Here is a 72,089-nt window from a genome sequence, read left to right on the forward strand (position 1 = left end):
CCGAATGGTGGTTATCCCAGCTTTCTTTTTCCAGAGGGACGCTTGCGAGAGTCGACGGTATCTTAAAAAAAGATTTTAGCCAGCACTGACATACCGTTGGCCACAAGGCTCCTCATACTATTCCACCCTGCGCCCGCTACCCTTGTCTTTTGTGGCGGCAGTCAGCGAGCTATTGGGATGGGACGTCCGGAGGCCAGTTTTTACTTCGGGAAAGTCTGCACTGCGTTAAGACCATAAAATCTCCTGGCGAGGCTCTGCCTTCCTTCCCAGCTTCTGGCTTGATAGAGTAAGTCTAAACACAAGAGAATACCTTCCATTTCCGGCGACCGAAAGGCGCTTCGTACTGCAGGGCTTATACTGTCGGCCGTGAATTCCTCACTCCTCACCTTTCAGCGGATCCCTGCTTGTTAGAAAGCGACGGGGAGCAGGCCTCCATCAATGCGGGCTAAACTAAGGGGTCGTAAATGTTATTTCTGTCGCAGTCACGGTGAAACTACCACAAGGTCCATGGCCACTTCCCAGCAAACAGGATTACGCCCAACTTAAAATGGGTTTACGCACAAACCAAACCCAGAACTCTGTCACTGGCAACTGCTTGTCTATGTATCTCATAGTGCGTTACAATTAAAACTACAATTGCCGTACTAGCATCTACTAACCCATCTGTAATATTTAAAGTGAAACGAAAAGCAAGTCTGCATGACTTGCTGCGTTTCAAGTCCTCTTGGAAATTTGATTTCTCTCATTTGAATTGTACTTTCTTTTGTTTTTAATAGTTGTCCCATTTTCCACCCCAAAGATAATTGAGAATCTGCTGCGCTTCAGTTAGGTGACTGGGTTATCAGTGAATGTACTTGCAAAATTATATTACAGCATGACCCATAGTTCAGGATATTATATCATAAAAATTATACCCATCCATTGTTTGATAACCAGAGAACTTAAGTACTTCCAACAGGCATTAAACATAATTTAAAATCTTTTCTAAGCTTTGTCTTGCTTACGTGTTTAATGTCGACAGTTTAGTAAATTTATACGTTTGTAAAGCAATCATATGTTTTAAATTGTTCCGAATGTGGCGGGTCAAGTTTTTAATGAACCGTAAGTGTGTTGGAAGAGAGGGGGGGGGGGGGGTGGCTATTGGTTGTAAGTATTCAGAAAATATAAAAGTACTGCCGGGATCACTACATGTCTCACAACAAAATATGTGTAGCTAAAAAGTTTTCTTTTTTTAACACCATTGACAATGCCTAATACATGTAGATAATATACATTGTATAATGGGTATAGGTGGAGATATTTTTATGTGTGGTACCTTAATATATACACACATCAGTGTATTAACTGATTTTTCTGAGTGGGTAGTCTTCCCAAAATCACATAACGAACTTTTATGACCTGATGTTTTCAGCATGATCTTACTGCACCACTAAGTGGATAAAACTGTCAGTATAAACTAACCGATTTGCGTCTACGTGTCAACACTTCAACACCTTACCTTCTGTCCAGGGGAAAATGACCATAATGGCGAACTCTTGCCACATGTACTTGGAGGCACCAACCAACCTAAGAAAATATGACTTGTAATGGCTATAATTATTAGTCTGCAAATGAAATGAATACTGATATAACGGTATTCAGTACACCGTCCTCAGTCACCAATAGAAATATATAAACTAACACCTGTTATACCCTGTGTATATAGTTAAAAACACTGAAGAGCCAAAGAAACTGGTACACATACCTAATATCGTATACACCCTACGCGAACAAGCAGAAGTGCCATAAGAGGTGGTATGGACTCAAATAATGTCTGATGTAGTGTTGGAGGGAACTGACACTATGAATCCTGTAGGGCTCTCCATAAATCCGTAAGAGAACGAGGGGGTGGAGGTCTCTTCTGAGCACCATGTTGCAAGGCATCCCAGATATGCTGAATGAAGTTAATGTCTGGGGAGTTTAGTGGCCATTGGAATTGTTTCAACACATAAGAATGTTCCTGGAGCCCCTGTGTAGCAATTCTGGAGATGTGGGATGTCGCATTGTCCTGATGGAATTACCCAAGTCCGTCGGAATGTATAATGGACACGAATGGATGCCGGTGATCAGACAGGATGCTCACATCTGTGTCACCTGTCAGAGTCGTATCTAGGCGTATCAGGGATCCCATATCACTTCAACTGCACATGCCCCACACTATTGAGACCGATGACCTCGCTGTTTGGTCTCTTCCCCCCAAACAACCCGAACCCCACACTATTACAGAGCCTCCACCAGCTTGAACAGTCCCCTGTTGACACGGTCCATGGATTCATAAGGTTGTCTTTATACCAGTACACGTCCATCATCTCAATACAATTTAAAACGAAACTCGTCCGACCAGGCAACATGTTTCCAGTCATCAACAGTCCAATATCGGCGTTGACGGGCCCAGACGAGGCCTAAAGATTTGTGTCGTGCAGTCATCAAGGGCACAGGAGTGGGCCTTTGTCTCCGAAAGCCAATATCGATTATGTTCCGTTGAATGGTTCGCACCCTGACACTTGTTGATGGCCCATCATCGAAATCTGCAGCAATTTGCGGATGGGTTGCACTTCTGTCAAGTTGAACGGTTCACTTCAGTCGTCGTTTGTCCTGTTTTTGCAGGAACTCTTTCCGGCCGCAGCGATGTTGGAGATTTGAAGTTTTACCGGAATCCTGATGTTCACGACACACGCGTCAAATGGTCGTAGGGGAAAATACCCACTTCGTCGCTATCTCTGAGATACTGTGTCCCATCGCTCGTGCGCCGACTATAACACCACGGTCAAACTCATATCTTGATAATCTGCCATTTCAGCCGCAGCAACCGATCTAACAACTGCGTCAGACACTTGTTGTCCTAAATTCAGGCGTTTCCGACCGCATCGTCGTATTCTGCCTGTTTACACATTCCTGTATTTAAATGCGCATGCCTGTACCAGTTCATTTGGCGCTTTAGTGTACATTGTTTCGAAAGAGGAATAAAATTAGATCATAATCTGCTTGTACAAGATAAATACAGGGTGGTCCATTGATCGTGTCCGGGCCAAATATCTCACGAAATAAACGTCAAACGAAAAAATTACAAAGAGCGAAACTTGTCTAGCTTGAAGGGGGAAACCTGATGGCGCTATGGTTGGTCCGCTAGATGGCGCTGCCATAAGTCAAACGGATATCAACCGCGTTATTTTTTTAAATAGGAACCCCAATTTTTATTACATATTCGTGTAGCACGTAAAGAAATGTGAATGGTTTAGTTGGACCACCATTTTCGCTTTGTGATATGTTTTTCAAATTGAAATACAGAAGGTAGGTATGTTTGAACATTCTATTTCGGATGTTCCAATGTGATACATGTACCTTTGTGAACTTATCATTTCTGAGAATGCATGCTGTTACAGCGTGATTACCTGTAAATACCACATCAATGCAATAAATGCTCACACGCTGACGCATGTTGTCAGGCGTTGTCAGTGGATCACAATAGCAAATATCCTTCAACTTTCCCCACAGAAAGAAATCCAGGGACGTCATATCCGGTGAACGTGCGGGCCATGGTATGGTGCTTCGACGACCAATCCACCTGTCGTGAAATATGCTATTCAATACCGCTTCAACCGCACGCGAGCTATGTGCCGGACATCCATCATGGTGGAAGCACATCGCCATTGTGTCATGCACTGAAATATCTTGTAGTAACATCGGTAGAACATTACGTAGGAAATCAGCATACATTCCACCATTTAGAGTGCCATCGTTAAAAACGGGGCCAATTACCCTTCCTCCCATAATCCCGCACAATACATTAACCCGCCAAGGTCCCTGATGTTCCACTAGTCGCAGCCATCGTGGATTTTCCGTTCCCCAGTAGTGAATGTTATGCCGGTTTACGTTACCGCTGTTGGTGAATGACGCTCTGTCGCCAAATAGAATGTGTGCAAAAATCTGTCATCGTTCAGTAATTTCTCTTGTGTCCAGCGGCAGAACTTTACACGACGCTCAAAGTCGTCGCCATGCAATTCCTGGTGCATAGAAATATGGTATGGGTGCAATCGATGTTGATGTAACATTCTCAACACCGACGTTTTTGAGATTCCCGATTCTCGCGCATTTTGTCTGCTACTGATGAGCGGATTAGCTGCGACAGCAGCTAAAACACCTACTTGGGCATCATCATTTGTTGCAGGTCGTGGTTGACGTTTCACATGTGGCTAATACCTACTGTTTCTTTAAATGCCTGCCGAAGTGGCCCTGCGGTTCTAGGCGCTGCAGTCTGGAACCCCGAGACCGCTACGGTTGCAGGTTCGAATCCTGCCTCGGGCATGGATGTGTGTGATGTCATTAGGTTAGTTAGGTTTAACTAGTTCTAAGTTCTAGGGGACTAATGACCTCAGACGTTGAGTCACATACTGCTTAGAGCCATTTGAACCACTTTAAATAACGTAACTATCCAGCGAACGGTCCGGACACTTGGATGATGTCGTGCAGGATACCGAGCAGCATACATAGCACACGCCAGTTGGGCATTTTGATCACAATAGCCGTACATCAACACGATATCGACCTTTTCCGCAATTGGTAAACGGTCCATTTTAACACGGGTAATGTATCACGAAGCAAATACCGTCCGAACTGGCGGAATTATACGTGATACCACGTACTAATACGTTTGTGACTATTACAGCGCCATCTATCACAAAGCGAAAAAAGTGGTCCAACTAAACCATTCATGCTTCTTTATGTACTACACGTATATGTAATAAAAATGGGGGTTCCTATTTTAAAAAAACGCAGTTGATATCCGTTTGACCTACGGCAGCGCCATCTAGCGGTCGAACCATAGCACCATCTGGTTTTCCCCTTCAAGCTAGACGACATTTGTTGTTTTTAGTTTTTTCGTTTGATGTTTATTTCGTGAAATATTAGGTCCGGTCACTATCAATGGACCACCCTGTATATTTGACGTAGCAGCTGTGAAGGAATGGCTACAAATGTTAAATATAATATTTTATTCAAGTAATCCATGCGAAGTTTTCTGCTCTACAGGAAATACAAATCCATCTACTCGAATGTGCCGGGACTGCTCCGAGTTCATTCGAAGAGCGTTTCCGACGCTAAAAACGTAGAAATTACGTCAATTTGGTGGCTGGAGCTTCATTCGCACCGTTAATAACGCGTCAGCGCAGTGTTTCCAGCTGCGATTCATGTGCATTGTAACTTAATTACGATTGCATCATCGCTTAATTCAGTCACGTAGCGCATTACGGGGCGGCAGCCCGCGGGGAGGGGCGCGTTATTCCGTAATTATTCGTCCGCCTCCGCATCGACCGGCCGGCAGCGGCGCTCTGCAGCGAGCAGTGTAGCAGGCAGGACCCCACAGCCCGCAGCCCGTGCCACGCGGCCGGCGGGCCGCTGCGACAGGTGCCTGTGACGTCACGCGCCTTCCGTCGTTTGTCACCGGCGGCGCCGCCGCCGCTACACCTGTTCGCGCTATGAATCACTCCGCCCCTGTTATTAATCCCGGCGTATTCATCTTCCGGTCCTGCGCCCGATTTTTCGAAAAGCTACCCCGGTAGCAAGTGGTGCGGAAGCGCGGAGCACAAAACCGTTCAGAACTTCAAAGGGGTTGTTAGACACATTGTCTTCTGAAGAGACGAAAGGCGTTCTTTGTGCTTTTTTTAATTTTAGAAACTGCTTGTCCAGTTGAAAACGGTTCGAGGTTGTTTCTTTACAGGCGCCAGAGACTGTAAATGATAACTTGGCAGAAGAGCGGGAGAGGGGAGATTTGCAGTTCGCTCTGGGCCAATTTCTGTTTGTGCTATGGAAACCTACCTCTTATTACAAAGCTCAAAGAGACGTCCAACTTAGCAGCTTCGGAACAAAATTCTTTTTTGTCTACATAAGAAATTAATTCTCAGTACTGTACAATACCGGTCAAAAGTTTTCTGTCTCCCATGGAAACATCTATATAGTTTTTTTCAGTGTACAAGCACACCGTACATACGAAATAAATATTTTCTCTCCCTACCATCGGCCTTTTCGTGGTATCCACCTTTTGCCCGCAGTACACCTGCACAAATTGTTGACATTTTAGAGAAAAGATTGTGTAGTACTTTTATGTCTATAAATTACTTTATAGCCAGAATGAGATTTTCACTCTGCAGCGAAGTGTGCGCTGGAGAGCTTCCGAAAAGTTTGGAAGGTAGGAGACGAGGTACTGGCCGAAGTGAACCTGTGAGGACTGGGCGTGAGTCGTGCTTGGGTAGCTCAGTTGGTAGAGCACATGCCCGTGAAAGGCCGAGGTCCCGAGTTCGAGTCTCGGCCCGGCACACAGTTTTAATCTGCCAGGAAGTTTCATACCAGCGCACATTCCACTGAAGAGTGAAAATCTCATTCGGGAAACATCCCCCAGGCTGTGGCTAAGCCATGTCTCCGCAATATCCTTTCTTTCAGGAGTGCTAGTTCTGCAGGGTCCGAAAGAGAGCTTCTGAAAAGTTTGGAAGGTAGGAGACGAAGTATTGGCAGAAGTGAAGCTGTGAGGACGGGGCGTGAGTCGTGCTTGGGTAGCTCAGTTGGTAGAGTACATGCCCGTGAAAGGCCAAGGTCCAGAGTTCGAGTCTCGGTCCGGCACACAGTTTTAATCTGCCAGCAAGTTACTTTATAGCCCTTCAACATTAAATGACCAGGGTTTTTCGACCTCACTGTCAAGTTTATCGCATAAGAGTTCAATGGGATTTAAGTCAGGTGACTGACTTGGCCACATCATATACTTCAGTTCCCCACACTTCTCTTTTCTATTCACACAACCTTTGTACAATGTAGAAGTATGTTTGCAATCGTTGTTCTACTGCAGAACAAACCCACAACCGATAAGTCTTGCCCGACGGAACAGCACTGTTGATCAGTTTTCTTTATTGCTTCATTAATTCTGCCTAGATCTCTGACTTTATAACTCGCAAAACAACTCCATACCATGACCGACACTCCACTTGCCTCACCGCTGGTGTCACACATTCACTCTTCATCCGCTGTCCATGAAGTCAACGAACAAACATTCGACGGTGGCTTCTAAATACTTCAAACTTAGTTCGTCCATGAATAACACAATGGACCGTTGCTTCACGCTCCAGTTTTTCGGTTGCTGTGCCCATTGCAATGGTTTCACTCATTTTGTTTGCTTAATGAATCTTTTTTTGGGCCGCTGTACATCCTTTTGAACCTTGTTCAGGGAGATGTAGTTGCACTGATGAGACAGAGATTGGAGATGTTACTGTTTAGTTTACTTCCTCGCGAATGTCATGAGCAGTACGAGTCCTCTCACAATTACTATGAACACGTATGAACTGATCATCTCTGTGTGATGTTTTTCGGGCTATTCCAGAACGCGGTACATTTCATTGGCAGGAGTTTGCCTGAACCACTGCAACGTATACACCCGCTTTTGTTTCTACTGTCTTACTAGAAAAGCCTTCCTGATGCAGATCTACAGTTAACAGCATGTTTTTCATTTCCAGTCTCCTGTTCTCTTCCTATTAGGAGGCAATATGGCATGAACTTGATCAGGTACACAAACACATTGCTAGACTTAAACACTTAAACTAATGCGAACTGATTTCTACAGAGGCAGCTTAAGGAATGAGAAATCCATAGTTGTGATAACTGCTGGAAAAGTTTTACCAATAATGTAATATAACTTTGATCTAAACGGTTGGAGGAAAAACTAATATCTGACACATGTTAATAGTTCCTTAATTTCTACATATTTGGCGCATTTGTTTTCAATCTCGTATGTATTTCGTAAATTACTGTATGTGTCAAGTGTGGTTTGATGATTCCATTCACTTTCTTGACGTATCTCAAAATACGACCAACTGATGGTCAGATGAATATTACCCTTGTCATTAAACGGATTACATACGTGTACAAATACAATTACTTTCATGTTTTGATAAAGAAGCGTACACGTGAGATCGTCTCCGCTCAACAGACACATCGAGGCTCATCTTCTTCGCGCTGTCTAAGAATACACTGTACACGCTACTTTTATGGCTATGTAAACAAATAGATCCAAAGTATTTAATTTTCCCATTTTGAGAATATTGAAGGGCGATTGTTTCAGTTGTTAGAAACCATTCAAAAGCTAAGATCGCACAAAATACGTTTTATTCAAGACAACCGGTTTCACCAGTCTTAACTGTCATTTTCAGGTCTTAAACATTTTTTGTAGTAAAACACGTTCATTACGTGCTGACGTCACGTACGAAACGTCATCTGGGTAAAACTCAGCACATTAAAAACGTTTGTCACCGCTAAAATATTTAAAAACACACAGTATCTTGTCCAAAGGGGCCATGTCCAGATATGTACACGTGCTCAATATGTGTACAGAATATGTAAACAGATGCGCTAATGTGTACGTTTTTGTATCATGTAACGACCACCTGTGAGTAATTTGTATATGTACATGGCCTGTTGGACAAGATTCTGTGCGTTTTCAAATATTTTAGCGATGACAAACGTTTATAATGTGATGAGTTTCATCCAGTTTACATATTGTACATGAGGTCAACATAAAATGAACATATTCCACTGCAAAAAAAAAAAAAAAAAAAAAAAAAAAAAAAAGTTTAAGACCTGAAGATGACAGTGAAGACTGTTGAAACCGGGTGTCTTGAATAAAAAACCTAATATGGTTATAGTCTGCCGGTGATATCCAGTAATAACCGAAACATGTTACAAATCGATTTTAGCGGAACCTAAGTGGTGTTAAGATGAATTTTTACACAATTTATACCAACGAAACACTCTCCTTCCTTGAGTGAGGCTGAATGGGCTCCAAGTTATTTGTACAAAACAAACCTAGGTGTCTCAATAATAATCAAATAATGTGGTCGCAGACAAGAAATCATCATCGTTATTACCGACAACAACGATCAGACATACTGGCCCTGTTTAGGCTCAGGATTACACACTGTATCATTTAAAAGGATAGACAATGTTTTAATTGCCTCTGAGATTACATCTCTGTGCAGTTTTAGTGATTCTGTTGTATTCCATACGTTGAACATAATCCCTCTACTCTATTCTCTGTTTCTGATAACGTCTGTAAGTGACACGCGTTTAATATCACCGTCCTTTTTATGTCACAAGAGTGAGCGTCCCACCACACAGCGCCGAAATCCAATTTTCGATGATTCATTTTGTCTTATTTAGTCAGAAGGCAGAGACCAGCTGTCCTATGCGTACAACAGTAACGGTAGAGCTCTAACTTTGCATAGCTTTTGTAGCGCCTCCTTTCGAACGTTGCGTTCTCATGTTAGTCGGATTGTTCTGCTCAGGCTTCATTTCCACGACTTCTGATTTCGTACACTTAATATAATTTCCTAGATTTTTAAATTCACTGTTTGTTAGTTTATCTGTCCATTTATCACAATTTTTGCTGTTATTGGTTATAATTCTTAAAATGCCGCCACTTTTAGTTTCACTTGTCATGACGTATATAGCAGCAGCCTTGCTCAGTTTATTTAACTACTGTCTGCATTTCATTTTCAGTGTCACCTATTATTACCAGATTTCAGAAAATAGCATACTTGTAAGATTTTCATTATTAATTATAAAAGTGTTGTTTGCTGTTTTGGGCCAAACTTTTTACATGCGTCGATATAAACTTAAAAATTGCGACTGAAAAATGACAGCCTTGTCTGACACCAAGACAAACGATTCACGTTTCACTGGCTGAATCTTTATCTTATTATTTGGACAAGGGATATTATGCATGCTGGGATCCTGTGATCCCACGATAAATTGCGTTTCACCCTGTGAAATAACTTCCTGTAGTCAATGGGCATGTAGTAAGTTCTTATTTCGGTTATTTGTGTGAATAAATATACTGTCTGACGACGATCTTCTCTTTCTGGCATTAGACATCTCAAATCTGTACATCGATTATAGGAAATAATCTTTTATTAATAACTAACTGACAAACCTGGCACTGCCCGGGTATTCAGTTTGCCAATCGCTATTGTTTTCGCCTACAGCAGTTTGTGCTTCGCATTTGAAAGCCGTCAAAAGCGCTGCCAGGTTTTCCTTACCGTGACTCTACTGTAGGAGTGTCTTATTAGTTTAGAGTATTGTATGTATTAAAACTTTATGAATGATGCAGCACTTTTTCACGCATTTCAATGTCTATGACGTCATATTTCTCGTATTATGCGCCGTACAACATACTTGCGTAGGTACATTGAGTGGCGTATGTGGATACTGTCTGCGAAACATGTCGCGAATAGAGACAGTAGCAAATAACTAATAATTTTGAACGACATGCATAATGCTAGAGTTTTTGTTGAATCTTCGTGTTTACGACGTCATATCTCCTGATATGTGTGGTGCGTTGATGTAATTTTGTAGGTGCATTTAGCGGCATGTGTGGATACTGTCTGCTCAATTTATTGCGAATATAGTAGTGTAACAGTAATAAATATAAACGTCATGCATGATGCGCCAGTGTTTTAGGTATTTCATTGTTTATGACTTCGTATCTCCTCAATTATAATAGGTAGGTGGTTTTTGGCCCCACAGCAGTTGTTGCCTCACACTAAGATACATGTTTACCAAGTATGGTTGAAATCATACGGCTGTTTTAGGAGAAATTATGCGTCATACACAGTTACACACACACACACACACACACACACACACAAACACACATACGTGCATACATTTTTATAATACGTATGGATTTTGGGATATATTCTGTAAAATCTGTTGAGGAAATTTGTTCATCTGTAATTTGTACACAGTGACGGATCACATTTCGTATAAAATGTAAATATTAATTCCACTTTCCCAATACATAAACTTTATGCGGACAGGTTTTCATATGGTTTAGAAACCTCTGGAACAGTCTGTGTGATTGATTAGCTCCGCATCGATATTTTCGGTACTTGGTTAGTTCTTATTTTTCTTATCTTTAATTGTTTGCTTACTTCCCCTGATGAGGTGGGACTCCACGATGTCTTATTTACTTCCACTTCACTTCCCTCTTCAGTCTTATACACAAGGATTTAAAATAGTTTACACATCCGGACTCCGTTATTACGTTCAGGTGTACCGTATCTCGATTTTGTTTGTCACGCGCCTCGTTATTAAGTAAACTTCATTTTGGTTTCGCTGAAAATCAGGATCCATATTGCTGACATACAAGTCACAACTCTCCTGTTCTTTGTTTGCAGGGAACGACTTTCTCTCATAAACTTTCGTGCAACGTATCTGAGTCAGTGAAGATTACATCTTCACATACGTTTTCTGTGGTTTAAATTGATCGTACGAGATACTCAGTTCCCTTTGGAAAATTTGTTGCCGCGCGGGATTAGCCGAGCGGTCTCAGGCGCTGCACTCATGGACTGTGCGGCTGGTCCCGGCGGAGGTTCGAGTCCCCCCCTCGGGCATGGGTGTGTGTGTTTGTCCTTAGGATAATTTAGGTTAAGTAGTGTGTAAGCTTAGGGACTGATGATCTTAGCAGTTAAGTGCCATAAGATTCAACACACATTTGAACATTTGAATATTTGTTAGACCCTAATGCTAGAATAGCTCCTTGCGTCATTATTTCTCTAATTCCACCCCTTCTGTATTTGCGTTATTACTCATACGATTTAACTGGTATCTCCGTTTAAGTCAGCTATGATACAAAAAACCGATATAGTCTTTCTCGGGTTGAGATTTTTGTGCAGTTTTTTCCCCTCAATTCATAATAATAAATGATCTAATGCTATGTCGATGCCTTTAAACCCTGTTAAGTGATTAATACTTTCCCATCTATTTTCGTTTCATTGGACAGAATCTACCGTCGAGCTGTTGTAAATCTGTGGATGCTGTGATGCTTGACAAAGTACTGACAATTTTCAGTTCATCAAGCACAGAAAATTTTCTTAATTTTTTTTTCGTTAGCAAACAGGGTACTCCCGCTTTCTGTACCTGTTATATTTTTATTGCTTTTTTAGCTACTGTCGCGTTTGAATCGCCTAGTGCAAGCAACTGCTGGATTTTATTAATACAGTTCCTGGTTTAAACTGTCAGTAAAACTGATCTTTCTGCTGCATTCTACCATCTTTCAGAATATAGAGGGATAATACTGAAAAATATCGCCTATCAACATTTCCAAACTTAAAGAATTTATTGTGTCATTTATAAAATTGTGTAAATTTGTGTTTTCCGTTCCCAAATAGACACACTTTGTGGCTGTAGCGAGCTACAGTTAAAATTCTATAACTTTTAAATTCTGTTGTCATTTGTACGTAGTTGTTTCTCTGAAAAATTGTAGCAGTTACAGCCCCAGAAGTGATTAACTCCTTTAACGAACGTGGTAAATTTATAGCCTTGTGAGTATTATCACTTGATTAATTCAATCCTCTAACAGTAAAACGTAACTATTTATAAGAGGCCAGTCACAGCCTCCCACATTTCTGAGGAGACAGCCGGGCAGGATACAGTGGTAAGGACCTAGCTAGGCTCGAGAGTGTCAAGGAAATGTCGTTGACAATAACACATATATTTAGCAGCAATATTGGTCCGCCCCGATAGCTGAGTGGTCAGTGTGACGCACTGTCATGCGAAGGGGCCCGGGATCGATTCCCGGCTGGATCGGGGATTTTCTCCACTAAGGACTGGGTGTTGTGTTGTCCTAATCATCATCATTTCATCCCGATCGACACGCAAGTCGCTGAAGTGGCGTTAACTCAAAAGACCTGCACCAGGCGACCGGTCTACCCGATAGGGCCTTAGTCACACGACATTTCATTTCAGCATCAATACAGGCTGTTTTTCCAAAGTGTCGCACAACAGCTGGGCTGGCAGAGTGGCGGCCTCATCAGCAGAAGAGCGCCACGGTGCACTCGAGTCCCAGTTCCTCCATTACAGTGGAGTATCAGGTATAGGTGGTTTCATCACGACTCATGGATGCTCATGGCCCCGAGCTCTACGTAGTGACTAGAGTCCTGCATGACCGAGTAAGCGAGCACAAAAAAAGGGGTGGGGCGAGCACACCCTAACTGGATAGGCTACCCGCGCTAGTTCTTGTGACCGAGCATAGAAGCCGTGACCGAATACGTAGCACATGACTTCAAACACATTACACGTGTTATTATCCGTGTGACACTGCAGCCAGTACGGGCTTCTCATTTGTGGTGTGTCTCTCTCTGTAATCATGCAGCGCGAGAAAGCCAGTGTAGTAAGACGTATGATTGAAACCAATGTTTACACATTAAAGAAACGGGAAGGTCTAAGAAGCCAAGTATGGAGTACATTTCTGTTGGTTGTAGATGAAAACAGTGCGTCTACTGGGTACGTATCGTCCATAAACTACTCCACTTTATTGTTTTCCCAGTCGGGAACCACTCATTTAAAGAAACACAGTTGCAAGAAACCTCACAAAGATCGTTTCTTTGACCGTCCTTCCGTAATCTTAATATGCTTGAAATAAGTGAAAAGCAGGAAATTCTTAGCAATGTGCGACAAATGTGTGCTACGTACGCAGTATTCCATTAACGTAAAACACCTCGTTTTTATGGGAACGGGGGTCGGGTTGTTTGGGGGGGAGAGACCAAACAGCGAGGTCATCGGTCTCTTACGGGAACGTTTCGATGATCTCGATATCAGTTCTGTATTACTTGTCTCTTTTGTTTATTATCATAGATCCTTCAAGTACTGTGTCATCACCACCCACAAAGAGAGATCGTTTCAAGGAATGGAGGAACAACAGATCATTCGCAGCAGATGAAGTAGATCTGTACATTTTAATGCACCCCGGAGATGATGATGACATCTTAAAGTGGTGGAGCAGACATGAAACAGATCTGCCAGATTTGGCTGCAGTTGCAAGACGTATTTTATGCACTCCAGCAACAAGCGCATCTAGTGAAAGCTGCTTTAGTAAAGCCGGAATATTACTAACAAATTGTCGCCGCCAATTAAATCCGGAACGCGTTAGTGATTTACTGCTGATCAACAATAACTATAATTCTGTTTATGTTGCAAACAATTGAAATATACGACAAGCTACGTCTGTAAATGTTAAATGTTCTTTGTATGCTTTCTTTATGAAGATGGTTGTCTTCTAGATTACAGGGAAAGCACTTATTTAATGTTTCCTATAAATGAAAGGAAAAATATATCATTTGTTTGGAAATGAGACTCGTCTCCTATCCGCGATTGTATAGAAATATCATTTTACTTTCCAGATGCTTTATGAATTTAGCTGTGTCACGTACCCGTACTTGGAAACGTTACTTTTGTATTAAAAGAGAGAGAGAGAGAGATATATATATACATATAAATACAATGTGTGTGTGTGTGAGAGAGAGAGAGAGAGAGAGAGAGAGAGAGAGAAAGAAAGAAAAAGAGAAAGAGAAAGAGAGAGAGAAAGAGAAAGAGAGAGAGAGAGAGAGAGAGAGCCAGAGACGTTGGATTTGTACAGTACAGTGCAGTGCAGCGAGCCGGGGCGAGGCGAGGTGAGAGGTCAGCGCTGACCGGTCATGCTCGGTTATCCGCGTGTCCGGAATCAGGACATCAGACATGGCGCGAGTACGTGACCGGGCCGAGTGGTGTGGGGCCGGACACGAGCGGCTCGGTCCCCCCGTCAACAGGCGAGCCGTGACCGGTCAAACATTGAGCGTTGCAGCACTTTAGTAGTGACCACCCAAGCACTCTCGATGACATCAAAGATTTTTCAGAGGACTCGTCTCTCAGGCCCTGTTTAAAAGACAGGAGCCCCCAGCATTGATGACGGCTTCAGGAGCAGGACGGGCAGCAGCAGTAGCCCTCCCTCTCGAATGCAGATGAACAGCATCCTGGTCAGGTAGGTCAAGCCTCCAACAGGCCTCCAGGGTGATGGCGACCTCTGCACCCTATCAGTGTTGTCTCAGAAGTTGGAGGTGCAGCTGTCAACAGCCAGACTCATGGTTACACAGAGTATCGAAAACAGACGTTCTGAGGGTCGACCTCTATAGCCTCGCCTCTTATTGGGCACCTGCAACTGACACAAGGGCTGCGACATCGCTCTGCGCAGCCAGCAATCCGCACCCAGCAACCATACATTTGTTAAGAAGGATACTTCGAGGTTGTGGGAGTGGCAAGGAAATCACGTGTCCTACTTTCCCCCGCTATCATTATTGACTTCAGGCTTTCTCAGCTTCACCTTTCCGAGGCTCTTTTTTATGATTTGGCACCTGAATACTTGCTGTTGCCTTATACCTAGAGCTCCTTACAACACTCTGCTTTGCCACTAGTATGACGGTACCTCTCGAGTCCCATGATGCCATTACGCTTTTCTTGCAGACTCAGGAACCCGGTCGTTCCCCCTTGCTGTAACAGCTCCTCTGATGCAACTTGCTCAACATTTCCCCATACCTGGTAGTATAGCAATCATTGACACAGGTAGTTTGGCTTCCAGGAGCTGCCAAGGCAGAACTTGGTCTGACTACTACAAACATCAAAAAAAGTTTTGCATCACCTTGGTTCCGAGAGTTCCCGGATCTGTACAGAAAATTGGAATAGAGATCAACATAAACATAATTTCTGCCATTTTTATTGCTCACGAAAACCACACATTGCACGCTGTACAACCATACAGCGAAACCTTCAGAGGTGGTGGTCCAGATTGCTGAACACACCGGTACCTCTAATAACTAGTACCACGTTTTCTTGATTCGTAATGACATACTATCCATAAGTTCACCAAGACACTATTGGTTCAGATTGTCCCCCTCCTGAACGGTGATTAGGCGTAGATCCCTCAGAGTGGTTGGTGGGTCACGTCGTCCATAATTAGCCCTTCTCAATCTATCCCAGGCATGTTGGATAGGGTTCATGTCAGGAGAACATGCTGGCCACTCTAGTCGAGCGATGTCGTTATCCTGAAGGAAATCATTGACAAGATGTGCACGATGGTGGCGTGAATTGTCGTCCATGCCTCGCCAATATGCTGCCGATATGGTTGCGCTATCGATCGGAGGATGCAATTCACGTATCGTACAGCAGTTACAGCGCCTTCTACGACCACCAGCGGCGTACGTCGGTCCCTCATAATGCCACCGCAAAACATCAGGGACCCTCTAACTTGCTGCACTCTCTGGATAGTGTGTCTAAGGCGTTCAGCCTGACGGGACTGCTTCCAAACTCGTCTCCGACGATTGTCTGGTTGAAGGCATATGCGACAATCATCACTGAAAAGGACGTGATGCCAATCCTGAGCGGTCCATTCGGCATGTTGTTGGGAGCATCTGTACCGCGCCGCATGGTGTCGTGTTTGCCAAGATGGACCTCGCCATGGACGTCGGGAGTGAAGTTGCGCATCATGCAGCCTACTGCGCATATTTTGAGTCGTGACACGATGTCCTGCGGCTGGACGAAAAGCGTTATTCAACATGGTGCCGTTGCTGTCAGGGTTCCTCCGAGCCATAATCAGTAGGTCAGTCGCCTCCCAGGTCAGCCCATCCTCTAGTATGTGATACATTCACACCCTCCTCGCTCCCCTATCCTTCTCAACAAAGCCTGTCTACACACACTGAGGCACTGGCAGTTCTTGATGTCCTTGTCCTTGTGTATCAGATTGCACATCTGCCCACGCACCCCTTTCCCATCCCTCAATCCACCACCATTCCCTGTACCAATAAGATTCAAGCCCATATTGACCCTTCTGATATTTTACAACTAGAGGAAATGGGTGGGATACATAATTCGAGTTTTGTGCAGCATAGGGAATCCGCCTGATCTATATGGAATCATGGTGTAAATATTTTTTATAAATAATAATAACAGTAACAAAATAATTTTATTATTATTCTAATCACCCGAGTTTTGTCTCAATGCTTTCAACATCATATGTACCTCGCATCATGACAGAATCGCATCACATCAATGTCACGTCATGTCAACATGGCGTCATGTCAACAATGTCAGATCAGTAACATGTTACGTCAACTTCATTATCTTCTCAGATGGTCACAATGCATCTCCTGTCAGCAGTATCCGAAAAGTCTGATGTATTTATCAGTCACGTGGTGCTGCTCTCCGTTCAAAGTATGTGCTCTGTATTCAGCATCAGCAGAGAAATACTGCTTAAGAAAATGGTGGTAAGTATTACAACCTCATCAATATGAGATCATTGGATATATCTCTCTAGGGGTAGCGTATTGAAATAGTCATGCAAACGTCCTCGGTCCCGGGTTTGATCCCCGCCACCGTTTAAACTTTGAACAAAAATAATTAGCAATGGCGGACGAAGACTTCCGGCATAAGAAGTCGGCCACGTTAATCCAACGGCCTTGTCAAACAGGGTGAAGGAGAGGACAGAAACTAAGAGCACTCTCTTGCCTTTGGCGTGCGAAACTGTCCCTTAATGGTGGTAGAAGCAGCAATGGCACCACCCTCAAGTACAATTATTTCTCTTTCAATAATAAAATATACACTCCTGGAAATGGAAAAAAGAACACATTGACACCGGTGTGTCAGACCCACCATACTTACTCCGGACACTGCGAGAGGGCTGTACAAGCAATGATCACACGCACGGCACAGCGGACACACCAGGAACCGCGGTGTTGGCCGTCGAATGGCGCTAGCTGCGCAGCATTTGTGCACCGCCGCCGTCAGTGTCAGCCAGTTTGCCGTGGCATACGGAGCTCCATCGCAGTCTTTAACACTGGCAGCATGCCGCGACAGCGTGGACGTGAACCGTATGTGCAGTTGACGGACTTTGAGCGAGGGCGTATAGTGGGCATGCGGGAGGCCGGGTGGACGTACCGCCGAATTGCTCAACACGTGGGGCGTGAGGTCTCCACAGTACATCGATGTTGTCGCCAGTGGTCGGCGGAAGGTGCACGTGCCCGTCGACCTGGGACCGGACCGCAGCGACGCACGGATGCACGCCAAGACCGTAGGATCCTACGCAGTGCCGTAGGGGACCGCACCGCCACTTCCCAGCAACTTAGGGACACTGTGACTCCTGGGGTATCGGCGAGGACCATTCGCAACCGTCTCCATGAAGCTGGGCTACGGTCCCGCACACCGTTAGGCCGTCTTCCGCTCACGCCACAACATCGTGCAGCCCGCCTCCAGTGGTGTCGCGACAGGCGTGAATGGAGGGACGAATGGAGATGTGTCGTCTTCAGCGATGAGAGTCGCTTCTGCCTTGGTGCCAATGATGGTCGTATGCGTGTTTGGCGCCGTGCAGGTGAGCGCCACAATCAGGACTGCATACGACCGAGGCACACAGGGCCAACACCCGGCATCATGGTGTGGGGAGCGATCTCCTACACTGGCCGTACACCACTGGTGATCGTCGAGGGGACACTGAATACTGCACGGTACATCCAAACCGTCATCGAACCCATCGTCCTACCATTCCTAGACCGGCAAGGGAACTTGTTGTTCCAACAGGACAATGCACGTTCGCATGTATCCCGTGCCACCCAACATGCTCTAGAAGGTGTAAGTCAACTACCCTGGCCAGCAAGATCTCCGGATCTGTCCCCCATTGAGCATGTTTGGGACTGGATGAAGCGTCGTCTCACGCAGTGCACGTCCAGCACGAACGCTGGTCCAACTGAGGCGCCAGGTGGAAATGGCATGGCAAGCCGTTCCACAGGACTACATCCAGCATCTCTATGATCATCTCCATGGGAGAATAGCAGCCTGCATTGCTGCGAAAGGTGGATATACACTGTACTAGTGCCGACATTGTGCATGCTCTGTTGCCTGTGTCTATGTGCCTGTGGTTCTGTCAGTGTGATCATGTGATGTATCTGACCCCAGGAATGTGTCAATAAAGTTTCCCCTTCCTGGGACAATGAGTTCACGGTGTTCTTATTTCAATTTCCAGGAGTGTATTTGCAACGCTGTGGTCTAGCTATGGGCAGCCCGTTAGCTGGATCATGTCAGATATTTTTATAAACTCAAAGGAGCAGATGTTTTTTTCGGAATTATCCAGATTTGGCAAATAATATAATATTCTATGCGAGATATGTAGATGATTTGCTGTTTGTGTTTGAAGGTTCCCATGAAGAGCTAGAACTGTTATTTACCACTTTCAATAACCTCCATGAAAAAATCAGTTTCACCTTAGACTATCTCGATCTGACTCTATCCATTATTGGCAACAAAATAGATTTCAAAATTTTTCGGAAAGCAACCTATTCCGATATCATCATCCCAGCTGATTCCACCCATCTTCAGGCCCATAAAATGGCCTTTTTTCACTCGAGTATCCATCGAGCCCATTCCATTCCGCTTTCGCCAGTCAACTTACAGAACGAATTAAAAGTCCTCGAAAACATCGCTCAGAATAATGGATATAATCCCAGTATAGTGAGACAGTTCTTCAACAAAAAAAACACGAAAGAAGTCTACCACCCTTTCCAGTTCAGGTACTCACAATCAACACCAGGCAACGAAATACATATCAGTTCCCTTTATAGGTAACATATCCTATAAGGTAGGTCGTTTATTAAAAAACCTAAGGTATAAAGTTTCATACTCTACCACCAACAACCTCAAAAAGAATTTAGTTCATTCTCTGGATAAAGGTACTGATAAATCATCGCTGTCAGGTGTGTATACGATCACGTGTGCTGAATGTCCTCATTACGTTGCCCAGACAGGAAGGGACCTGTCTGTTAGGTTTAAATAGCATCTGCCGACAAATAGCGGTGACGGAACACGAGGATCTACATTTGCTGAACATCTGGTCCAAAAGGCGCATGCTCCCAAGCCTCTAAAAGACGCAGAGCTTTTGCATAATGAAGTGAAGGGATGTAGGCAGACACCCTCGAAGAATTGCAAATTTTTAAACATCTTATTATTGATAGAGACAACTTACTTAATGATCAGCTGCAACTAAAAAATAGAAGTTATTTCGAAGGATTCCTACCTTTACTCCAGTGGAGTTGACCCACAGTCCGCTTCGAATGGCCGATGCTGTTTGTCTATCTGCTTTGTCCCTTTATTATAGTGCGATTGTACATGTGTGTCTTTGTATTTCGTAATATGCTTGGTAATGACACATAGTTGCTAAGGCATTTGTATGTTAAAGACATTTTATGCTTAGAACGCATGGTTTCGACACTAATTTTTAGTTACTGTAGCGGTGTTTCGCCCTCTTACTATAATATTTAAATGTAAAAAAAAATTATACCTTTGCTTTGTAGTTTGTTCTCAGGTAAATTGTTTAATGTTGCTGTACCAATAGATAGGTTTGTCCATTTGTAGGACGGCTTTCAGTCACATTTTGTTTATATGTATCTTTGCTCTAAGTAATTTTGAGACAGTTTGTCTCTCGCGCCTGCGCTTGCGCTCGCGCATGCGCTTGCCCGCGGCCGAGCCACGCCGCGGAGCTGCTAACGACGCCTAGTTTCCGAGCCGCTCACGTGTGGTACTTATTTCTGGCCGGCGTAGCTCCGTCTACGTTCGCCTTAATGATTTTAATTTTGACAGACATAATCTTATGATTATGCGTCTTTATTGTTTTAATTTTTAATCTGTGACATGGCCAGTGTTTGGCTCTCAAAATAATTTAATTTTTTTGTAAGTATCACGATTTCTTTATTATTCAATCATTAGACTGATAATGCATTTCAGTGAGTAATATATGTCCGTATCTGGTTTAATTTATAGGTTCTGAAGAAGATTCCATTACTGGAATCGAAACCTAGGTAAACGAGTAAAAATTACCTTGCAACTGAAGGCTGAAAAAATTGTTTATTTTCTGTACATTTCACATTTGCTGACGCGCTGCATTATGTTAAAGATTTATAAAAATGGTCAATGGCATGAGGATGTAGGAGGCAGTGGAAAACACTGCATTAGAGACAGATAATGTGCACCCCAGGACACAAGGCGACTGTAAAAGTATCGTGATGGTCTGTCCATTGCATAAAGAGTCCGGAATAGTCTCCCATTTGGAACTCCGGGAAGCGGCTGTCAAGGGGAAGTGACCATGAGAAAAAGGTTTAATAACCAACGAAAGGATAATGTTCTACGAGTCGGGTGCCGAATGTCGGAAGTTTGAACGTCGTAGGGAAGTTAGAAAATCTGAAAATGGAAAGGCAGAAGCTCAATCTAAATATAGTGGGGGTCAATGAAGTGAAATGGAAAGAAGATAAGGATTTCTGGTCAGCTGAAAATGGTATAACGGGAGTAGAATTCATGATGAACAGGAAGGTAACACAAATAGTGAGTTGCTGTGAACAGTTCAGTGTCAGGGTTATTGTCATCAGAATCGACAGCAAAGCAACACCGACAACGACAGCTCAGGTATACGTACCAGCGTCGCAAGGCAAGGATACAAATAAAGAGGTAGTGTAAGATGATATTGGTCAGGTAATTTGGTACGTAAACGGATATGAATGGATGGGGCGTTGGAATGTGGCTGTAGAGGAAAGAGTACAAGAATGGTTGCGGGAAAATACGGGCTTGGTAGTAGGAATGAGAGAGGAGGAATACTAATTGAGTTCTGCAATAAATTTCAGCTAGTAATAGCAAATACTCTATTCGAGAGTCACAAGAGGAGGAGATATACTTGGAAAATGCTGGGAAATACGGGAAGATTTCATTTAGATACGTCATGGCCAGCAAGAGACGCCGAAATCAGGTACTTGATTGTAAGCCATACCTAGCAGCACATATAGACTCACAAGACAATTTAGTAGTGATGAAGAGTAGACTGAAGTTTAAGAGACTAGTTAGCAAAAATCAATGCGCAAAGAAGAGGGATACATAAGTACTAGGGAATGAGGAGATACACTTAACGTTTCCTGAGGCTATATATACTGCGATAAGGAATAGCTCAGTAGGCAGAACAGTTCAAGAGGAACGGACTTCTCTAAGAAGACCAATTTCAGAATTTGGAAAGAAAAACACAGGTACAAAGAAGGTAACTGCGAAGAAACCATGGGTAACAGAGGAAATACTTCAGTTGGTCAATCAAAGAAGGAAGTTGAAAAATGTTATGGGAAATTCAGGTATACAGAAATACAAATCACTTAGGAATTAAATAAATAAGAAGTGCAGGTAAGCTAAGGCGAAATGGCTCCATGATAAATGTGAAGAAATCGAAAAAGAAATGACTGTCGGAAGGTTTGACTCAGCGTACAACAAAGTCAAAAATAACCTTCGGTGAAATTAAAAGCAGTGGTGGTCGCATTAAAACTGTAAATGGAATTCCACTGTTAAATGCAGAGGAGAGAGCGAACATTACATTGAAGGCCTCTACGTGGATCCAATAAGGCGGAAGGTACGGATAACATTCCATCAGAATTTCTAAAACCGTTAGAGTAAGTGGCAACATAACGAATATTCAGGTTGGTGTGTAGAATGTATGGGTCTCGCGATATAACATCTGACTTTCGGAAAAACATCATCCACAAAATTCTAGAGATCGCAAGAGCCGACAGGTGCACAATCAACTTAACAGCCCATGCATCCAAGTTGATAACGAGGATAATATACAGAAGAATGGAAAAGAAAACTGAACATGCCTTACATGGCTATCAGTTTAAAGCACTAGAGAGGCAATTCTGACATTGAGGATGATAATGGAAGCAAGAGTAAAGAAAAATTAAGACACATACGTAGGTTCTGTCGACCTGGAAGAACCGGTCGGCAATGTCAATTTGTCCAAGAAGTTCTAAATTCTGAGAAAAAACGGTGTATGCTATAGGGAGAGACGGGTAATATACAATACATATAATAGCCAACATGGCACAATAAAAGTGGAAGATAAAGAACGAAGTGTTCGGATTAAAAAAGATGTAAGACAAGGATATAAACTCTTGCCCCTACTGTTCAATCTGTACATTGAAAGAGCGATGGTGGAAATAAAAGTTCAATAGTTGACTTAAAACTCAGGATAAAAGGGTATCAATGATAAAATTCGCTGATGACACTGCAGTCCTCAGTAAAAGTGAAGAAGAATTAAAGGATCTGTTGGAAGGAATGGACAGTCTAATGAGTGCAGAATATGGAGTGAGAGTAAATCGAAGAAAGACGAAAGTGATGAGAAGTAGCAGAAATGAGAACAGCGAGAAACTTAACGCCAGGATTGGTGATCATGAAATAGATGAAGTTAAGAAATTTTGCTACCTAGTTAGCAAATTAACTCCGACGGACAGAGCAAGGAGGACACAAAAAGCAGACTAGCGCTGGCAAAAACGGCATTCCTGGCAAAGAGAAATGTACTAGTATTAAATACAGGCTTTACTTTGAGGAAGGAGTTTCGGAGAATGTACGTTTGGAGTACAGGATTGTATGGTAGTGAAACAAGGACTGTGGGAAAACCGGAACACAAGAGAATCGAATCATTTGAGATGTGTTGCTACAGACAAAGGTTGGAAATTAGGCGGACTGATAAGGAATGAGGAGATTCTCTGGTGAATTGGTGATGAAAGGAATATATGGAAAACACTAACATGAAGAAGGGACAGGTTGGTAGGACATCTGTTAAGACACGTTAGAGACTATAGAAGAAGACAGAGACTGGAACAGGTCCAGAAAACAATTCAGGGCGTATGTTGCAAGTGCTGTTCTGAGATGAAGAGGCTGGAGCAGGAGATGAATTCTTGTAGGGCCGCATCAAACCAGTTAGTACAATGATGATTCAAACACAAAAATGTTAAGAGAAATTTAACACATCTGTACATTCCATGTATGTCAACACTTTTACTGGGGTAAGAACCGCCATGGCATGAACATATTGACAGCACATGCGCATTGGTTGCTAATAACTGCCAGAAAAAGTGTTACACAAGATTGTAAAGAGGGAGTCACTGATCTGTATCGGTCAAGCTAATGTCCAGAATTCCTCACACCGACATGAAGCGCTTACCGACCTTCTACATAAAACACTCACACTGCATCCTAAAAGACGGTCGCCCAGCAGTGTTACCCATGAACTGAGATAAAAAAGTTACGCCGGCTCTCAATAGCAGCCACCGCGTGCAGTACAAAGGCAACATAAAAGACTTTTATTGCACAGTTCATGTCTGCTGTAGATCGCATCTACGAGATTCGGGACAGTATTGTTATCAAAATACGTGGATATCCGGAATTAAACAATTTCAGAAATGTATTATTTAACAGCAAATGCACTTCTACATATAATCGTGCTTTCCCCACACAGCAATAAAATCATCACTTTCAAGGTGCTGGAGGCTTAGAGTTACCACAATTCCGCCTCTCCCGTAGCTGCAGCAGTAAGAGGTCCAACAGCGTGCAGGCTACTAGAGTGTCATCGAAACCAAAGCACAAATCAGTTATTATCAGAGTCAAATTCTGTATCCCTAATGTTCATGCATGAAGCTAACAAGAATAGAAATCTCGAGATATGATTATTACCACCTGCTTAATAGCTTGTTTGTCTGTCTCTGGAACAAAATACACTCCTGGAAATGGAAAAAAGAACACATTGACACCGGTGTGTCAGACCCACCATACTTGCTCCGGACACTGCGAGAGGGCTGTACAAGCAACGATCACACGCACGGCACAGCGGACACACCAGGAACCGCGGTGTTGGCCGTCGAATGGCACTAGCTGCGCAGCATTTGTACACCGCCGCCGTCAGTGTCAGCCAGTTTGCCGTGGCATACGGAGCTCCATCGCAGTCTTTAACACTGGTAGCATGCCGCGACAGCGTGGACGTGAACCGTATGTGCAGTTGACGGACTTTGAGCGAGGGCGTATAGTGGGCATGCGGGAGGCCGGGTGGACGTACCGCCGAATTGCTCAACACGTGGGGCGTGAGGTCTCCACAGTACATCGATGATGTCGCCAGTGGTCGGCGGAAGGTGCACGTGCCCGTCGACCTGGGACCTGACCGCAGCGACGCACGGATGCACGCCAAGACCGTAGGATCCTACGCAGTGCCGTAGGGGACCGCACCGCCACTTCCCAGCAAATTAGGGACACTGTTGCTCCTGGGGTATCGGCGAGGACCATTCGCAACCGTCTCCATGAAGCTGGGCTACGGTCCCGCACACCGTTAGGCCGTCTTCCGCTCACGCCCCAACATCGTGCAGCCCGCCTCCAGTGGTGTCGCGACAGGCGTGAATGGAGGGACGAATGGAGACGTGTCGTCTTCAGCGATGAGAGTCGCTTCTGCCTTGGTGCCAATGATGGTCGTATGCGTGTTTGGCGCCGTGCAGGTGAGCGCCACAATCAGGACTGCATACGACCGAGGCACACAGGGCCAACACCCGGCATCATGGTGTGGGGAGCGATCTCCTACACTGGCCGTACACCACTGGTGATCGTCGAGGGGACACTGAATAGTACACGGTACATCCAAACCGTCATCGAACCCATCGTTCTACCATTCCTAGACCGGCAAGGGAACTTGCTGTTCCAACAGGACAATGCACGTCCGCATGTATCCCGTGCCACCCAACGTGCTCTAGAAGGTGTAAGTCAACTACCCTGGCCAGCAAGATCTCCGGATCTGTCCCCCATTGAGCATGTTTGGGACTGGATGAAGCGTCGTCTCACGCGGTCTGCACGTCCAGCACGAACGCTGGTCCAACTGAGGCGCCAGGTGGAAATGGCATGGCAAGCCGTTCCACAGGACTACATCCAGCATCTCTACGATCGTCTCCATGGGAGAATAGCAGCCTGCATTGCTGCGAAAGGTGGATATACACTGTACTAGTGCCGACATTGTGCATGCTCTGTTGCCTGTGTCTATGTGCCTGTGGTTCTGTCAGTGTGATCATGTGATGTATCTGACCCCAGGAATGTGTCAATAAAGTTTCCTCTTCCTTGGACAATGAATTCACGGTGTTCTTATTTCAATTTCCAGGAGTGTACATCACTAATTCTGCAAATGATGGATACGACTTTTTGTTGGTAGGTTTGCAGAGGTATGTTGTGTCTTTAGATGCACAGATCATGTAATTCGCGTATGAGGCTGCTAATTTGCATACGTGGTGATGCCGCCCCATAGCGACCGAGATGGGTTCCGTGGGATTTACATTTACATCAGGCGAATTTGGACGTCGAGACATCAACGTGAGTTCACTATAACGCTCCTCAAAGCAATGTAGTACGGTTGTGGCTCCAAGACACGGACAATTATACTGCTGAATGATAACGTCTCCGTCGGGGAAGATATCAAACATGATGGGATATAGGTGGTTCCCAGCTCTCAGCATGTCTTCGATTACTACCACGGATCCCATTCAAGCGCAGGAGAATGTCTCCCATAGCATACTGTTCCCACTAGCCGGCGTGTAAGGCGCTCTTCACTTTCGCGCCGCCGTTCACCTCGATGACGGCGTTTGTAGAGACGACCGTCGACCTAGTGTAGCAAAAATGTAACCATCCGAAGAACCGAAAGAGTTTGCATTGATCAGTGGTCGAGTCCCGATGGTCCTGAGCAACTGCAGTCGTAACTGACGATGTCATTTGTTCAACATGTGAACACGTAGTGGTGCTCTGCTGCAGAGCTCCACGTTCAACAATGTACGATGAACGGTGTGCTCCGAAACTCTTGAGCGTGCACCAGCATTGTGCTCTTTATGCAGAGATGCTACGGATGACCATCTATCCTACTTTACTGAACAGACAAGCTTCCGAACCCCGCGTTCTGGGAAGAGTTGGGGACGTCGAACCATTTAGCGCCTAATGAATAGTTTCACTATTCAAAATATCCACGGGTGTGCTGCCGGTCTATAGTGTCCAACGGGCACAATATTTCGGCGATCATACATGTCGCCATCATCAGGTGAACTGACGGACTGAGCTCCTGTGAACGTGCCGGCACGGAGATCCGTACGCTATGGCTGTTCAGAGGGAACTGGGTTCGGTCGCGGCGGCGGCCGATTTAAATACCCTCCGCCCGCGGCGCGCTCCCTCCGCCGTCCGCGCCCCGCGCCACGGTCGCGCGGTGGAACAGATTGCGACGGCGTCCGAGATGACGTCGGTGTGATGGCTCTGTCCGCCGTGGTCGTCACAACTATACGTTTGCTAGATTTACTCTTGATTAACCCAATCGCAGGTTCCCAAGCCTTGCTAAGATTATAGCCACAGTCACGGTTTATGAGGTCGTCATTGGTGCGAATTTCGATGGCCTCTCTAACAACGCTGTCCCAGTATCTCGACGTCAGCACCAGAATGCTCGTGCGGTCATACTCCATGGCGTGATTTTCCGACAAACAATGTTCAGCGAACGCCGACTTGCTCGGATACATCAGTCGAGTGTGCCTCTGATGTTCACCGCATCGATCCTCGACGGTACGCATCGTCTGACCAATATACGACTTGCCACATTGACACGGAATCTGGTACACGCCGGCCTTCCTCAAACCGAGGTCATCTTTGGCGCTCCCCACCAGTGCACGAGTTTTATTTGGAGGACAAAACACAGTTCCGACCTGGTGTTTCTTCAGAATGCGGGCGATTTTCCCCGAGAGTGCGCCTGTGTATGGAATAAATGCAGTGCCTACCTCCTCCCTCGTGACTTCATCCATCTCAACAGGTTGTGCTGCAGTGGTTGGGCGGAGAGCACGTTGAATCTGCCACTCTGAGTACCCATTTTTTCGAAATACAGTTCTCAGGTGTTCCAATTCCTGGGGTAGACTCTCTGCGTCAGAGATAGTGCGCGCCCTATGTACTAGAGTTTTAAGTACCCCGTTCCTCTGTGAAGGGTGGTGGCAGCTGTCTGCGTGCAAATGCAGATCAGTGTGCGTTGTCTTCCGATACACCCCATGACCTAGGGTGCCGTCAGCCCTTCTCTTGACCAAGACGTCAAGGAAAGGTAATTTACCCTCCGTTTCAGCCTCCATAGTGAATTTGATGTTGGGGTGTATGGAGTTTAGATGTATAAGGAAGTCAAGGAGTTTATCCATACCATGTGGCCAGATGACGAACGTGTCGTCCACGTAACGGAAGAAGCAAGTAGGTTTCCATACGGATGACGACAGAGCTTCCTCCTCGAAGTTCTCCATGTACAAATTCGCTACTACTGGTGAGAGTGGGCTACTGTTGCTTCTACCTCTTTCCGTATATGCTCACGACAGTAGCATGTGAACATTCAACCAGCTTCACCTTTTCGAAATACTCATTCGCACGCTCTGAGTGATAATAACCTGCCGTTTGTCAAAGCCTCTTATCTCGATGGGTTTCTCCATTTGCCGCCCAAAGCTTCTCTAGGGTGATCCCCCTCCGTGTCTGGTCCGCTTACACGCTTTTGTTACAGTGTCACGTGTACCAAACGCTATCAAGCTGCATCCAACCCCGCAGTAGGCAGTGGTCATAATGTTGTGGCTTATCAGCGCATGTCTCAGTTTAAATCTTTTTCTTGTTCTCTTGTAAGGCAACAAATGCGGCAATTCGTGTGCAAGGTGTCTGTGATCCTTGCATGTGATGATTTCCTTTTATAGTTCACACCATGCAGGATAATTTTTGGGTGACATACGTTTAAGATAGGTTGTGGGATACTTATATCCCAACACCATTGCATCTATTAATCAAAGTTGATAACACATTTGGCTGACGAACAAACCCAGTACTCTGATGCGTTTTTACGCAACACACGACGAAAAATCCACAAAAAATACGAATTATTCTCTGAAATGTGTTGTGCAAGTGATAAATTATACCGTGATACTACCATGCAGCCGTATCAGGCAGGTAATTTACTATGACACATGGACTGTCCTGATATGAAGGCAAGCTCGTCTTCGCATTCCACACGCCTTCCCATCTACAGTAATACAATGATCGCGTTTAAAATGCTGGAAAGCAAGATTTACAACATATCCTCTTTCCCTGGTTCTTGCGTTTCGTGTCTGTATCATTCGAGCAGTCAGGCCTCTGACATACAGGTGGAAAGTGACCTCAGGAAATAAGCAGCTAATTACACAACGCGTTTTTTTCATGAATAGTGTCAATACATATTCCAATTTTAAGAGTCAGACCGTGAAGTGACGTCATGATCATGTGATAAACTAAAGGAATCCAGCATTGCTAATAAATAAATAATAATAATAAACAACTAGCTGCTTCACCATGTCACCAAAGCAAGAGCTGTTAACCTATTCCGACGTACACAGGGGTATGCAATTGGTTATAAAACTGTTATGTTATGGCGGATTGAGAAATGAGATATTTTTCTCTGCTCTATACATCTAGAAGCTGTCTCCAGTCATTACTACATTAGTCAAGTGCGCGAATTGATTTTGACATGTTAGTCTCTCTCTCTCTCTCTCTCTCTCTCTCTCTCTCTCTCTCTCTCACTGTCTCACTCACTGTCAATCATTCCAGAACCAATTCCTGGCGAGGTGGGGCCTTTTCCTGCCACAGTTGAGAAAACATAAGCACTTGTTACAATTAGCAAAGTAGCAAGTATCCGATTCTGGCAAATTAGTAGACGAATCGACTTCTATGTAGTTTACCACCCTATCGAAACAAATGTACAATAAATGTAATTACCCCAAAAGTTAAGAAAAAAGATCGGTAATGAAGTTAAAGAGTTACTCCTTGTAATCCCATAAATTATCACTACTTTCCAGGATGTTTCCACTGCGAGGCGTATACATACAATTTGCTTCTCGCTATGATGCATACCTGACCTGTCTAGTACAGCTGATTAGCAACTAAGAAAGCCCAAACTTCATAAGCACTGAGGTTTTCCACACTAACAGACACAACGCTCTTCCAGTACTTCTACGTATAAAACATCGTGATGTACTGTTGTCCGGCCGTTGTTCTACTTTATGTTGTGAATCAGACCTTAACGATTTTGCTTACAGTGTAATTGTGTTTTCCACCATGACGAATGAACCTAGGATATAGAGGGTGATTGTTATTCTACATCTTCATCTACATCTGCATCTACACAGATTGTTATTCTACATCTACACCTACACAAGTACTCCGGAAGACACCGTACAGTGCGTGACGGAGGTTACTCTGTACCACTACTTGCCATTTCCTTTCCTGTTCCACTCGCAAACAGAGCGAGGGAAAAACGACAGCCTATATGCCTCCATAAGAGCCCTAATTTGACATATCTTATGTTCGTGGTCCTTAGGCGCAACGTATGTTGGCGGCAATAGAATCGTTCGGCAGTCACCTACAAATGACGGTTCTATTTTCTCAATTGTGTTTCTCGAAAACAGTGTCACCTTCCCTACAGGGATTCTCATTTTAGTTACCGAAGCATCACCGTAATACGTGTTGTTCGAACTTAGCGGTAACAAACCTAGCATTCCGCCTCTGAACTGCTTCGATATCTTCCTTCTGTCCAACCTGGCACGGATACCAAACATTCGAGCATTATTCAAAAATAGGTCGTACCTGTGTCTTACATGCGGTCCCCTCTGGTGAACCACTCTTTCCTAAAATTCTCCCAATAAACCGAAGTCCACCATTCGCCTTCCCTACCACAGTTCTCACATGCTCGTTCGATTTCATATCTCTTTGCAACGTCACGCCCAGATATTTAAACGACTTGACTGTGTCAAGCAGGACATTAGAAATATTATATCAGAACAAAAAAATGGCTCTGAGCACTATGGGACTCAACTGCTGTGGTCATAAGTCCCCTAGAACTTAGAACTACTTAAACCTAACTAACCTAAGGACAGCACACAACACCCAGCCATCACGAGGCAGAGAAAATCCCTGACCCCGCCGGGAATCGAACCCGGGAACCCGTGCGTGGGAAGCGAGAACGCTACCGCACGACCACGAGATACGGGCATATCAGAACATGAAGGGTTTGTTCTTCCTACTCATTCGCACTGACTTACATTTTTTCCGAATTTAGAGCTAGCTGCCATTCATCACACCAACTAGAGATTTTTTCATCTTGTATCTTCCTAGAGTCACTCAACTTCGACACCACCAGCCGGCCGTGGTGGCCAAGCGGTTAAAGGCACTACAGTCTGGAACCGCGCGGCCGCTACGGTCGCAGGTTCGAATCCTGCCTCGGGCATGGATGTGTGTGATGTCATTAGGTTAGTTAGGTTTAAGTAGTTCTAAGTTCTAGGGGACTGATGACCTTAGAAGTTAAGTCCCATAGTGCTCAGAGCCAATCAACCCAGTCTGCCAAATTATTTGCATATAAAGAGAACAAACGCGGTCCTATCGCACTTCCCTGTCGCAGTCCTAACGATACCCTTGTCCCTGATGAACACTCGCCGTGGAGGACAACATACTGGTCTCTATTATTTAAGAACTCTTCGAGCCACTAACATATCTGTGAGCTTATTCCATATGCAGACCATCGTGTCAAATGCTTCCAGGAAATCTAGAAATATGGTATCTGCCTGTTGCCCGTCATCCAGAGTTCACAGTATATCATCTGAGAAAATGGCAAGATGTCGTCCACACGAGCGATGCTTTATAAAACTATTCTGACTCGTAGACTTAAGCTACTAAGTCTGAAGAAGGTTTATTATATTCGAACTGAGAATACGTTCAAGGAGTGTGCAGCAAACAGAAATTAGCGATACTCTCTGGAATTTTGCGGCTCCGTTCTTTTGCCCTTCTTATATACAGGAGTCACTTTGCTTTTTTGCTGTCGCTTGGGAATTTGAGCTGGGCGACAGATTCTTATTAACGTTTAAAACCCTTTGAAGCAACGTAGATAACGTTGAGACAAGTGATTTAATACAGGACACACTGAGCAGCAAAGGTCGGGAAATACACCAAAAGTGGATGACAAACGTTCAGAATTTGATGTCACCTGCTCGCCGCCGCATGTGTGGCGGTTGAGTCTATCGATGTGATGCGCCTAATCGTCCCAATCCTAGTCAAGTACGTCAGTGTCGCACCGGGCCGATGTGTGCAACTTTAGCATATGGAGCTCACAGCTTGAGTCTGACAGGCAGTATTTTGCTCATTGCGTTAGGCAGTTATGCGTGAACATTAAGATCTATTGCGGTCTCCACTGGTTTACTGCAAAACACGGCCGGCCGGAGTGGCCGAGCGGTTCTAGGCGCTTCAATCTGGAACCGCGCGACCGCTACGGTCGCAGGTTCGAATCCTGCCTAGGGCATGGATGCGTGTGACGTCCTTAGGTTAGTTACGTTTAAGTAGTTCTAAGTTCTAGGGGACTTATAACCTCAGAAGTTAAGTCCCATAGTGCGCAGAGCCATTTTTGGCAAAATACAGTGTAATAGAAACCCACTGTATTGCGTCACAAGTAAATGTCGAATGCTGTCGTTACCCGTAAATGAATACGTTTTCTTTACTAAATAATGTCTGTAAATAAAAAAGATGTCTGTAAACAAAAAAAAAAGACAGGACGTAAGGGAATAAACACCAAATAAGAACAGCTGTTGCTCTGCTACAGCTAAGAAAATAATTTTGTGACTTCTACGTTCACAACAGCTCACGTTTACAAGAGGCGTTAGGAAATTGGACCGTCTGCTTGAACGCAGGTGACGAGTACCACTGCCTCCTACCGCTGGGGGTGGCAACGACAAGCCCAACCGCTGCACATACGGCGAGGTACGTCATCTGATGACGTTGAAACGTCCCCTTAGAACAATTTATACACGACTGTGCTGATAAACCTCTTACACTATTTGCTTTTCAAACAGCTGAGCAAAAGGTCTCATGATTTTCATGAACAATGGTTTGCAGTTCTTTTATGGCTACTTCGTGATTCTGTAATGCATTTTCATGCCGCGAAAAAATAGGTTGAAAATGCTCACAAATTTGTGATTTTACGTCATTACAGACCTTTTGACATTTCGATTCAATGTTATGTAACTCAGTAGTTAAATCTTCACGTGTTTGTTCAAGTGTATGTTCCACTGAGTCTAACTTTTGAAGCTTTTGTTCCATTGTGTCTAACTTTTGAAGCTTTTGCTGTGTTTGTCTCTGATATTGTTCCATTGTGTCTAACTGTTGCTGTGTTTGTCTCTGATTTTGTTCCATTGTGTCTAACTTTTGAAGCTTTTGTCCCATTTGTTGCATTAACTGCAATAACAATGCACTGGTGTCTGAAACATGTTCCAAAGTGCTTTTCGGCAGTGAATTTGCACCGGCAACATTCACATTTTGACAAGCAGAAAATGTGTCTTGACTTATTTGAGGAAAGGGTGAGGACGCATAACCTGAATCTACAGTATTTGCAAGATTGTGTCCTGTCATTTCGGATTCCTGAGGCAAGCTGTTGCCGACCGATCGATCGATAATGCTTCCCTGTTCACAACCTGTTTCACTGTCTACACCATTATTTGCCGCCCGCTCCATTTCCCTATGCAAAATTGCCAAATTACTACTTGGAATGTCTGTTAATTCACTACACAGTGGTGCTGATAAGCTACGCTCGTCGTCACTATTATTTCTCAGTTTACTTTGGAGCCTAGTGTTCCGTTTTTCACACGCCATTATTGTGACAATATTTCACACGATAACACAGAAAAACACAATTTGAAGAGCAAAAACAAAAGAACACATTAACATAGCACTGAAAATAGTATCTAGTTAATTGCAAGCGCAGCTGCGAAATACTTGGTGCAAATCTACATGCATGCCACAACTGTTTTACTGTACAACAATGAAAGGCTACAACTACAAAGGAGATTCTCTCTACCTTTACGCGCTAGCAATAAACAAAATCTACACTAATTACACAAACTACAAGAAAAAATCAGAAGATTACAGAGAGGTATCCTCGGCTAAGGGTCGACATATGAAACGTCCCCTTAAAACAATTTATACACGACTGTGCTGATAAACCTCTTACACTATTTGCTTTTCAAACAGCTGAGCAAAACTGAACGTACTCAAACATTCACTAAAGTGACACACAATATTTTTAGCCCAACGCAATCTGACTATCAAAGATCTCTGCAAAAGAATGACCCTGAGTAACATTAAACTATACCTTTCAGAAATCACTTACCTCACAAAAATCTTCATTACTCGAACTACTGCAATACAGCGAGCGCCACTACTGCCAGCTAAATAAAAGATTCAAACTACGGAAGGCACTAACTACTGATAGAGATAGTTAGCAAATGAAAGATATTAATAGGGAACAAACACTGTATTTACCTTAATATCATCAAAATTCATAATATATGTAATTTCAAAACTATGCCATCTCTCTCCTCACATCCACCACTGCTGGCGGCTCACCTCTAGCTGCGCAACGCTACGCGCTGTTCACATCCAGCTGCCGCTGCCTAACACTACAATGGCAGACAACAATGCAAACTAGCCACAGACTGCACACAGCACAGCCAGTGATTTTCATATAGAGCGCTACGTGGCGGCGGCGTTACCAATATAAGAACCTAAACAGCCTACTTATATAAAGAAAACATAAACAGCCTACTTACAACGTCACATGCTCAACATTTGTCAACCACTACCGGCGTATTTCCCGATATTTGTGGCTCCGAGCATCTTATATTAGGTTGTTTGTCTCAGCAGCGTCTACGTCATTTTGGATATTTTTAAACGTTAATAGGGATCTCCCCGTATATATTGTAAAACACGCTGCTACCAAATTTTTTGTTAAAGCCACAGTCTACACTCATCCGATTTTGAAATGTAATTTGCCTACAAAGAATGGTTAGTCTTCAAGGAGGGCAATGGAATCTGATGCATAACACAGAATTCCACCGAGAGATAGCCTACACTACAACTATTATTGTTGTTTTGGGTCAAATGGCTCTGAGCACTGTGGGACTTAACATCTATGGTCATCAGTCCCCTAGAACTTAGAACTACTTAAACCTAACTAACCTAAGGACAGCACACAACACCCAGCCATCACGAGGCAGAGAAAATCCCTGACCCCGCCGGGAATCGAACCCGGGAAACCGGGCGTGGGAAGCGAGAATGCTACCGCACGACCACGAGATGCGGGCTGTGTTGTTTTGGTACTACACCTTACCATTATCAAAAGTTCCGTTAAAACTGCAGTATATATAGGATACTATATGAATAATTTTAACTTACATAAAATTTTTCCGGTAAATTGTTAAGTAAATTAGCCTTTTAGGCGTTTAGTAATACTTCTATGGGTATAACTGTCCTGTCTTTAAAGGTGGTAGTACAAAATTATTGAACGTGTATGGTACGCTCTTATTCGTTTTACCCTGTCGATTGCGTAAATTAATAGGGACTATTCAGATAGTGACCAGGGCTGTATTAATAAGATTAATTTTGGGGAAATATTCAATTAAACTACAAGGATGTTTAGTTGGAAATAATGCTAATTTCCATTTAATACTGGTTAAATCTCTATATTGAGCAAGCAGTAAAGAAAACACAAGACAAATTTGGAGTAGGAATTAAAATCCATTGAGGTTTGCCGAGGACATTGAAATTCTGTCAGAGACAGCAAAGGACCTGGAAGAGCAAGTGAACGGCATGGAGAGTGTTTTGAAAGGAGGATACAAAATGAACATCAACAGAAGCAAAACGAGTATAATGGAATGTAGTCAAATTAAATCACGTGATGCTGAGGGAATTAGATTAGGAAATGAGACACTTGTAGATGAGTTTCGCTATTGGGGGAGCAATATAACTGATGATGGTCGAAGTACAGAGGATATAAAATGTAGACCGTCAATGGCAAGGAAAGCGTTTCTCAAGAAGAGAAATTTGTTAATATCGAGTATCAGTTTAAGAGTCAGAAAGAGTTTTCTGGAAGTATTTTTATGGAGTACAGCCATGTATGGAAGTGCAACATGGACGATAAATAGTTTAGACAAGAATAGGATAGAAGCTTTCGAAATGTGTTTCTACAGAATGATGCTGAAGATTAGATGGGTAGATCACGTAACTAATGAGGAGGTACTGATTAGAATTGGGGAGAAGAGGAATTTGTGGCACAACTTGACCACAAGAAGGGATCACTTGGTAGGACACGCTGTGAGGCATTAAAGGTTCATGAGTTAATTATTGAAGGGAAGTGCAGAGGGTAAAAATCGTAAAATTAGACCAAGAGATGAATACACGAAACAGATTCAGAAGGAGGTAGGTTGCAGTAGTTACTCGGACAAGAGGAAGCTTGCACAAGATAGAGTAGCATGGAGAGCTACATCAAGCCAGTCTCTGGACTGAAGACCACAACAACTACAACAACAACTGGTTAGGTCTAATGACACAATTATAATTTCACATTAATAAAAATTAACCTTCGCGAAATGCTCGTGTTCTCGTACAAATCACTAGCAGCGTCCACACAGAAATTGTTTCCTACCTCTTGCACCAACACATTAATTGTGATACCAGAAGGTAACTTTTTGCGTTGTGTCCACTCACTATTATCTTCGTCTCAAAAACTTCACCATTTTCTCTGGAAGATCCACATTTGTATTCTATCGCTGCTTCTTCAGAATCATGTAGATGCCCAACATCGGCGAAACAGCAATCTGAATCGGTCTACTTGTTTTCTCTTAACTTTGGTAGCGGTGTTCTTGAACAGGCCTAGACTGGCTTTCTTTCTGCCATCGGTACTGCTTCTTTCGTCACAGTTAAGCTCAGACGCTCATATTTTTGCTTCTTTCTGCATCAGTAACCTTTCTTTGCTCTTCCTACAGCAATGTGTTCTGGACACGTACTGTGACGAGTTTTCGGTAAAGCTTTGGAGGTTTTTCTTTCAAGTAGCGTCTGCGGCGACGGCAAGGCATCCCTAGTGGAGACTTCTGGGGGAGCTGTTGACGGATTACAGCTTGTTACACAATTTTCTGTGGTTGTTTCCGTGGTAAAACCCTAAGGGCTTGGCAAGGAGCAAACCGCCATTCCTCAATTGCATCTCGGTTAAACGGGTAATTCCCCGTACACAAAAATCGACTTACAGCTAAGCGGAATAAGCGGACTAACACAGTTGACATCCACGCTTCTCCGAAACTGCCGCTGAAATGAAATTTGCCCATTTCGGTTTTGGGATTTCTTTGCTTCCATTTCGTTGCCATCTAAAACTATAGTGCCTCGAGAGTCCTGAAATGACATCGGCACAATGGCTGTAGTACATGCATAGTGTGTGACGGAAAACAGATCGTTTCAATCTCATTATCATGGCAAAATTCCAATCCTTCTGGTGAAATATGAGACATCTGCCGATCCAAAATAAGTAATACTTTTCTCGGCACTTTATTTTTTTGAAGATATCTAAGCCATTTCAGAAATATTTACTCATTCATCCATCCAGTTTCACTTATGCATGAAATAGATCTATAGTTGACAGCCACATCCGACTTGCGTCTTTGGCCCTTGAAGACAAGTGGTGGTAGATATGTGCCTGGTGTGTTATAACAAGCGGCAGCAGCAACGTTCTCATCTCTTTCATCGCTGGTCAAAGAAAGGATCTCTTTTGTTCCTTTTTCTGCAATAACTTTCAGACAAGTGGTTCAAATGGCTCGGAGCACTATGGGAGACCATCAGTCCCCTGCCAGCCGGTGTTGCCGAGCGGTTCTGGGCGCTTCAGTCGAGAACCACGTGACAGCTACAGTCGCAGGTTGGAATCCTGCCTCGGGCATGGATGTGTGTGGTGTCATTATGTTAGTTAGGTTTAAGTAGTTCTAAGTTCTAGGAGACTGATGACCTCAGATGTTAAGTCCCATAATGCTCAAAGGCATTTGAACCATTTTTTTTTCATCAGCCCTCTAGAACTTAGAACGACTTAAACCTAACTAACCTAAGGACATCACACACATCCATGCCCGAGGCAGGATTCGAACCTGCGACTGTGGCAGTAGTGCGGTTCCGAACTGAAGCGTCTAGAACCGCTCTTCCAACGCGGCCGGCAACTTTCTGACAGGCAATCCATGTTATACAGGGTGTTACAAAAAGGTACGGCCAAACTTTCAGGAAACATTCCTCACACACAAAGAAAGAAAATATGTTATGTGGACATGTGTCCGGAAGCGCTTACTTTCTATGTTAGAGCTCATTTTATAACTTCTCTTCAAATCACATTAATCATGGAATGGAAACACACATCAACAGAACGTATCAGCGTGACTTCAAACACTTTGTTACAGGAAATGTTCAAAATGTCCTCCGTTAGCGAGGATACATGCATCCACCCTCCGTCGCATGGAATCCCTGATGCGCTGATGCTGCCCTGGAGAATGGCGTATTGTATCACAGCCGTCCACAATACGAGCACGAGGAGTCTCTACATTTGGAACCGGGCATGCGTAGTCAAGAGCTTTTAAATGCCCCCATAAATGAAAGTCAAGTGAGTTGAGGTCAGAAGAGCGTTGAGGCTATGGAATTGGCCCGCCTCTACCAATCCATCGGTCACCGAATCTGTTGTTGAGAAGCGTACGAACACTTCGACTGAAATGTGCAGGAGATCCATCGTGCATGAACCATATGTTGTGTCGTACTTGTAAAGGCACATGTTCTAGCAGCACAGGTAGAGTATCCCGTTTGAAATCATGATAACGTGCTCCATTGAGCGTAGGTGGAAGAACATGGGGCCCAATCAAGACATCACCAACAATGCCTGCCCAAACGTTCACAGAAAATCTGTGTTGATGACGTGATTGCACAGTTGCGTGCGGATTCTAGTCAGCCCACACATGTTGATTGTGAAAATTTACAATTTTATCACGTTGGAATGAAGCCTCATCCGTAAAGACAACATTTGCACTGAAATGGGGATTGACACATTGTTGGATGAACCATTCGCAGAAGTGTACCCGTGGAGGCCAATCAGCTGCTGATAGTGCCTGCACACGCTGTACATGGTACGGAAACTACTGGTTCTCCCGTAGCACTCTCCATACAGTGACGTGGTCAACGTTACCTTGTACAGCAGCAACTTCTCTGACGCTGACATTAGGGTTATCGTCAACTGCACGAAGAGTTGCCTCGTCCATTGCAGGTGTCCTCGTCGTTCTAGGTATTCCCCAGTCACGAGTCATAGGCTGGAATGTTCCGTGCTCCCTAAGACGCCGATCAATTGCTTCGAACGTCTTCCTGTCGGGACACCTTTGTTCTGGAAATCTGTCTCGATACAAACGTACCGCGCCACGGCTATTGCCCCGTGCTAATCCATACGTCAAATGGGCATCTGCCAACTCCGCATTTGTAAACATTGCACTGACTTCAAAACCACGTTCGCGATGAACACTAACCTGTTGATGCTACGCACTGATGTCCTTGATGCTAGTACTGTAGAGCAATGAGTCTCATGTCAACCTAAGCACGGAAGTCAACATTATCTTCCTTCAATTGGGCCAGCTGGCGGTGAATCGAGGAAGTACAGCACATAGTGACGAAACTAAAATGAGCTCTAACATGGAAATTAAGCGTTTCCGGACACATGTCCACACAACATCTTTTCTTTATTTGTGTGTGAGGAATGTTTCCTAAAAGTTTGGCCGTATCTTTTTGTAACACCCTGTATATATGAGTTATGTCAAGGCGGGAGAGATTTTTAAGAAGCTGATTCAAAAGTTCGAACTGCTCTTTTTAAGAGTCTATCTGCTTAGAGCAGCTGCTCTTGCTTTCGAGAGTTGCTGAAGTTTTCTCAAGAAATATGGTTTCTGTTGAAGAATATAAGACACCAGTCTTTTCCAGCTCTGTCTTTCCATGTGTGTTTGATGTTGTTCTGGACAGTTAGACTGAAGGCTGCTGTATGTACATATTTCTGTGTCAGCCCAAATCCTGTTCTTCCCAAGTATATTATTCTACTGGCAAGAGAGGTTTCAGATGTCTACATAATATATTTAGAAGTCCAGCAGCGTTACCACTCGCATATATTTTTCGGTAAAACACTACTAATTCCCATTATGTTATGTCCTTTCTTTTGATAACGTTAGTACTAATTTGTAAATGTCCCTTCAGAAGTTTTACTGGCTCCTAATACTGATGTCCCTTTCATCACTGATTCAATAGCCTCCTTCGTTCAACGCCTCATCTCATTCTATTCTGCCTCCTTCCCTTTTATCGGTTCTCTACATCTGAGACAGATGAAGTAATAGCTACAATAGTGTTAAGAGACGTAAAACATTTTGTAAATGCACTTCATTTCCTTTATCTCGTATTCAATAACTTTTCCAGTGGCTCTTGTTAAAGACCTGTTTTCAGTTATTCATATAATCCCGAACTACATTTAAATGCTATCGCAGCTTAGTTTCCCAATACGCTAACAGATGGCAGCACCAATCACCATTGTAGCTTAGGAAGGATCAAGTATTATGCCTCAACTTACTTCCGTCTTTCATTTATAACAAATTACAGGAAATCTCTAGCGGATACCAGGTGAGTTTTACAAACCGTCCAATGATAAGCTGTGAGTTACTTTTACCTTCTTCACTTCAATCTTGACTAAATTTCTGAAAACTAAACAGAGTTCTGCACTGGGAAGACAAGTCTTATGGCAGCCACAGCCACTCACAAAATGGAGTTTCTTTGGCTTGGCTTATGCGTAAAAGTTTACATTTATTCATACAGCCCCTTAATCAATTAGACTTCTCCACTCTGCACAGCCCACCTTCCTTGAAAAGAGTACGCAGACACCCAGCAGGGCAATGTGTGTGTAACAAATATTTTCCGCATCATTTACAATACGTCTCTAAGTCTCATTTTACTGTGACGTGCTGTAGATAAAGTCTAAAATGTTTTGCTACAGTTTTATTATCGTATGAGGTTGATGGATAATCCCTGCATCGACCGCTGACCTCGCTCTGCCGGACGAGTCGAATGACAGGTACCCAAATTATAGCATGAAAACGGAAACGATAACTGAAATATTATTTCCTTTGGACCTCATATTGTATTAATAAAAATGTTTGTTTTTAGACGATCTTTCGATGCACAGCATTGAAAATGCAAATTGCCGTCATAAAATTTGACCTCGATTTTTTTTCCAGAAACTAGGGAATATCTAGCAAAACACGAGGTACATGTCTCTTTATTTTCAATATAGAATGATCCTACAGAGCTTGATCAAAATTGGTGACCCACGTGCTAGACCTTACCCTTGTAAGCAAACTGCCACGGCTGAGATATGGCAGTGGATTCCATGAGCTACTCTGACTCTCGCCTAGCCGCTGTTTGGCCACCGATCTAGCTGGGGATTTGAATATTCTAGCTATCGTTATTAGCATTCCTTTTGTGTTTTGCACACTATGAATTTTGATTTTTTTTACTGACTGTGACATGGACATAAAAATTGCCATGAGCAACCTTCGATCGTTAGAAATCTGTAAAGACTGACGTCAAGGTACGTCATCTCACCACTGGCAAGTAAAAACAAATACAGAGAAATGATGCTGCGAAGGAAACCGAATACAGACAGCGTGATTGTGATACAAATGCACTCAAAAACCAACTCAGTTAATGACCCTTCTATACTAATTCGTAGTAATTGAGAGACACATACCAAATAAATGAATAGGAAATGGTACTGATCCCTCATGGTACACAAAACAGGTCAGAAACTTTTAAGAAGCAACGAGAAAAGCATGAGAAATTTAAAACAATGCAAAATCCCCAAGATTGGAGAAGTTTTAGAGAACTTGGAAATTAAGTACGAACGTCAATGCGAGATACTTTTAAATTTTCCACAAAGAAAGTCTGTTTCGAAATTTTTCAGAAAACCCAAAGAGATTCTGGTGATATGTAATGTACATCAGCGGCAAGATGCAATCAACACTTTCACTCCGCGGTAACGATTATATTACTGATGACAGTGCCATAGCAGAGTTTTCCGAAATTCCTTCACCAAAGAGGATGGAGTACGTATTCCAGAATTCTAATCAAGAACACTTGCCGATACAAGTACCTTCGGTGTAGCGAAGCAGCTTAAATTACTTAACAAGTTCAAGGCATCCGGTTCAGATTGTATACCAGTAAGGTGCCTTTCAGAGTATACTGATACAATAGCTCCATTCACACCAAAACCCAAGAAAGGAAATACGAGTAATCCGCTGAATTACAAACCCATATTACTAACGACTGTTTGCAGTAGGTTTTGGAACATGTACTATATTCAAACGTTATGAATTACCTCTAATGCTATGGCTTACTTCCGACTGACACAAAGTCAGCACGGATGCAGAAAATACCATTATTGTGAAAAACAGTCTTTAGAGCTACAATGTAATTATTCCGTATTTCTAGATTTCCGGAAGACTTTTGACACCGTTCCTCAGAAGTGATTTCCAGTCATATTGCTTGCCTATGGAGTACCGTCTCAGCTGTGCGACTGCAATCTCGATTTCCTGTCACAAGGGTTACAGTTCGCAATAATTAAATGAAGTCATCGAGCAAATCAGAAGTGATATCTGGCGTGTTATAGGCACTCTGCACTTCCCAATCTATACAAACGATTTAGGATACGATCTGAGCAGCCCTCTTAGTTTTTTTCGAGTGATGCTGTCATTTTCCGTTTAGGAAAGTGATTAGAAGACAAAAAGCAATTGCAAAATTACTTAGAGATGATGTCTATATGATGCGCAAAGTGGCAGCTGACATTAAATATTTAAAAATTTGTATTGATCCACATAAGTACTAAAAGGACGCTAAATTTCGGCTGCACGATAAATCACACATATCTAAAGGTTGTAAATTCAACTAAACACTTAGGAATTACAATTGCGAACCAGTTACATTAGAATGATCAAATAGATTATGTCGTGGCAGTTACATTAGAATGATCAAATAGATTATGTCGTGGGGAAAGCAAACCAATGACCGATTTACTAGTAGAGTCGCTCAGGAGATGTATCAGATGTGCTAAAGCGACTGCTTACACTACCTTTGTCCGCCCTCTTCTGGAGTATTAATGTTCGGCGTGGGATCCGCATCAGATAGCGTTGACGGAGGACATCGAGTAAGTTAAGTAAAGAGCAGCTCGTTTTGAATTATCGCGAAATAGGGGAGAGAGTGCTCACAGGAGTGAAACGTGAATTTGGGTGGCAGTCATTTAGACAAAGGCAGTTTTCGTTGGGGCAGGATCTTCTCGTGAAGTTTCATTCATCAGCTGTACACTGAAAATGTGAAAATTTTTTGTTGGTGCTCATTTACATAGGACGAAATGACCATCGAAATAAAATAAGGGAAATCAGAGCTCGCACGGAAAGATTTAAGAGCTCGTTTCTCCGGCGCGCTATTCGACAGTGGAACGGTACAGAAGTAGCTTAAGATGGCCTCTGCCAGGCACCTAACTGTGAATTGAAGTCTAATCATGTAGATGTAGGCGTAGATGTAGATTTAGATGTACATCTGCATCTACATGGATACTCTGCAAATCTCATTTAAGTGCCTGGCAGAGCGTTCATCGAACCACCTTCGCAGTTAATTTTCTATTATTCCAATCTCGTAGAGCGATGAAAAAACGAACACATAGATCTTTCCGTACGAACTCTGATTTCCCCTATTTTATCATGATGATCGTTTCTCCAAAAATGGCTCTGAGCACTATGGGACTTAACTTCTGAGGTCATCAGTCCCCTAGAACTTAGAACTACTTAAACCTAACTAACCTAAGGACATCACACACATCCATGTCCGAGGCAGGATTAGAACCTGCAATCGTAGCGGTCGCATGGTTCCAGACTGTATCACCTAGATCCGCTCGGCCACCCCAGCCGGCGATCGTTTCTCCCTATGTAGGTCGGCGTCAACAAAATATTTTCGCATTCGGAAGTGAAAGTTGGTGTTTGAAATTTCGTGAGAAGATTCCGCCGCAACGAAAAACGCCTGTGTTTTAATGATGTTCATCCCAACTCCCGTATCATTTCAGTGACACTCTCTCCCCTATTTCGCGGTAATACAAAACGTGCTGGTCCTCTTTAAACTTTTTCGATATACTCCGTCAATCCTAGCTCGTAAGGATCCCAAACAGTGCAGCAGTACTCTAAACGAGGACGGACAAGCATGACGGACATGCGTAGTGTGGGAAGTTCTCTTTTGAAGATCTGTTACATTTTTTAAGTGTCCTATCAATAAAATGCAGTCTTTGATTAGTCTCCCCCACAACATTTTCTACGTGTTTCCAATGTAAGCTGTTCGTAATTGTTACTCCTAGGTATTTAGTTGAATTTATGGCCTTTAGATTAGACTGGCTCATCGGGTAACCGAAGTTTAATGGATTCCTTTTAGCACTCATGCGGATGACCTCACATTTTTCGTTATCTATATGTAGTTAATCGACCGTATATTCAAGTGGATGTATAATCAACATAGATGTTGAGGGAGTGAACTCTCTTTGTTCATCCATGATATCCAGAGCACCGTAGACCTCGGCGGTCAGGTTGACGCCGTGTTCCTCGACTTCAGGAACGCATTCGATGCGGCTCCACAAAGCCGTTTGGTGAAATGAGGCGAGCTAACGTGCTGTCTGACCACGTTATAGACCGGATTCAAACAAACCGCAGCACGTCGCTCTTAGCGCCCTTAACGGAACAAAATCAACAGATATAAAGATGTGTGACAGGACAGCAATTTGCAGTATATGTAAATGACCTAGTGCATAACGTCAGTAGCTCAATAAGACTGATTGCAGATGATGCGCTTAAAAAGCTAGCTACACCAGAATGCTGCAGCGAACGGCAGAAAGACCTGCAGAGGACTGATGAATGGCGGAGTGAGGACAGTTCACTCTGAACACGTAGCATAATGTGCATAAACAGGCGAAGAAATCCGATACTGTACCATTACACCATTGGTGACAGATCGCTAGAAGGAGAATGTAGCATAAAATACTTATATCTTACTATCCGGACCAACATGAGATGCAACCACCACATAAAACAAATGGTAAGAGACGTACTGTACATGCACTGCTGAGATTCATAGCAATAATATTAAAGGACTATAATTCATCCGCGGAAGAAGTGGCTTGTTCGGCCGATCTCTGTGTATCGTAGATCAGTCTGCAACCTTTACGAAGTTACACTAACACAGAGGTGGAGGAGATCCAACCGGGAGAGGAGCCTTTCGTCGTGCAGTCTTTTTATCGGCGCGGGAGGGAGGGGGAACATGCTGAAAATCTCAGTTACGCGAGCAATGCAAAGGCGTTAAGACTCGAACAACATACTACTTTCCCTAACATAGGTCTCGTGAAATTACAAGAAACAGCGAGACATTGTAGTTACTATGAAGGTTTGCCGACAAACATTCCTCCCACGCAGCATTCTCGAATGGAAAAGAGAAAAGGGGTCAGATAATAGAGAGATAGGGAATGGTACAAGGACAATCCAAAGAACATTAAGGTTGGAACACAAAAAGATTACATGAGGTAGAAATGTTTAGAATTTGCTGGTGGCCTCGCTCTTCTCGCCACCAATATTCAAGAAACCAAACTACAAATGCAGTAATTACAGGAAATAGCCCAGAGTATTACCCTTAAAATATCTTTCGAAAACCAGAAATAATACTAACGGAATCGCCACAGCCAAGCAAAATTAGAAATAGAGAACACGACAAAATTGTTGACAAGTTTCAATACTTGGGAGAAATAATAACACACAATCTGAAACAATCTGAATGAGAAACCGTCATAGCAGAGTGGAATAAAAGAATTGATTAAAATACATCATATTACCAAGCACACATATAGCAAAAAATGCCTCCCAACAGCCACAAAACTGAAACACTGCAAAACAGTCATAAAGCCGCAAATAACAAGCTAGTGAAACTATATTTAAAACAGCCAACACTGTAGCAATAGACAGAATACTCCAAATAGAAAAAAGGAGAGTTAGAACGCGTATAAATAAAAAATACCAAAAGAACAGAATTAGGGAATAGCTTCAAACGAAACAGATTAAAAAGAAATAGAACGAGTGACAAGTACAAAGGAAAAGAAAAGGATCTCATTCCTAGGGCACTTGATGAGGACAACAGAAAGTAGAATTAGCTGGGCAATAATTGAGAAGTTATGGAATAGTAAGAGCGGCAGCAGATGGATCGCAGATCAAAGCGGACATAATGAAATTACTGATTACGATGGAGGATCTGAAAGGCAAGACAGAAGCGCTCAAGATATTTCAGGACAAATTGACAAATAGAGAATAAGAAGGGTGATTTCGGATTGGGAGAAAAGGGTACGATCTGAAAGAATGAAAATGTACTGGGCCAACAAAAACAGAAGAACCTAATTCATAATATTAACTAAATTGGTCCAGTCTTGGCCATAAAATAAAAAAAAGAAAGATAGATACATAGATGCACCCTTCACCACACACCGTCTGGTGACTTTCAGTTTACAGATGTACGAGGTCTGGCAATAAAGAAACCGGGCTGTTTCCTGTGAATTATTATGGGTGGAGGTTATACTCAACAACCGAGCTAGGTTAATAATTGGCTCCTTTTACCGACCTCCCGACTCAGCAGCATTAGTGGCAGAACAACTGAGAGAAAATCTGGAATACATTTCACATAAATTTCCTCAGCATGTTATAGTCTTAGGTGGAGATTTCAATTTACCAGATATAGACTGGGACACTCAGATGTTTAGGACGGGTGGTAGGGACAGAGCATCGAGTGACATTATACTGAGTACACTATCCGAAAATTACCTCGAGCAATTAAACAGAGAACCGACTCGTGGAGATAATATCTTGGACCTACTGATAACAAACAGACTCGAACTTTTCGACTCTGTAAGTGCAGAACAGGGAATCAGTGATCATAAGGCCGTTGCAGCATCCCTGAATATGGAAGTTAATAGGAATATAAAAAAAGGGAGGAAGGTTTATCTGTTTAGCAAGAGTAATAGAAGGCAGATTTCAGACTACCTAACAGATCAAAACGAAAATTTCTGTTCCGACACTGACAATGTTGAGTGTTTATGGAAAAAGTTCAAGGCAATCGTAAAATGCGTTTTAGACAGGTACGTGCCGAGTAAAACTGTGAGGGACGGGAAAAACCCACCGTGATTCAACAACAAAGTTAGGAAATACTGCGAAAGTAAAGAGAGCTTCACTGCAAATTTAAACGCAGCCAAACCTCTCAGACAAACAAAAGCTACACGGTGTCAGTATTAGAATAAGGAGGGCAATGCGTGAAGCGTTCAGTGAATTCAAAAGTAAAATTCTATGTGCCGACTTGACAGAAAATCCTAGGAAGTTCTGGTCTTACGTTAAATCAGTGAGTGGATCGAAACAGCATATCGAGACACTCAGGGATGATAATGGCATTGAAACAGAGGATGGCACGCGTAAAGCTGAAATACTAAATACCCTTTTCCAAAGCTGTTTCACAGAGGAAGAACGCACCGCAGTTCCTTCTCTAAATCCTCGCACGAACGAAAAAATGGTTGATATCGAAATAAGTGTGCAAGGAATAGAAAAGCAACTGAAATCACTCAACAGAGGAAAGTCCACTGGACCTGACGGGATACCAATTCGATTCTACACAGAGTACGCGAAAGAACTTGCTCCCCTTCTAACAGCCGTGTACTACAAATCTCTACAGGAACGAAAGGTTCCAAATGATTGGAAAAGAGCACAGGTAGTTCAAGTTTTCAAGAAGGATCGACAAGCAGATGCGCAAAACTATAGGCCTATATCTCTGACGTCGATCTGTTGTAGAATTTTAGAACATGTTTTTTGCTCGCGTATCATGTCATTTCTGGAAACCCAGAATCTACTCTGTAGGAATCAACATGTATTCCGGAAACAGCGATCTTGTGAGACCCAACTCGCTTTATTTGTTCATGAGACCCAGAAAATATTAGATACAGGCTTCCAGGTAGATGACATTTTCCTTGACTTCCGGAAGGCACTCGATATAGTTCAGCACTATCGCCTGATAAACAAAGTAAGAGCCTATGGAACATCAGACCAGCTGTGTGGCTGGATTGAAGAGTTTGTAGCAAACAGAACACAGCATGTTATTCTCAATGGAGAGACGTCTACAGACGTTAAAGTAACCTCTGGCGTGCCACAGGGGAGCGTTATGGGACCATTGTTTTTCACAATATATATAAATGACATAGTAGATAGTGTCGGAAGTTCCATGCGGCTTTTCGCGGATGATGCTGTAGTATACAGAAGTTGCAGCATTAGAAAATTGCAGCGAAATGCAGAAAGATCTGCAGCGGATAGGCACGTGGTGCAGGAAGTGTCAACTAACCCTTAACATAGACAAATGTAATATATTGCGATTACATAGAAAGAAGGACGCTTTATTGTATGATTATATGATAGCGGAACAAACACTGGTAGCAGTTACTTCTGGAAAATATCTGGGAGTATGCCTACGGAACGATTTGAAGTGGAATGATCTTATAAAATTAGTTGTTGGTAATGCGGGTGCCAGGTTGAGATTCATTGGGAGAGTCCTTATAAAATGTAGTTCTTCAACAAAGGAGGTGGCTTACAAAACACTCGTTCGTTCTATACTTGAGTATTGCCCATCAGTGTGGGATCTGTATCAAGTCGGGTTGAGACAGGAGATAGAGAAGATCTAAAGACGAGTGGCTCGTTGCGTCACAGGGTTATTTTGTAAGCCTGATAGCGTTACAGAGATGTTTAGCAAACTCAAGTGGCAGACTCTGCAAGAGAGGCGCTCTGCATCGCGGAGTATCTTGCTGTCCAGGTTTCGAGGGGGTGCGTTTTTGGATGAGGTATCGAATTTATTACTTCCCCCTACTTATACCTCCCGAGGAGATCACGAATGTAAAATGAGAGAGATTCGAAAGCGCACGGAGGCTTTCCGGCAGTCGTTCTTCCCGCGAACCATAAGCGACTGGAACAGGAAAGGGAGGTAATGACAGTGGCACGTAAAGTGCCGTCCGCCACACACCGATGGGTGTCTTGCGGAGCATAAACGTAGATGTAGACGTAGATTATGCGCATTTCCAGCGTCCTAGGTGACAGAGAGAAGAGTGGAGGAACAGTCTTGAGACTCTCCCTGACACGCGTGCAAACTTTTGCACAACTGTGGTGGTTAGTCAACCTGTGATCCTTCTTAGGAACGGGTCGTGTGTCTTAGCTCCGTCGGAATTACACTACGCTCTAAAATGAAACAACGTGTTAACATCAAATTGCTCACAAAACTTGGAAAACCCGTAACAGAAACTTACAATTTGTTGATACAAGTTTGTGGTGATCATTGTCTACCTTGCACGCAAGTTTTAGAGTGGGTTAAGAGGTTCAAGGACGGTAGGGAAGACTTGATCCGAAATCAGGCCGTCCTTCCGCTTCGAAAACTGAAGAGAATGTGCAGAAAACATTAGAATTTTTTTGAAGACTGCCGCCTAAGCATTCGAGCAATATTATAACTTCTCTGCATCTACAAGGAAACCGTTAGACAAATTCTGCACAACGATCTGTAAGTGAGACAAAGGCTTGTGCTGAAGAACTGCCAAGAATACTCACAAAGGATCAAAAGCAACATCGAATCGAATGGACTGGTGTGCTGACACTCTTGAAAACATTGAAAATGAACCTGATTACCTCAGAAAGGTATTTACATGTTATGAAATATGATTCAGAGACTGAACGACAATCGATGCATTGGAAGAGCCCTCAGTTCGCTAGGAAGAAGAAAATTTGCATGAGCAAACCAAAATTTAAAGCAATTATTGTTTTTTGAGCGTTCATCTACACTGATTGTGTACCTGTAGTCAGACTGTCAATCAACCTTATTAGGTAACTGTTGTGAAGAAACTCCGTGGAAGTGTGCGACGAAGAAGAATCGCTCACAGATTCTTCATCAGAACAAGGCACCGGTCCATAACGCGGTGTCTGTGAAGAATTTTTTGGCGGGAAACAACATTCCAGTGATGGAACATCCACCGTAATCGGCTGAACTAGGACAATGCGGTTACTTTCTTTTCCCAAAACTGAAGTTTGTTCTCAAATGAACCAGGTTCGAGTTCGTGGATGCAGTGAAGGTAACAACGACGAGCCTCCTCAACAGCATAATTGGAAATGACTTGCAGCACTGCTTCCAACAGTGAAACATTCGCGTGGAGCGGCACAGTGATCGGGGAAGAGACTAGATTGATGAGGACAACATCTCAGGTTGGTTCAAAAGCCTCTGAGCACTATGGGACTTAACATCCATGGTCATCAGTCCCCTAGAAGTTAGAACTACTTAAACCTAACTAACCTAAGGACATCATACAACACCCAGTCATCACGAGGCAGAGAAAATCCCTGACCCCGCCGGGAATCGAACCCGGGAACCCGGGCGCGGGAAGCGAGAACGCTACCGCACGAGCAACATCTCAGGTTCTTCAATAGAGTTACACCACGAGTCCGGTTTCTTTATTGACATATCTCGTAAATGTAGATGTAACTACTACATGTGTCTGTGGGTACGAAGCAACTTCCAAATTACAACTATGTTCGATCTCAACCTTGCAACAACGACTCACAGACAAAATATGGCAGTACTAGCTGTGGAGGGTACACAAAACGTGTCGGAGGGCTGCGGAAACCAGTGCAGTCGCTGTAATGCGGAAAAGAAGCGATTTATCTGATGTACAAAAGCGCATTATCATTGGTTTTCGGGCAAAGACAAGAAGCATTTCATAAAGGACTAAATGCTCCAGTGGTTTGAGTATAACGTCCATGGCAAAACGGCGCTATCCAAAACGGGCGCTAAGGCAACTGTGTTGCACCCCGAGCCATGGGTAAAGGTGTGAAACACGGCCGTGGATTTATTTACAGGCGAATAGATGTGCAGCTGTTGAGCAACTGACTTCCACAATGAACCAATGGGCTACCGACATCTACATCTGCATCTTCATCAATACTCCACTAGCCACCTGACGTTGTGTGGCGGAGGGTACCTTGAGTACCTCTATCGGTTCTCCCTTCTATTCCAGTCTCGTATTGTTCGTGGAAAGAAGGATTGTCGGTATGCTTCTGTGTGGGCTCTAATCTCTCTGGTTTTAACCTCATGGTCTCCTCGCGAGATATACGTAGGAGGGAGCAACTTACTGCTTGACTCTTCGGTGACGGTATGTTCTCGAAACTTCAACAAAAGCCCGTACCGAGCTACTGAGCGTTTCTCCTGCAGAGCCTTCCACTGGAGTTTATCTATCATCTCCGTAACGCTTTCGCGATTACTAAATGATCCTGTAACGTAGCGCGCTGCTCTCCGTTGGATATTCTCTATCTCTTCTATCAACCCTATCTGGTACGGATCCCACACTGCTGAGCAGTATTCAAGCAGTGGGCGAACAAGTGTACTGTAACCTACTTCCTTTGTTTTCGGATTGCATTTCCTTAGGATTCTTCCAATGAATCTCAGTCTGGCATCTGCTTTACCGACGATCAACTTTATATGATCATTCCATTTTAAATCACTCCTAATGCGTACTCCCAGATAATTTATGGAATTAACTGCTTCCAGTTGTTGACCAGCTATTTTTTAGGTAAATGATAAGGGATCTATCTTTCTATGTATTCGCAGCACATTGCACTTGTCTACATTGAGATTCAATTCCCATTCACTGCACCATGCGTCAATTCGCTGCAGATCCTCCTGCATTTCAGTACAATTTTCCATTGTTACAACCTCTCGATACACCACAGCATCATCCGCAAAAAGCCTCAGTGAACTTCTGATGTCATCCACAAGGTCATTTATGTATATTGTGAATAGCAACGGTCCTACGACACTCCCCTGCGGAACACTTGAAATCACTCTTACTTCGGAAGACTTCTCTCCATTGAGAATGACATGCTGCGTTCTGTTATCTAGGAACTCTTCAATCCAATCACACAATTGGTCTGATAGTCCATATGCTCTTACTTTGGTCATTAAACGGCTGTGGGGAACTGTATCGAACGCCTTGCGGAAGTCAAGAAACACGGCATCTACCTGGGAACCAGTGTCTATGACCCTCTGAGTCTCGTGGACGAATATCGTGAGCTGGTTTTCACACGACCGTCTTTTTCGAAACCTCTGCTCCTCAACGACTGTACACTGAGCGGTGCTACGTACGGGCCTCCTTAGTAGGCGCTTGGTTCATGCACCCATGCTAACTGCTGTTCATCGTCGACAGAGGCTGGAATTTGCACTCCAGAACCAGAAGTGGACGTCCACTGAATCGCGACAGCTGGCCTTTTCAGCTGAATCACGTTTAATGATCCAGCGGACTGACGGCAAATCCCCTGCAACCATCGTTGGAAGGGTCCATAGCAGAGTAGGGAGCGTTATCGTCTGGGGAATGTTTTCGTGCCAATCCTTGGATGATCTCACCGTTCTGGAAGGCACAACGGGTACACACAAGTAGTTATGTGTCTTTGGAAAGCATGTAGACCCCTACAGGCTGATTTGTTTTCCTCAGCATAATGGCATCTACGGCAAGATAATGCAATGTGTCACACAGATCGCACTTTACGTGCGTGGTTCGAAGAGCGCTAGCATGAGTTTACCACACTCCCCGGACTCAGTCGAGATTTTGTGGGACGATCTCGAGGGGGCCGTTCGCGCCACGAATCGTCAAACGAGAAACCCACGCCATTGGAGTCGACACGGCTTTACATCCGTTTCGATACCTTCCAGAACATCAGTGACTCTCTTCCTGCACGTCTCACAGCATCCGTACTGCAAAACGTGTTTATTCCGGTTTTTCTCACGTGGTCACGTTAATGTGACCGGACAGTGTATTAAAGAAAAATAATCTAAAGGAAATTTTTCCCCAAATTTCGTTCTCATGCTTTAAGGCACAGAATTCTGAACTGAGAATTTGAGAAGAGCTTTTCGCATTCAGAGACTGACGACAAACTTCTAACGGCCGCAGTGCACACTGCGGATTTGGTATCCACTCCTGTCATACGAGGACTGTCCAGAAAGTAAGTTCCGATCGGTCACTAAATGGAAGCCACGGTGAAAATCAGAAACATTTTATTTGCAAGAGTTAGCTACACTTTCCAGATACTTCTCTACATAGTCGCCGCTCCGACTTAGACATTTGTCGGAGCGTTATACCGAATTTCCAACACCATCGTCATAGAGGGCAGCCGCCCGTGCTTTCCGATACTTCTCTACGCTGGTCTACAGAGCGTAGCCTGCGCCCAAGTGTTGTCTTCGTATCCGGCGTTTCATGTAAACAGAGATGATAGGACGAGGCTATTAGGGCTGTGTTGTGGGGGATCGAACACCTCCCATCGAAAAGGCTGCAGGAGCGTCTTCACTGCCCCTGCAGAGTGCGGCTGAGAATTTCCATGAAGAAGGAAGTGCGTGGCAGCTGTGATAGGTGGGCTGCATTCAATAAAGCGAAGCCTATCAGTGGCTCCTCTTACTTGGGGGGAGGGGGGGGGGGGAGGGACACCGTTGTTCTAGGCACCTTTACTCGTTGACAGCGTGCTCACAACTGAAAAGGGCGTCTTGACGCGATCGGCAGTCATACTAGAGAACCTACCCAACACATCTGTGCAAACTTTCATCGGGTTTTCATTGTGATGTCCATTTCGCGACCGATCGAAACTTACTTTCTGGACAACCCTCGTACTTTTTAACGTTAGGTACTACCACAGTTTAGTACTTAAGAAAGCAAGATAAAAGTAGCAACCTTCTAAAAGATGAATACCTCCGGATGTAAACCTTGGGTGCACTAACACAAAGAACTGCAGGAAATGTGAAGAACTAGTGAACTTGTTCATAAAAACATCTGAATAGGAACGTTTCAAAGGAAGAAAATTGGAAAAAAACTGTAAGTAGGCTGTTTAGGTTTTCTTATTGGTAACGCCACGTAGCGCTCTGTGTAAAAATCACTGGCTGTGCTGTGTGCAGTCTGTGGCTGCTTGGCATTGTTGTAATACTCGCCATTGTAGCGTTGGGCAGTTGGCTGTTAACAGCGCGTAGCGTTGAGCAGTTGGAGGTGAGCCGCCAGCAGTGGTGGATATATATATATATATATATATATATATATATATATATATATATATATATATATATATATTATGACTTTTGATGACTATTAAGGTAAATGCATTGTTTGTTCTCTATAAAAATCTTTCATTTGCTAACTATGCCTATCAGTAGTTAGTGCCTACCGTAGTTTGAATCTTTTATTTAGCTGGCAGTGGTGGCGCTCGCTGTATTGCAGTAGTTCGAGTAACCAAGATTTTTGTGAGGTAAGTGATTTTTGAAACGTATAGGTTAATGTTAGTCAGGGCCATGTGTCAGTTTAAGGACAGTCATGTATAATTTTTCTAAGGGGACGTTTCATATGTCGACTTTTAGCCTAAGATACCTCACTGGAATCTTCTGATTTTTTTCTTGTGGTTTGCGCAATTAGTGCAGCTTTTGTTTATTGCTAGCGTGTAATTGTAGAGAGAATTTCCTTTGTAGTTGTAGTTTTTCATTCTTGTACAGTAAAACAGTTGTGGCATGCATATAGATTTGCACCAAGTATTTCGCAGCTGCGCTTGCAATTAACGAGATATTATTTTCAATGCTATGTTAATGTGTTTTCTTATTTTGCTCTTCAAATTGTGGTTTTATGTGTTATCGTGTGAAATATTGTGACAATAATGGCGTGTGAAAAACGTAATGCTAGGCTCCAAAGTAAACTGAGAAATGACAGTGAAGACGAAACCAGTGTGTTAGCGCCACTGTGTAATGAATTAACTAATGTTCAAAGTAGTAATTTGGTAATTGTGCATAGGTAAATGGAGCGGGATGCAAATAATGGTGTAGGCAGTGAAACAATTAGTGAACAGGGAAGCATTATCGATCGAACGGTCGGCAACAGCTCGTCTCAGGAATCCGAAATGACAGTACACAATCTTGCCAAAACTGTAGATTCAGGTTTTGCGTCCTCACCGTTTTCTCAAATAAGTCAAGACAGATTTCCTGCTTTTCAAAATACGAATATTGCCGGTTCAAATGCATTGCCGAATAGCACTGAGGAACATGTTTCAAGCACCAGTACATTGTTATTACAATTAATGCAACAAATGGGACAAAAGCTTCAAAAATCAGACAACAATGCAAACTAGCCACAGACTGCAGACAGCACAGCCAGTGATTTTTACACAGAGCGCTACGTGGCGTTACCAATAAGAAAACCTAAACAGCCTACTTACTAAGCTTTAAATAGATCATTTAAGGCCATTTATTCGGGATTGCAAGAAGGCAGCTAGGATGTTTACACTTGGTACCTCACTGATGCTGAGATTTAAGTGACGGGACATCAGGTAATGAAGGCGAGGACATCAAAGGGGAAAAGTAAGTCTGTCTCAAAGTATAATGACTCAGGGAAACCGTAGCACATCACAGTAACCGGTCGCGGAAAGGGACCTAGCGCATCTGCTGGATGATCACTGATAGAAATGCACATTCGGATTCGTGACTGCAAATGAAAGAAAAAAGGTCCTGCGAACATGCGTCCGGAAACGCATCATTGCCAAGGTAGGTGGCGCTGGCGAATGACAGTTACTGTGACCGCGTGCCCTGTGTTCGTTGTGTGCTGCACACTGTATGATCGACGCAGATTGCTGTAAGCAGCAGAATGGTCCGGTATTCGCGCCGGCAACAATCCAAGATGGTGTTTGTGTACAGCCAAACAGATGCAAACGCCGACAGGCAGCACGGCTATACAAAAACGAGTACCTTCAAAGACACCAACCACATCACACAACATTTAAAGCCCCTTTTTGGCGTTTGTGTGATCGTGGGCTCTTTCGGACAGATGAACGTGCGCTGAGGCGTCGGACTGTGCATACACCAGCTTTGGGGGCCCGGGTCCCACAGAACATTCAGACCAACCTGAGTACAATTGGCCCGCCAACATGGTGTATAACAAAGTACAGTTATGTGTATCCTGCATGAAAAACGCTACTATCCCTATCACCTGCAAATCAGCAGCGGATTTTCCTCTACAGGAAGCATTTTCTCGGTGGTTTTTGTACCAAACCATCACAATTATGGGATTTCTGTCATCAGCCTTCTTTACCGACGAATCAACCTTTACCAGAACTGGCATCATAAATCTGCACAATAGTAATCTGTGCGCTAGAGACCGTGCTCGGAGAGCGGTTGACGCAGCCTCGATTCGGCATCAGTGTCTGGGCAGCGATTCTTGGCGACGACACGCTTGGACCGATTATTGTTCCACAACGCGTTGACGGAGGAACGTGCCTGGACTTCCTGCGAAATACACTGCCTGGACCGCTTGAGTAGGTGCCTTTGGCAATGCGACAGGCTATGTTCTTTCTGTATGACGGAACACCACACCACATACACATTTCAGTTTGCTGACACCTCGATAACCTCTTCACGTCAATAGCATCTACACCTCAATAATATCTTCAACTCAGTAACTTCACCTCAATAACATCTTCACCTCAATAACATCATCACCTCAATAACATCTTTACCTCAATAACATCTTTACCTCAATAACATCTTCACCTCAATAACGTCTTCACCTCAATAACGTCTTCACCTCAATAATGCCTTCCCCCGGACGTTGGACAGAACGCTCAGGCCCACTAGAGTGGCCAGTTAGATCACCGGGCTTAAGCCCCCTGGATTTTTACCTTTGGTGGCATCAGAAAAAATACCCTCAGACTTCAAGAAGAATATAATAATTCCAATCCCAAAGAAAGCAGGTGTTGACAGATGTGAAAATTACCGAACTATCAGTTTAATAAGTCACAGCTGCAAAATACTAACGCGAATTCTTGACAGACGAATGGAAAAACTGATAGAAGCCAACCTCGGGGAAGATCAGTTTGGATTTCATAGAAATGTTGGAATACGTGAGGGAATACTGACCTTACGACTTATCTTAGAAGAAAGATTAAGGAAAAGCAAACCTGCGATTCTAGCATTTGTAGACTTAGAGGAAGCTTTTGACAATGTTGATTGGAATACTCTCTTTCAATTTCTGAAGGTGGCAGGGGTAAAATACAGGGAGCGAAAGGCTATTTACAATTTGTATAGAAAACAGATGGCAGTTATAAGAGTCGAGGGGTATGAAAGGCAAGCAGTCGTTGGGAAGGGAGTGAGACAGGGTTGTAGCCTCTCCCCGATGCTATTCAATCTGTATATTGAGCAAACAATAAAGGAAACAAAAGAAAAGTTCGGAGTAGGTATTAAAATCCATGGAGAAGAAATAAAAACTTTGAGGTTCGCCGATGACATTGTAATTCTGTCAGAGACAGCAAAGAACTTGGAAGAGCAGTTGAACGGAATGGACAGTGTCTTGAAAGGAAGGTATAAGATAAACATCAACAAAAGCAAAACGAGTATAATGGTATGTAGTCAAATTAAATCAGGTGATGCTGAGGGAATTAGATGAGGAAAATGAGACACTTGTAGTTGAGTTTTGCTATCTGGGGAGCAGGGGAGCAATATAACTGATGATGGTCGAAGTAGAGAGGATATAAAATGTAGACTGGCAATGGCAAGAAAAGCGTTTCTGTAGAAGAGAAATTTGTTAACATCGAGTATAGATTTAAATGTCAGGAAGTCGTTTCTGAAAGTGTTTGTATGGAGTGTAGCCATGTATGGAAGTGAAACATGGACGATAAATAATTTGGGCAAGAAGAGAATAGAAGCTTTCGAAATGTGGTGCTACAGAAGAATTCTGAAGATCAGATGGGTAGATCACATAACTAATCAGGAGGTATTGAATAGAATTGGGGAGAAGAGGAGTTTGTGGTACAACTTGACTAGAAGAAGGGATCGGTTGGTAGGACATGTTCTGAGGCATCAAGGGATCACCAACTTAGTATTGGAGGCAGCGTGGAGGGTAAAAATCGTAGATGGAGACCAAGAAATGAATATACTAAGCAGATTCAGAAGGATGTAGGCTGCAGTAGGTACTGGGAGATGAAGAAGCTTGCACAGGATAGAGTAGCATGGAGAGCTGCATCTAACCTGTCTCAGGACTGAAGACCACAACAACAACAACTGTGAGCAGCAACTCGAAATTGAACACCACACAATATCAGTCGAACAGTAAATGGGAAAGAGTATTTTATCCATTTTGGTTGAAGAACATCGTTTTCGTAAATTACACTATTGGAAGTACTGTAACCAGCCATTAAGTTTTCTTGAAATGATTTTACTATACCGTTATTAGTTTCGGGCCTGAGACCATCGTCAGACTTCAGTGTTGATTTCTTTGCTAGTTTTACATTCGTCCCAAAATATATCAAAATCTTTGTGATGCGTAGTTTACAAAAGATTTTACTTTTGCGTCCTAGAATCTAGAATACAGCAAGGGTTTGTGATTACGTAGTTTTACACTTAGATATTCCCTGTACATTGCACTTACTTCTCGAGAAGCCTTCAATTACATATTATAATACAGAGGCTTGATTTTCTTTTACAGTACATACTGAGCAATGAACTGAACTAGAAACAATATGGCGGACACATTTACTTACATCGGGTGCTGAACTGATGTGTCAAACAACGTGATATGTATACAGATAAGTCAACTTTCCATATTCACTTTGCCCAAAACGGAAACGTAGACATAAACATCGAATAAAACTTGGAAATATTACATTTTTCCGAAAAACGTGTACAGATGAATTTTTAGAGGGATTAAAAATCTACAGCAATATTCACAATAAGCCTGACAGCATACTAAACGAGCAACTGAAATAAAAAATCCAAATATACCTCAAAAACTTTATACAACTCCTATGTTTGGGAACTATAGAAACAATAATTAATTGACGCTGACAAAATTTTTCATTGGCCACTTACATGGGAATATTTTTGAGAACGACAACGTATTATCACATTCCATTCTTGGGCTGGATTGAAAATACCATATTCGACAGATACTGCAATACAGTTTAGCTGTCTACATCGATTACCTCACGGAGAGACCGTTACTGCAAGATAAGGGATATTACAGCTAACGCTACCTCGTATCGACAGTCATACTGTATATAACGCCCTCAATTTTCAGCTGGAATACGTACTAGAGGAAGTTGTAACTGCACGAGGTACTGTCCCTGACACTCAATACTGGCCAGTAGAGCATATACATAAAAAAAGACTTTTCTCCTCTATAAACTTTTCTTAAAAAGTACGCTATGAGCGAAATTCTGTGCACAGAATGTCTTAACGTAAAATTTAATGCTTAACACAACGTGTACACGCAGTTTCAATAACCGGATAAAATACTGGCTCATTGGATATTAAAAATTAAGTTGATAACTGTGCCGAAAAGGAATGTATGTCTATTCTGTAGAATTTACACGCAGACTACGCTACGCTGCGGGAGCTTCACGTTTTGAAAGAAACATTTGCTGATGGGTTTAGTCACTGACGCAGACACCAATGCGAAAAACAACAGCTTCAGAGTGAGCATCGGAAACGCATCCGGGCAGACTTGTTCACTAAGCGACGGTGTTGTCGGTAATTTCGTGTGTACCTCATTACGTAGTCTTCCTAAGGCCACCGTTGCGAAAGTTTCTGTAATTAGGGCTCATTTTCTCGCGAAGGGATCTGCAAAGCGGCGGGGCCCTCGCTCGGCTAATGCGACCGACAGTGCGGGCGCTAATTACGCCAATCCCCCAGTAAGTCTGAGCCGGCTGCCACTGCGCGCCGTCTCCTGTGGCTCTCCGCTGACGGAGGCTCGCGCCGCCGGAACGGGACGGTTGTCTCAGGACGTCAGTTACGGCAGCCAGCCAAGCGTACAAAATGGTGTTCGCCCTACCACAACACAACAAAACAAAAATTTTTGGATTTCTGAGCAGTTCATGATCGACTTCAGATCCAGAACGGATTCCCGCTATGCTACAATCAAGGCACGTGAATATCGTGGCATACCACCATCGGTCTGTCTTATCGCAGAGAGCCGCCTTTTTAAGAAAGGCCACATCGGCTTTAGTGCTCCAAGTTCGAGCCAACAATGTGACGAAGCTGTGAGGTTTGCTACGTCGTCAAATCTTCAAATGAGTGTGAATTACGGCCGGCCGGAGTGGTCGAGCGGTTCTAGACGCTACAGTCTGGAACCGCGCGACCGCTACGGTCGCAGGTTCGAATCCTGCCTCCGGCATGGATGTGTGTGATGTCCTTAAGTTAGTAAGATTTCAGTAGTTCTAAGTTCTAGGGGATTGATGACCTCAGCATCTAAGTCCCATAGTATGTGTATGTCCCATAGTGCTCAGAGCCATTTGAACCATTTTGAATTTCTAACTCCTTAGGTCATCGGTCCCTAGACTTACACACCACTTAAACTAACTTATATTGAGAACAACACACACACTCATGCCCGAGGGAGGACTCGAACCTCCGCCGGGAGAGGCCACCGAGTCCGTGACATGACACCTCAAACCGTGCGGCCATTCCGCGAGGCCCTACAGTCGTCATCGAAAAGACGTATTGTCTTGCTTAACACAGTCACGTCGTTTAAATATCTGGGTGTAATGTAGCAAAGCGATATGAAATGGAACGATCATGTGGGGTTTGTGGTAGGTAAGGTGAGTGGTCGACTTCTTTTCCTTGGATGAGTTTTGGTCTGTCACTTAGCATCTCCCCCCACTGCAGTCGTCTTGGGTCCACATCACCCTTCGCCCGGTCTCTACGACTTGTGGTCTTCCATTCCTATGGCTCTTCTCGGAAGTATTCTGCTCCAATTCTTTTAATGTGGCCAACACATTTATGGCTATTAGTCTCCACAGTTTCTTTCAGGGGCTTGATTTGTAGTGTGTTTCCTATAGTCCAAGTCCGACATTCTTATCCATATGTCATAACTGGAAGATAATATGACATGTACATCTTGATCTTTGCTTTGGCAGGTAATCTCAAATTTCTAATTATGTGCGTTATATAATAACTAAATTTCCAACAATTTTATATTCTCTGTGAAATTTAATTCTTAGTTTTTTCTTTCCTGGTTAATTTACATCCTAGATACTTGAAATCATCAACTTCTTTAATAATCTTTCCATTTCAAAATACATCCTCATTTTTTCACTTTCCCTGCTGATTTTCAGTACTTCACTTATTGTTAATTTCCATTGCTGCTTCTTCGATTACTCTCTGGTGTTTAGTTGTTCTTTCAATTTCTGCTCATTTTCTTCCCAAATCGTCACATCATGTGCATATGTTATAATTTTCATATCGTCGTGTGTTGACCCTTGTTGAATTTTCCTTATGATGTTGTCCACAACTACAATAAAAAGCATTAGTGGCAGCATACTTCCTTGTCAAAACCCTCATACGTTAATAACCATTTTGATTTTTTCCATCAATATTTATAACGCAGTTCAGGCATTTTTTGTACATGCTTGTTATTCTTATTTGCACTCTTTTTGACAGTTCCTCTGTCTATTCAGCCCTTGCTATATCTCATCCCTTCTAATAGTGTCGTAAGCCTTTGTCACATCTAGGAGTGCAACTGAGATATCTTTCCCAATTTCCCCCTTTTTTCTGCAGCCTCTCTAGCCATAAATATGGCATAGATGCTTCATCCTTGTTGTTTCTCTCTTAATTGTGGTTATACTGCATTTCTGATTTTCTATAAAATTATCATTTCATAAACCTTCATACAGTGTCACATTTGTGGTATTCCTCTGTAATTCTCACAGATAGGTACAATAAATGTCTTTGTATAACCATCAGGAATTTCTCCATATGTCCATACTATCCTCATTACCTATACCGCCAATGAATTCCGATAGGTCCTGCGGCTTTATTCATTTCCACTGTGACATCATCAACCCTAGGAATTTTGCCGTTTTTCATTTCTACTATAGCCTTCTCTACCTCTAACATCTGTATATCTTCTCGTTCTGTTTCCTCTCTGATGGGGATATTTTTTTCGTCTCCTTCTGTCTCGCTGCGTGTGTTTCTTGATTTCTGTTCCTCTTCTGGTTTTTCAAAGGACTCTTTCCATGCTTTCAAAACTTTTACCTGTTGCCACACGGCTTTTCCTGGCTTGTTGATGGCTTTTGAATCACTGTTTTTTGCTTCCTTCTGTTACCTCATATGTGGTATAACATCTTCTTGTCATGCTTAAAATCCTCCTTTATTTATTTCGTGCAATTTTCCCAAGACATCTTCTTAGTCAATGCTATCATTTTCCTTGCTGCTCTGCTTATTCGTTTCCATTTGTCTCTGTCATGCTCTTTCTGTTTCTGAATCATTCTCTCCATGCGTTATTCTTCTTCATGACAGCTTCTCCGTTTCTCTCATTCTACCATGTAGTTCATTTGTGCCTGACTTTTGTAGATTTCCTTCCATACGATTCTTCCGTTACCTTGACTAGGGACTGCTTCGACCTCCTCCATCCTACTTCTCAACCCTTCTCCTCATCTTTAGGAAGCTGTGTCTCAATCTTCCCCCTTTATATTGCTTAGGTTTCTCTATCGTTCAGTGTTCATCACTTGGTTTTCCCTGTCTGTTTCCCCGATATGTACATTTTCTGAATTTCTTCAGCGTTCCTCCCAACAGTCTGTGGTATCCATCGAGTTTAATGCTTGGTATCACTTTCACTTCTGAAAGGCATCGTCTTATTTTTTAAGCTTTTATAAAGTAACCTGTTATGGATTTCCGTTTCACATGTCAATGCCTCTGGTAAACTTGTGACTATCTCTTTCCTTGTACCACCCGTTACCGATTGTCCATTTATTTCTCAGATATGTGTCTAGTACACCTAAGGTTCCTCATTTATGTGACTTCCTATGAAGGTTTCGCATCCTCATCCATCGTTCCCAACTCTAACATTAAAGTCTACCATAATCACAGTCATGTGAGATGTTACAGTACGTACTTTCCAGCGCAGTGATGAAGTCTTCCTTCTCGTCTGTTGCACATTCTATTTGAGAAGCATATAACTGGACTACAACAAGAATATTTAATTCCATCATTTTATTAAGTTTAATTATTCTGCGGCTCTCATTTTCCACTTAAAGTACTTCGTTCGGAAACTCTTTAGCTACTATTTGCACGACACCATTCCTTCTTTTGTCTCTTCCTGATCACCACATCTCATATCTTTCTTCCAGCATCTTACTAGCAGTTACTTTCTTTTTTACCTCGCCTAGTCCCATTATCGACATGTTTCTTTCTGTCATCATCCGTGTGATCACCTGGATTCTCACATCCTTTCCTAAGAGTACAATTTCAATAGACACAAGTATTATACATTTCTTCGGACAAATCTACCTTTCATAGGGACCACGTAGACAGTCATACCTGGCAGATTTGCTCAAAGACTTTGTAACTTTCGGTACTGCCTTTGATCACAGTTTCTTTTGATTGTTGAAAGCATATGGAATATCCAGTACTGGCTTGCTGGGCCTGTCGTAGCTTCACCAGAGCCCCACTGGCAACCACTTCTCGGGGTTCCTGTAGGGCCCTAACAGATACTGCAGTGCTCCTGGGGCACACACACAGTCGCACTTACGTGCAATGCCCTACTTCATGCCGTTGGCCGTCTCCCACGATGTAGAGGAAGGAACGGTTCATAAAGAAGGAGAAGAAAGATGAATTTTGGGAAAGTGTAGTTCTTCTGTAAAGGAGAGCACGCATGGGACGCTAGCAAGACCTAATGTTGAGTACTGCTCAAGAATTTGGTATCCGAACTGAGGGAGGGAGGGGAAGACATCGAAGCAATCGAGAGGCGAGTTGCTAGATTTGTTACCAGTAGGTTCGAACAACAAGCATGTATTGTTGTGGGTTGGCAGGAGAGCCAACACCGGTATGAGAGGAAGCCGAAAGGCACGCGTTTTAGCTCACGCAGGCTGGCGTGAGGTCTGGAACAGGACAAGGAAATTAGACTTTAGCAAAAAAGGACGTAGCTGTTGGAATACTTAACTTTAATCCGTAAATGGTGAACGTCGCTCTTGACGGTACATGTTTTACAGTATCAATAGTAACTGGTAATGGCGCCTTGCTAGGTCGTAGCAAATGACGTAGCTGAAGGCTATGCTAACTATCGTCTCGTCTCGGCAAATGAGAGCGTATTTTGTCAGTGAACCATCGCTAGCAAAGTCGGTTGTACAACTGGGACGAGTGCTAGGAAGTCTCTCTAGACCTGCCGTGTGGCGGCGCTCGGTCTGCAATCACTGATAGTGGCGACACGCGGGTTCGTCGTATACTAACGGACCGCGGCTGATTTAAAGGCTACCACCTAGCAAGTGTGGTGTCTGGCGCTGACACCTCATGTATTACGGAGGTTCTCCGGGAACTCAAATGGGAATCTCTGGAAGGAAGACGGCATTGTATTCGAGGAACACTATTGGTAAAATATGGAGAAACGGCATTTGCAGCTGACTGCAAAACGTTCTATTGCCTCTGACGTACTTTTCGTCTAAGCGCTATCAAGACATGATCCGAGAAATTGGGGCTCATACGGAGGCATATAGACAGTCATTTCTCCCTCGCTCTGTTTGTGAGTGGAACAGGAGAGGAAATGACTGGTATCTGTACAGCGCACCCTGTGTCGTGGACCGTGCGACTGCTTGCGGAGTATGTACGAGGTGTGTTCAAAAAATTCTGGACCATTCGTAATTTCGCGCCAATAACGTATTGGAGTGAAATGGGTCTGGCTTCCCTACACACGCCTGTGTTTAATGTGTAACTATCGGAAGTGTCTATTAGTTATTGTTCAGTGCAGTATTAAGTAGAACGTTGTGTAGAGATGGCAGAGTTAGAGGAGCAAACCCAGGTGCATTAAATTTTGCGCGAAGCTCAAGGAAACCTTTACAGAGGCAGATGAAACTATACAGGAAGCCTATGGTGATGAGCGCTTAAGCCGCACACAGTATTACGAATGGGTCACAAGGATAAAAAAAATCCCGGGCGTCAGTTGCAGACGACCCTTGTTCAGGACGCCTTCCGACGTCTACTGACCACGCTCAGGTCAGGAACGTCAAAGAAACTGTGCGTACCAATCGAAGATTGACTGTCCGAGAGATTGTAGAAGAATCTGCATATCAGTTGGATCATGACATGAAATCCTGACGCAGCATCTTGGGATTCATCGTGTTGCCGCCAAGTTCGTCCCAAGGCTCGTGAGTCAAGACGTGAAAGACCTTCGCATTCTCTGAAGAGCACAAAAAACGAAATCACCGTGCTGCCTCATCCTCCATACTTTCCAGACCTGATCCCTACGGACATTTTTTTTTTTATTTCCAAAGTTGAAAACCCCGTGGAAAGGATAAAGATTTGCAACGATAGACGAGATAAAGGAAAATTCTCAGACGGGGCTTCCAGTGATCCCGCAAGAGGCGTAGCAAGTCTACTTTTGAAAGTGGAAGCGGCGTTGCGAGCGGTGTATCAATTGCGGAGAAGAGTACTTCAAAGGAGACCATGTAATAAACTAAAGGCAAGCAAATAAAAATTTTGAGGACAAAGTTCCGGAATTTTATGAACAGACCACGTATGTAGATGCAGATGTGAAAACGTGTTGTGAAATACAACCGCTTAAGCTGAAAGATCCTTTAATTCTTAAGCACTCCGGTTTCACAGCACTTTCAGCTGCATCTTCAGATGCAAATTTGAGTCAACTTAAGCACTTCCGTTTCGCGGCACATACAGCTGCATCTTGAAGTGCAATTTGGAGTCAAGTCATGATATATATAAGATGTTATGCAAAAATCCACTCTTCACAATCATGCCCATACCATGCGAGGGCTATTCGAAAAGTAAGGAACGATAGGTAGCGAAATGCAAACCACAGTGAAAATCAAAACTGTTTCATTTGCAACAGTTAGTTACAACTTCCAGATACTTATATCTATAGTCGACGATCCGACTTAGATGTTTTTCGTAGCGTTGTACCAACTTTCCAATACCCTCGTTATAGAATGCAGCCGCCAGTGCTTTCCACCAATGCTCTCCGCTGACCTACAGCTCGTTGTGTGCCAAAATGTTGTATTCATAGCCAGCGGTTCATGTGAGCAGAGATGAAACTCAGAGGGAGAAAATTACGGGCTGTATAGTGGGTAACCAAACATTTCCAATTGAAAACGACGCAGTAGCATCCTCATTTCCCCTGCAGAATGCGGCTGAGAATTGTTTTGAAGAAGCAACCGCACGACAGTTATGTAATGTTTGCTGCATAGCTTCAGGCGAAGTTCCTCGCCAGGCCCTCGTACTTGGCGGGAGACAGTATTGTTCTAGCTACCTTTATGTTCTCCCTGTGTGCTCAGAACTAAAAAGAATGACGTAACGCGTTCGACGGGCATACTAGAGACACTACCCAACACACCTGTGCAAAACTTCATCCGATTTTCACTGCGGTTTCCATTTCACGACCAATCGTTCCTTACTTTCCCAATAACACTACTAGATTATCCGCTAAAACGTGTATGCCGTAAAAGTAATAAGATATATTGGAGTATGGTCCCGTAAAACTGAATATCAACATGCAGAGGTGAACGCCCACTACTATATGGTATCTATGTGAACGTCCACAGGCTAAAAACTTTTTTCGCCATAATAGCAGTACATCAAAGAAAACAGAGTGCGGCGTAGGAATTAAAACCAGAAACACAGCTAGGCACCGATGTGGGAAGTGCATACCTAAACGCCCGAGCACTACTAGGTAGTTCACCAGGATGATGACCTCAGAATGTTAGTCAGTCTGTACGCTGAAGATGTAACCGAGAAAAGAATCAGAAAGGAAATTAAAGTTCAGGGAGAGAAAATAACACGTTGAAGACTGCCTATGACAATTTAAATTGCCAGCATTGACAAATAGCCTGGAAGATCACAAGAGCGGAAAGGACATTGTCTCAAGAAGGAATAGTAAGATGAACATCGGATCAAAAAAATCGTAGATAAAGAAGTGTAAGGGAATTAAGTCAGGTGGTGCTGAAGGAGTTAAAATAAGTAAATGAGACAGTAAAAGTAGTACAAGATTTGGTATAAGCGCAGAATAAATGATGATGGGTGAAATAGGGAGGATATAGAAAATTTGTTAAAATCTAATATACATTTAAGTGTTAGGAAATGTTGTTGAAGGTATCTGCCTGGAATGTGGCTTCGTGCGGTAGTGAAAAGCGGATGATAAGAAGTTCGGAAAACAGCAACAAATGGTTCAAATGGCTCTGAGGACTATGGGACTTAACTTATAAGGTCATCAGTCCCCTAGAACTTAGAACTACTTAAACCTAACTAACCTAATGAGATCACACACCTCCATGCCCGAGGCAGGATTCGAACCTGCGACCGAAAACAGCGACAGAAACTTTCGAAATGTGCTGCAGAAGAATGCTGAAAATTAGGTGTCTTCATATTAGTGAGGTACTGAACTGAATTACAAGAAAATAAAAACGTCACAATTTGACTAAAAGAAGAGATCGGCTGATAGGAAACATCCTGCGGCAGCAATGAATTGTTTGTTCAGTACTGGAGTAAAATGTAGGGGCTAAATATCTTAGACGCTTGAATACTGCTAGTAGGGGCAAGTGGATCTCGGTTGCAGTAGTTTTTCAGAGATGAAGACCACTGAGAGTTGTGTGGAGAGCTGCATCGGCGCAGTCTTCGGTATGCAGACTAGAACAACACATGTGTAAGGAGCGAAATACGTATGAGCGGCCACTGAAGACGTTCCAAAACTAAAAGGAGTGAAGCGCGTGTGGCAAGCAAACAAACTACCTCTTATTTAGGTTTGAGGGATGATACTGATATAAAATACTAATTGTAAATAAGTGCGTAAGTATTTTTTAGTACGGCAGAGAAATTAGAGAAAAAAAATCAACCCTTCGAGCTTTATCTAAAGCCAGTGGATTACAGAAATGGTCACGAGAACGGTACAGTACATTTCACGCGTCGTGATGTATAGTACGAATGTAAGTAACAGAAGAAACTTCCTGGCAGATTAAAACTGTGTGCCCGACCGAGACTCGAACTCGGGACCTTTGCCTTTCGCGGGCAAGTGCTCTACCATCTGAGCTACCGAAGCACGACTCACGCCCGGTATCACAGTTTTACTTCTGCCAGTACCTCGTCTCCTACCTTCCAAACTTTACAGAAGCTCTCCTGCGAACCTTGCAGAACTAGCACTCCTGAAAGAAAGGATATTGCGGAGACATGGCTTAGCCACAGCCTGGGGGATGTTTCCAGAATTTCACTCTGCAGTTCTGCAAGGTCCGCAGGAGAGCTTCTGTAAAGTTTGGAAGGTAGGAGACGAGGTACTGGCAGAAGTAAAGCTGTGATACCGGGCATGAGTCGTGCTTCGGTAGCTCAAATGGTAGAGCACTTGCCCGCGAAAGGCAAAGGTCACGAGTTCGAGTCTCGGTCGGGCACACAGTTTTAATGTGCTAGGAAGTTTCATATCAGCGCACACTCCGCTGCAGAGTGAAAATCTCATTCTGGTAAGTAACAGAAGCTTGTAAAGAATGCGTGAAACGTCAGTATTTGAGCAGTAGAGTTACAACATTGTATTTACTGTCAAATATAGACGCAGTATTTAACAAAGGATAGTGATGGTGATTTACGAGCGCCCGTTACCCTGTGTTAAGCAGCTAATTGCAGGAGCAGAATTGCAGCGGACATTGTATTGCGGTGGACACCGTACTGCCAGTGGCTCCACTGAACACTGAGTAAGAGGGCTCGGGCAGCAGGCAGGTACGTGGCACGCTGGCACCAGGTAGGTCAATCGATCACCCCCGTATTTGTAATGGCGCTGCACGTGCTGCACCGTGCGCCCAGTCCCATAATTCATCCCGTGGCTACAGCGGGACTCTATTAACATTCTGCCCTTAGGACTGAGCCGGTATTTGCGGCCGCACTTCTCCGGTATTTATAGTTCATTCTAAACTCTATCCATTCATGGCCCTGGGAAGCTACAGAAGACTGTGATCGGAGTTCAGGCTGACGCTATACATCATACATGGAAGCAACACGTTCTCCCAAGAGTTTAATGATTCCTGAGTCCCTTTTCAGCATTACAGTTGCACCATCTGATGAAACTTTTCATAAATGGAACCCGTTCATCGGTGGATCTACCGGTGCTAGAATTAACATGAGACAGGCTACTGCACTCGACTAGGCTGTATGGTTGCCGGTAACATCGCTTTGTTGTGAAGTGTACAATATTCTTACTATAGGACAAGTGGTATCCAAATTGGTAAGATAGGAACGTTACGTGTAACCTCTGTCATTTCATGGCTATTGAACTCCAACATATGAAGGGCACAAGGAAATAAAAGAGAAGTATGTCCCGTTTCTTTCGGAAATCAGTTCGAAGTGTCATTAGATTCTCCATCGAAAGGACTGTCTCTTAGAAGTATGAAATATGAATAGCGTAACCAGCAGTTTGTCATTAAAGTTTTGGTTTACAGGGAAAGAACAAGGTAAGTCAATTATTCCAACGAAAATACCTTTCACTTCGACAAATGGATCTGCACTCGCCGAAATTTAAAAAGAAAAAATTTCAAGATACAAAAAGTCCCCTTGTAACCTCCCAACAGATAAAATAAGTATAACATTCACATTCAGTGTAACCTCCCAACAGTTAATTATTCCGAAACCTCGCAATAATAACGTGACTAACCTCTCAATAAAATTGTGGCTCACTTGTAACCTTTCAATAGTTGACTGTGAATTATTTAGGATGTCAGCAGCGCTGCGTCATGGCCCGGAAAGATCATTCTGAATAAATTGAAAATTCTTACCTCAATGAAGTTGCCGGATAACGCGTATATATCTGCTCCTATGACAAATTTTTCTGGCTCAGCCTAGTGTAATGCTGGCCGCTAGATTTGTCATGTATAAAAGGAAACGACTGATTCTTCTTTACAGTAATCGGGATGACCATGGATTGCAGAAATTAGTAAATTCTAATTCAGATGAATGACTGTCAAACAGTTAATTTTATGAAAAGGATTATTATTGAAAGATTTTTTGAAACATTTACATGGGCCTTGATATAACAATAGTACAAATTTTGTTGTAACAAACTACATATGCGCGCGGCTGCTTTTACCTTATATTACACCGTTCAGGCACCGCCATCGCTCCCCACGACCGGCCCAGCCAACTCCATACACCAGACTGCTAGCTGCTACTTACCCCTACTGACACTGCTCTTACTGCAGCCAACACTGCTCTCTGGTCTGAGACTCTATTATAGCTTACATTGTAAGTAGCCTGTTTATGTTTTCTTATTGGCAACGTTACGTAGCGCTCTGTATGAAAATCACTGGCTGTGCTGTGTGCAGTCTGTGGCTAGTTTGCATTGTTGTCTGCCATTGTAGCGTTGGGCAGCGGCAGCTGGATGTGAACAGCGCGTAGCGTTGCGCAGTTGGAGGTGAGCCGCCAGCAGTGGTGGATGTGGGGAGAGAGATGGCGGAGTTTTGAAATTACATATATTATGACTTTTGATGATATTAAGGTAAATACATTTTTTGTTCTCTATTAAAATCTTTCATTTGCTAACTATCCCTATCAGTAGTTAGTGCTTTCCGTAGTTTGAATCTTTTATTTAGCTGGCAGTAGTGGCGCTCGCTGTATTGCAGTAGTTCGAGTAACCAAGATTTTTGGTGAGGTAAGTGATTTGTGAAAGGTACAGGTTAATGTTAGTCAGGGCCATTCCTTTGTAGGGATTTCTGAAAGTCAGATTGCGTTGCGCTAAAAAATATTGTGTGTCAGTTTAAGCACAGTCGTGTAAAATTGTTCTAAGGGGACGTTTCTTATATATATTATGACTTTTGATGACTATTAAGACCCATTAAAGAATAACTTTCATGTACTTCTAAAAAACCGAAGGAGCACAAACACATATCACAGGAACTGCATACAGAATTTTCTTTTCAAGTACTTGGTAATTTTTTGTAGAATCAGTTTTTGTGGTGCACCACTTTAATTACATAGACATTAAGATGTGAATATACATTTCCTTTACCTGAATTGTTGTCTTTAGTGTACTATTTTTTCTGCTTGAGCTTTGTCATGCTTAGGTATAAGTTACTGCTGTTTGCCAGGCATAGTGCTACTAAATTTCACTTTGTATTACTCTGTTAAGCTACTTTTACTACTGATTTATTTTTCTTGTTGCTGCACATTGGCTCATATTAGTTGTAATGTTGCATTGCTTGGTAATTTAGATTTACTGTAGCTTGCTTTGCAATTTTTCATTTTTTTTTGTCATTGCTGTTTGTGTTGATTGTTTTGTGCTGCTGCATTGCCTCGTCCCTTAGTTTAGCATCTGAGCTCAGTAGATTTAAGTTAGCTTAAGAGGGGGTAGACTATAAAGGGAAACTAACTATGATGAATTTGAAGAAATGCATTGAGAAGCTATAAGAAAATCGTGTGGCCAAAAAAAAGAATTCTGAAAGAGGACATGAACAAAAAAAGTAGGGTTTAGGGACAACAGGTTTAGGTAGGATTTTCTTGGAAATAAATGTTGAGGTTAGATAATGGTAAATAAATAATGAGGTAAGAAATGTGTGAACAAAATGCAGAAAGCATGCTTGGATAGAATTTTTTGGCTGGAGCAAATGTCGAAATAAGAGGAACGATCTATGGAATGAAGTTTTGGGTTGGACTGCAGTACCAAATGTTACACTGAAAACAAACCCTGTCCTTTCCTTTTGTGTTATCCCACTATGTGTTTGTGTACCCTTGCATTAATAATATGTTATTTACCTTGTAAAGATGCTTAGACATTATTTATTCTGTTTTGTTTTAATGCTCATGTGTAAAGTTGATGTTTCAAAAGTTATTCTGATCTTTTATGTATGTACTTGTGTCATAATTCCTGTACCACTAATGTATATGTTTATTTCTATTGTTTTGTAAAGAATGTATTACTACAAATGTTATCTGTATTATTATGTTTTAATGATGTATTTTGTACCTTTGTTATTGTATTTTTCTGTTATAAAATTGTAATTGACACCAGTTCATCAAATTAAGTAACTTGTAAGCATTCATTTCACTGCACACATTTCTGTTGGTCATAGTAATGCCCAATATGTGAGAAGTTGGGACTGTTAGTGTTTGCACGTGTGTTACTAATTCAGCAAGGGACTGGATAACAGCATTGCTGGTTCTAAGGACAATTCCAAAAACTTTGTGAGTGCACAAGTGGTGGGTTATGGACTTGCTCTATTATCCGCAAGACTCTTCAATGGTGATTGTGCACCTGCACAGTCACAACAGATGGCTGCTGGCCATCTCTACATGGACTACAGTGGGTCTGCACCTGTGATGACTCACCAATATCAATATTTCTACCAGGACTATAG

This window comes from Schistocerca cancellata, chromosome 5 (assembly GCF_023864275.1).
Source record: "Schistocerca cancellata isolate TAMUIC-IGC-003103 chromosome 5, iqSchCanc2.1, whole genome shotgun sequence".
Taxonomy (NCBI): domain Eukaryota; kingdom Metazoa; phylum Arthropoda; class Insecta; order Orthoptera; family Acrididae; genus Schistocerca; species Schistocerca cancellata.